We start from the raw sequence: 72089 nt of genomic DNA, 5'->3' as shown, positions 1-72089 counted from the left end.
TTAGGAAAATCAGCATCCACAATTTCTCATTCGTTTGTTACGTAAAAATGATGGTTGTATTTGAAAAATATTGTAGCACAGAGCCCCGTCGAAGGTTAATTCGCTGTCGAGTGGGAGAAGCGGCCTCGAGAGGCCAATCGAGTCCGATACGACCGTACTGGAGCTGTTCGTTATGGCCTAATTTGCTTTAGAAGCGAGCAAAATGGAGGTTCTTTTCAGCAGCGTTGTTTTTCATCGACTCGATTCCAGCCGGGCACGGGATAAAGCTCGTTAAAGGTTGATAAACGGGAAGCGAAACAATGGTCGGCCGTTCCAATTCTTTTCGCGATTGTTTCGTCTCGCGGTTACGAGGCGAGAGAACGAGATCGGCTGACTTTAACGTCTTAATTCGCGAAACATTTAACCGCTCGCGGCGGATGGAATGAGCAAGACGAATTGCTGCCGATTTGCATTTAAGCGGGAGATAAAGCAGACCCGGCTGCAAATTAATCGATCGTTTTATTCTTCTCGTCGAGCACGACCGTAGCTATGCAAAAATACACGCCTCGAGATACTCGATACTCGCTGCCAAACAATGAGGAACGATTTCAGTTTGTGCAATGTCTCTTTTGTTCCCTGTCTTTCGACTATCGTCGTGTCGTTTCGTATTTAGGAATCTTGACCATATGAAACTTGCGATCGTTCGAAGATCAAGTTGAAAAGTTCTGGTGGTAATTCGCCATTGTGTACGCACGATAAAGTCGTTCAATAATTATTTGCACGATCCTGAATTATTAAGTTGTTTACGAAATATTTAATAACGCTACGTTCGCGATACAATCGCGATTCGTTCGAATATCCTCTTCGACTTTTGAGTTCGAACGTTTACAACGGCTTTGTAATTACTTAATTACAATTTGATTGCTGCGTGGAAACGAGAAATTACTCGACATACGGATTAATAACATTCACATGAGTATTTCCACTTAATTTCTGTTGCGTGCAATAACTCCGTGATCATTTTAATTGTTACTTATTCCCCGCGCGCCTCCGTACATTCCTAAAGAGACTAATTACAGTGTGAAAGCGAGCAGTTGGTTTGAATGCAGATTCGAAGCAACCGTTTCCACAATGACACTCGAAAATTGTGATTAATTACCTCCTCTTAAACTGTTGCACGCTTAAGTCTACGCCGTACGCTGTATCGTACGGAATATTCATTTCGATTTTCAAATATCATCGTACGACTTCGTTGGCTCCCCACAATATCTACTTGATTATTTAATTACCACCTACTCTCGAACGTTTCGATGGAATGTAATTACAGAGTCGAACCAAGAATTGTAGATTTCGACCATCTCGGAGTCTCAATGACATTTCGAAATAATGAGCGGCTCCATTAAAACATACACGGTTTGGTCCTTCGTGTTTATCTCAATTATCAAATGTCTGTAAATGTAAAATAATTTATCAATGTTACTTAATCGAATTACAAATTTAAATATTTTTTAAATATCCTCCATTATTTTAAGGTTCATAAAATTAGAGTAGCACGTTTCGTCGCGTTTCTTGATCGTTTTGCACCAGCTGTCCGACCCGAGTATGTCAATTTCACGGAGATAAATTCTTTTCTCGACTTATTTCCATAATCATTTCACTACCACCGAGCCCCGGAGCGTTTAGAACATTTTCGAACGAGTCTAATTACAGCATCGAAACAGGTAACACGGATACGGAGCAACAGTTTCCTCGACGTCGTTCAGAAATTATGATGAATTGCCTCCTTTAAGATTCAAGTACGTCTACCTACCTGATTCGACGGCTCGCCGTGATATCCGCGCGATTAGGTATTTGATTATCGCCTATTCCTTTTCGGCCGTTCTAATTACAACGTCCAAGGAAACGGACTTGACGTCAGTGGCGCACCCAGAAATTTAGCAACGGGGGTGCAATTAAACATTGACAGTTACAAATACGTCCCGATAATTTTCGAGTCTTCAAAAAACTTGATCAGAAGACGAGTTTACATGGCCATTACATAGATATATGGGCGATTTTCAAATTTTTACTTTTTTTTATCACTATCGAACTGTTTGACTTTTAATGCAGATATTCAACACTGTTTAAGATACAAACAATTAAATTGGGGTAATTATAAGTTCTATGTAATGCTCTCGTAAAATTTAATATTAATTCAGGTCATAAATTTTTGTGTATCTTCGTATTGGAAGAAAATGTGCACCAAGCAGAAGTTTATCGATGTAACACTGTAGCAATTAGAGCCTTCACCAGAGTCTAACTGCAATTGTAGTATGTGAACGTTGTTAGACCCTGGTGAATTAGTATAGACACACATTTTCTCCCAATACAAAAATACAGAAAAAGTGAGTTTACAATTATTCGCGAGCACAGTGCTTTCGTGTTAAATCTACCCCTAAAATATTTATATTGTTCTCTGAAGCTGCTCGTTTGGTCGGCACCACTGTTCGACGCGAATTCTCGTCGCTCTTTTTTGGCCAGTGGTCGTGCGAAAAGCGATCGGGAAGAAGTCGCGTTCGCGAAACTCGCTCGGGCGTGTATGCTCGCGGAGATACTGGCTATCGATATCGCGTGTCAATTAAGTCCGACAGCGGCGACAGAAAACACTGCGAGAATTAAGCGTGACGACGCGAAAACTACACACGTGGGCGAGCTTTCGCGACCGTAACACGTCGCGTACACGTGACTACAAGCGAACCGTGCAGGTGTGGATTTCTTTTCTTTACCCAACGAGTGATATTCCTGTTGGCAGGTCATTACGACTATTCGTGCACGATTATGACGTTTAATCAGCCAGCCCGTATAGCTTCCCGTCTTGACGCATGAACCGTCCATTCCGTGGATCAAGATTCTAGCGCAACAGGTTTGTCGTTTTTTTTTCTTTCTCTTTTTTTATTGCGTTACTTCAAACCGAGCTTCTGGGCTCCGAAGGAATAACAAACATGCGTTTGGGTTACGGTCAGGACGAAAATAATACAATCTGGATTATCGAGCAAATATTCCAGAATATGGTAAAAATTATCTTTAACCCCTTAGCTTACAATGACTTCTCAGAGACGTGATAAGTCTACCGGGTCAAACCTTGGTGTCGGTTTTGGCACGCACAGTTGGAAATTAAATCGTAAGGCAAGGGGTTAAATCGAGTTTTGGGACCACAGTTGAGTACTTATTACCATGTGAAGCAGCAAAACCCACAAATTCGTTTCTTCTTCTATTTTTTATAATCATAGTAAAATGTGACCTCAGCCAAATGTTTACCCGAGTATCGGTCAAGGATTATTGTTTGCGAAAAAGAGGGGGGTGCTCGCTGGTTTTACGCGATAATAACGAGCGGTCTCTTGGAATACAGGGACGTCCAGGGGAATCGTGTTCTCCGGTACGGGCATTCGAGTAACCCGGATAGATTCACACCTGTACGCGTGGGCGTAGCACGGCCTATCTCGAAGGCGAGCGTCGGTGCATTATTCTGACGGCGTTCGCCGGGACGATTATAAGGATCTTTATGGTGCCAGGAAATTCGAGGGAGGCTGATTCATTTCGAGATCGTACGGCTCGATTGCGTCGCGTGCGCTCTTTCAGAGAAATACGATTAATAAATTTGTATGAGCCGATTCCGGGCGCGCGGGTTAAATCGAGCGTGAACGAAAGCGTTGTCGGAATGTTTCGTGCGAGAACACCGCGGGGGATGACGACCGGGGACGATCATTCTGGTTTAACGAACGTCTGGATCGTGCAACTATTAAGCGGACAGCTTTGTCAAGATTAAGAAATCTCGTGACGATCAATTTAATAAACTTATTAGTATAATTGTCGGTATTTCGTAATTTTAATTCTTTAATACCGCGCCACGCAAACGGCTCCGCGTATCGATCAATTCCGGTTTAACGAACGTCCGGTATATGTATAACTATTAACTGGACAGCCTTGTCAAGATTAAGAAATCTCCGAGTAATTTAATATAGTTGTGTACGCGTCTTCTCGCGATCTTGGTTCTTTTAAACGGTGTCGCTTTACGACTACGCGACTTCTGCGTCTCGATCGTTCTGGTTTAACGATCGTCGGTAATGCAGCTTTGTCGAGATTAAGGAATCTCTGAATAATTTAATATATCCATTCGTGCGCTTGTCCTTTCAAAGTTTCCTTTCGAATCTTCCTGGTTTAACGGACGTCGTGGCCAGATAATTAATATCACGACGACTCCGCGTCTTTGATCGTTCGATTATTCGGATCTTCGAGATCGCGGGATACCTTTGTAAAAATTGGACTCGGGACAGTTTCTAGCCGCTCTGTCAAAGAGGCGTTCCGGGAACTTGGAAACACTGATGGCATAATAAAAACCCGCGTCGAAGAAAGCCTCGGAGCGTGGAAACCAGTTTGTCAAACTTAATAAAAGTCCGCCGTTATCGCGTATCTCGTTCCTCTGTCCGCGGTCGAATATTTAAACAGCGTTTAAGCGCTTTTAAATTACCGTCGGCCCCGTCGCGCCGCTTCCTCCGGGAAAATTAATAAAATGTAACGCATCGAAGGGGGCGTGTAATATCTGTCCCGGAGCAGGGGAAAGGAGGCCCGAAATTAATAATCTTTTTATCGCGCGGCTGCTATCTCCGCACAAGGCCTTTTAAGGGAGCATAGGAGCCTGAAGATCGTTAAATACGATATTCTTTTACGGGGCGCGTAGAAACCGTGGAACTCAAAACGATATTGTTTACTCGTAACACGCGTCTAATGGGATATTTTTTACAAATTACGTGAAACAGAGATCATTAGCACCGGAGGAACTAAGGATAATTTACTATTCGATATTGTTTACTCGTCACACGCGCCTATTTTTAAAAAATATTACTAATTACCTGAAATACAACGCGAGGAAGAGATTATTAGAATCGAAGTAACCAGAGGATTTTGTATTGTATTTGTCGTTTAAATTTCAGTCCTCCGCGATGGTTGGGGAAAAATGGCGGTCGTCTGGGTCCACGGGACGGACAGATGCGCGACAATTACAGGAATAATCGTAATTTAGTGGACATAATCGCGGCGAGCGTTAATAACGAGGCGCTGGTATACGCTTTGACGCGTGGATATTTCATCGGTCGCGACGCGACGGTAATTAGATTTTGACTCGCGCGATTACAGCACGTGCACATTATTATTTCGGTTTGAATAATTCATGGCCGGACGGGCCAGGAAGGGCCGACTCGCCGCGCCAGCCGATATTGAAGTCCGGCTCGTGTATCGTATCATCTACCCGGATGGGAGTCAATCTCTTCGTTCCTGTTATTGTTAGCGTTATTGCGTTATTACCGTGAGTATTTCTTTGTCAGCGATAGCGGTGCAAGGCTCAATTAAATAGGGTTACCTGTAACAGCTCTCCGCCGCGAACTTACCACGCATAAAATATTAACACCGCGTTCACCGAACCCGACAATTTCAGAGCCTTCAGACTCCGTGCGTACTGATATTATCACGAACTATTAACGGTTAATAGGCCTCATTAGCTACCAAGAGAAAGTATACTAATCATAATTGTCGGTTGCAACGCTGATTCTTACGTGGATCAATCGTTGTATCAAATTGCTGAAATTGGGTATAATTTGCGAACATTTAATATATTATTCGTTTCAAGACTCTAAACGGAGGGTTCTAAAATTCTAATCTAATACAAAATTTACAATCTAAAATCTAGTTTATATCACCTAGGACACGTATCTGAATAAAAAAAAAAATGCTTCGAGGTACCTTAAGACACCACTTGGATGAACCCAAAATGATAGGTATCTTCGCGAATTTTTTACTCAAAAACCCTTCAACCAATTCTAATAAAATTTTTTTGTATTTCAAAAAATTGTCGAACCGAGTATCTATGGATGTTCAACGATAGGAGTGGCGGATCACGAGTAAAAAACGGTCGAAATCGCGATTTTTGTTCCACGATAAGATTGGAGATTCAGCCAGGGGCGACGAGCATCGTCGGTGAAACGACGTCCCGTTTCGTCCGATTCTGTTTCGTTTGCCGTGATATATATTCGATCCCACCCATTCCATCATCGATGATTACAGGCTTGCCTGTGCATTAGACCTGCGTCTAAAACAAACCGCTCCCACATCTACCAACAGTTTAAAGCCGCGGGGCGTGACTGCCGCTGACCCGTTGGGTTTCGCCGACGCGCGGAACGTTTCGGCTCGCACCGCGGCGGGTGTATCCTCTATTTGGATTCGCTATTAATTGCTCGATCGACAGCGAAACTATCGTGTGTCGCAACATACGGCACGCCGCCGGCGTTCGGGATAACTCCCGTCAACGGACGCTAATTACCATTCGGATCGTGTACCGTAAATTGGTCGCTTTCTACTTTTGTAACGGGAGCAACCTCCAAGCTGCGTGAAAACCTCGAGTTCATTTTTCTTCGACGACTTTGTTCGAAGAAATATACGAATTTCAACGGGAAATTTCATCGTTCATCGTTCATTTAATTGTTAGTTCGTACGTGCTAATAATAAGTGTCTTTCTTCTTATCATAGGCACGAGCTTTTAGTACTGACTTTAACAAAATTTGGCTGGTTCGTAAGCTTGTATGTAGAGTGATTGTAGCTGGAATTGTAGTCGTAGATGATTGGTTCTGAGTAAAATGAGTACAGAGTCTAGAAGAACCACGTATGGTCTACTCGAGTAACGAGCGTTCGAAGTAATTCTAACTCTGAAGTAGTGGCAAATGTAGAATGTTATGTTACTTCTTAACAATTAACAAAATTGATCACTCGGGTATATCTGATGGAGCATTTCAAATTTTACACTCATTTTATTCATACCCGACTGATCATCTACAGCTATAAATTCCAGTTACGGTTGCTGTACACGCGAACTCGTAAGCTTGCAAAGTTTCAATAAAATCAGCGAGCATCGGTACTTACCCCCCATAATATCGTGAAGTTGAAGACCAATAATGGAGTATCGTTCTTACCATACCCGAGTGGGAACAGTCGAAATAGGATAAACAGAATCGTTAGAGATTGCGGGGGTCGGTGATTTTGCACAAAGTCGCGGCGTGTCCAAGTTGGAAAAAGGAAGAAAATAAGGTTGCAGACCGTCAAGGAGGAGGCCTCCATTACTGTCGCTTCCTCGTTGTACGCCGCTTGAGTCCAGGGACGGTTACTCTATTTAATAGAGGCTTGCACTGTGGTCCAGCCACACCTTAGGCATGCGATTTCAGCTAAGTTCTCGGAAGTTGTAGCGTCGCGTAGTCGCGGTGGACGCAACGGCGAAGAGAATGACTTGCAATCGGCCCCGGGCACCGAGTAGCCGGTGGAGATGCCATTGATAGCGCCGTGCTGGAGGCTTGCTAGCATTCATCACCATAGACCTATCTGTCCGGGTATCGCGATTCCCTTCGTTATTGCGGCCAGCCACGATGTTACATCTTCATGCCCACGCGGTTGGCAAAAAGGAGGCGAGGAAGCTGACCGTAGGCCTCTTCTGAAGCGAGGCTTCATTACCAGCCCAACGGATTCCAACCGAGGAAGGATTACCGGCTCGGGAATCCGCGGTCAATGCCGCAAAAAATTAAGTGCCATTGTGGTCAGGTGACTTTATTCGACGCCGTCCCTGCTTTCTGCGCTCGCAACGCGTCGGAATTCAAATTTAATTCAAAATTAACCAACTTTATATGACATAACCAAAGAATTATCTGTACATAGATGAAGATTTAAAGATTTTTAGCGCCAAACGTTACTCTTTTATCCGTTGTTTTCTTTGTTTCGAAACGTTCGTCGTTGCAACTACTGCACGTACGCGAGAAGTTGGCAAGCAGTTGCTCCACCTATCTTCACTCTCGTCGGGAACCAATCAGACTCGCATTCCTTTCACTAGCCAACTTCTCGAGGGTGCACAGTACCTCCAAACACTTGTCAAGTTAGCACCTTTTCTCGTCGATGTTAGTATTCTCTGAAATTATAGTCGAAAATAACAGTCCATCTCGTCCGCAAATAGCAATAAACGTCTGACGATCAGGTTCCCACGATACTTGAGAGGGTGAAAGATTAGGGGTGTTTATCGTGGGCTATATTTCAAGCAGGTGTATCTCGAAAATCATAATGGCTCTCGGAGAAATATCTGAGCTTCTCGCGCGGGTTAACGGAGACATAGAAATTTCATCTTTCGCGATACAATCAACGTGTCGAAATAGTTTCCCGAACAAAGTCGAAATCGTATTTAACGAGGACAAGAAATTCTTTATTTACAAACGTGACTTCGATGTGTATATCGCGATTCCTCGAGTTAGGAAATAAAATCCACGCTTGCAACTTGCAGAGGACCACAAGTTCCGAATCGAAGCGTCGTTTGTTTAAAAAAGAAACACGTTGCTTTCTCCAACAGAGTATTTTGTCCACTCGTTTCACCGACGAAATAAGTATTACTAGCTGTTAGTTTAGGAATTGCAGATGATCGAATCGCCGTGACTCAGCCGTATGGAAATTCAGGCGTACAATGGACGTTTGTAGCCAGTGAATCCCGCGAAGGTTTCTCGTTAATACAAGCTTTTGTGCGTCGTTAAAGGAAAAGAAATGGTAGACGCGTTTAACGAACAGCGCGCGTTTAGAGGAAATTAAGGAGAATGACAGGGAGAGGGGAGGGGGTGGGTAAAAATTTAGAGACTGCCCGGGGTTAAAGAATGGGGCGTTGATCACCTGTCCCGACAGATTCCTTAACTGTTGCCGTTAATTACGGTTAATTACGTCGAAAATCACCGGGTTGCTTCCCTAAACGTCGCTAACGCTCCTCTTTCAACGTGCCCCTCACAAAACTACCAAATTACAGGGCACCGGAGTTCACGGCGATAAATCTCTCAACCGATCGACGAGAAGATCGAATAACTCATTCGACGAATAGCGCGATGAACGTGAAGCATCCAAAGTATAATGTACACGTCTGCGTTTGATTGCCTTCGCGCGAGGTTCTCAGCGTAAAAATTAAAAATATTAAGCTTCGTAGAATTGCATCGTTATAAAGTAGAAATACCATTTTGTCGAAATTTTTAGCGATTCGTTCAACAGTCGAATAGCACGGTATTAGGATATTAGCCGCAAATATTGGCGGAGTGGCGTATCTAAAATATTAGAAGCTTACTCGTCGGTGATAATTGAAAATTGACGAGACCTGGTCCGTAATTGGGTGGCGAGATTCGGTCTTGAAAGCGCGATTAGAAAGCTAATCTGATAACGCACAATGGTAGATTCACGACGTAACCGGCTATCGCGGGGATTTTGTACTCGAATCCACGAGAGACGTCATTAGCCGAGAGGAAAATATTTCCTCGAAGTTTCAGGCGTTGCACGGCGTTAAGAGGATATTCTAGGTATGCAGTTGCGAATTAAGTATGCCAGCCACGTCGCTTTATGCATCGGTGAACTTGTATTACTTGGGACTTTTACGAATACCGCGTAATCATTTACAATTTGCGGTCTTATTAACGTACCGTTATCTCTCGAACGTGAGAATGAAGAGACGCGTAAAGGAACGATTTCTCACTTATCGCGCGTAAATTGTGGCACACGCGCAATTATGCATCGAGACGTGTCCACGTTCGATACCGAGATAATTGAGTTTATTTCTTTGACACGAAAACCGCGCTGTTTCGATACATTTACACGTTTCCAAGAATTCTTCTCTTTAATTTTGAGCCGCGATCAAGGACCCTCGAGATAGCTTTGTTAATTTCTTCTGTATATTTTTTTTTTATTTAAGGGAGAAATGAATATCTTCGGTGTTGAGTTTGAATGTATATTTTTTATTCATTTTGCTAGTGAAATATTAGTTATCAGAGGAATTACTACAGTGGAACTATTTTACAGTGGAATTGTTACACTCCCTGAAGGAGTAACGAGGAGGGGGAATAAAAAGGGTTAAGGAATGTAGAAAAAAGGTACGACAGAATGGTCGAAAGGACGAAAAGGGGCCAGACGAAGGATAGTAATTTGACCTTATGAATAGCACGAATTATATATCTCGGCTACTTTGTGGCTTTTCTGTCGGGGGCCGGGTCAGACGGAACGATTATGCTATTTATTAATAGATTTCTATTAACCCTTTCTGTCTCCCCGTGAATGGTCCTCCCTTTCATCTTTCTCGAACCGACGTATCATTCTCGGTAATAAAAAGCAAGAACGAGAAAACGATCTTTGGAGTCGCCAGATTCTGTAACCCCGTCTCATTAACTTCCGAGGAGCGTTGCAAACGCTCTAATTTCACTGTTCGATCGTAAAAATTGGATCACAGCTTGAAACAGTATTCAAACAGATATGTAGCATAGCTCATCATACTAATCATATTAAACTCGTTTTATACTTAATTATATCAAACTCGTATTTCGTAAAACAGTAATGTAAAATAAATCGATTTTGTATATTTATACACTAGTTATCTGCTGTATTCGTAGAAGTTAGACATTCTCGTTCCTAAACGCGAACCATTACGACATTCTGCCATTCAAATTGACCGACTCGATCGTATTTCCGTCCAGGTTCGAGTTTACAAGATAATAACGGGGTATTAACGAAAAAACCTAGAACTGTTCGGCGAAACGTAAAAACTACTTAGGAACGTTAATTTGGAATCCCTGCCGATACTTTCGGCTACTTTGCGGTTCCACCTACCTGAACATCGCAAAACGAACAGGCTATTTATTAACGGGCAGCCATTACCAGTCACGATTGTCAGGTCTCCCTGGGTCTTTCGAACCTAATTTCCTCGAGATTGCCGCCAAAAGTCACGAATCCAAAACCAAACTGCTTTGTTCTCAATTTTCTTCTATATTTTCGGAGAATTAAATTCTCCTAAAAATTTTAGAAGAATAAGAAATCTCAGGTGAAACAAAGTCCGCTAAGAAAGAACCTGATTGCCTATAATTTTCCTAAAAATCTCACAGAATAATTTCTCGCTCCGTCAGCGTAAATCGAGCGCCAGTTTCTCGTGGCGGTGAAGAGTACGGGAACAGTGTGAATTGCGCTCGTTAATTTCGCAAACAATCAAGTTTCGCCGATAAGGATCGAGCAGCTGTTTACCCTAAAGACCGATCCGTCGGCGCACGCGAATCAATGATCGACTCGTAGGGTAAAAATAAAAATTAATTAACGCCTCGCGCTGGAATGCCTCGCGTTTGATTAACGAGCCTCGTGTGTGCACAAACGCTCGCGGTCCCCGGAACTTGCTGTTATTTGGTGCGCCACGCGATTCCTGTGCCAACAGAGAACAGAGAACGTAGCAATTCATTTCGCAAACGAGACGGGAATAAGTTAAACACCTGTTTCGAAGTGCTGGGCTCTTAAGTAGCTGCACAAACGGCCGAGAGACTATTCATCGCGAACTACGAGACCGTCGATCTTCCCTCGATAACGCTCGAGCACGAACGCTCGTCTCGTACATGCTAATTCGTCGAAATTTCGTGCCAGCTGTCCGGGAGTCGAACTATTAAATTGTCCAGGGCGGAACTGCTAATTCACAGGTCCGACAAGTCGAATTCGATACTCAACGAGGGAGTATTGTTTTTATTCCTTTTCTTTGGAACTCCGACCACGGATAGACTAGGAATTTCTTGGCAAAGATCTATACGTAGTTTGCTAAGTCTTGGATACACTGTTTCGAGTCTCTGATGTCTTCTGTTTGGTCGCCATTTTGGTGCACTGCTTGGTCCCCCAATAATTTTTCATAACGATACGATCTTACTGGTCGATTCGATAGATTGTGGTCTCATCGAGGACTAAATTATACTGGTATTAATTTGAAATGAAAATTGAAGGTGATGTTTTTTTCTTATTTGAAGTTTGAATCGCTGAGACGTTTAAACTCGTTCGCACCGCGCCGGACGCGTGTTCGATCCGGGCGATCGTTAACGCAATTTCGCATTCTAAACGCCTCTCGATTGAATCTTCGAGAAAAGCCGGGCGTTTCGAGCCGAAGGCAGCTCTCCGGAACTTGCGACGAGGGTTCGCGAATTATGGGTCGATAGTTTGGAGCATTAATGCAAATTGTGGTTTAACAGTTTCGCGGTAGCTCGGAGAAAAAGTACACACGCCGGGAATTATAGTTCCAGGATTGTATGTTTAAAGCCGAATCTTTCGAGGCACGCTGCAGACGGGAACACGATTTTGGCTGCGACTTATTATTTTTCTAAATTGTTTCGATGAACAATATAAAACAGTAAATATATAATGATATTATTAATGGACCAATTGATTGTGAGACTTTATTAATTTTTGCTTTTCTTTAAGATCATTCAGGCTTAGCAAACATCTTCTTTTCTTAATTCAGACACCATTGCTCGCATTAGCACTTCTGCTAATATATACTCTGTATCTGTTGATTCTTTAAATATATCTTTTGAGAAATTTGATCAGTCTTCTGTAACTTTGTAATTTACGTACGATGAACTAGTAATTTTTGTCTTTTGCTCTGTGAAAAAAATAAATAACAATTTGATCGAGTACCGAGGCCAGCCCCGGAGAGCCTCGACGCGTTAATAAGATAACAATTTGAACACTAATATTTCGCGTTCGAATTATCGAATTATCTTTCGCCGAAGGAGTTAATCGGTCCTCGATAAAAATCGGCCGATTATTTGCGATCGTCGTCGCGATGGCAAAACATCCAATTCGAAGGAGAGAACGGAAGGGCAGCAATTTCTATCGGCGTGGTACGTGTATCGCGTCGCCGGTAGAAGGGATTCTCGTGGGCCCTTTCATCGATACCTTCGTGCCACGAAGGGTATTCAATCGCGAGGGGCGAGCCGGTGCAAACCGGAGACCCGAAATCCCGATAAATCATAACCCAATTTCAGAACGATATCAATCGCGACTCGTCGCTCGCCCTTCGCGTAGCCCCCCCTCTCCTCCTCCCCGTCCCTTCCGTTTTCTCCTCTCGTTCGCCTGGACCGGGGCACGATTTATAAAGCAAACACCGTCCAGCACCCTGCAATCAACCTACACAACGCACCTTCTCGGTTTACCGGGTCTGTGCTCCTCCCGCTCCTCGCCTTGCTTTCTCGAGCAATATGTATCGGATCGGACGATCGCCGCTTACACGCCGACGATGCTATAGCTCCGAGCGCGTTTACACCGTACTTAGGCCTGCCTCGCAACGGAATAAATTAATAGTTTCTCTTGAATAACAGCTGGCACGAAGTTTCGACGATTGGCAGAGACGTATTACCGAGAGAATCGTTCTTTTCCTTTTCTACCCTGTTTTATTTCATCCCATTGTCCGCGATGCGTCGATATTACGCGCCCAGCACGCGTTGCCAGCATCCTATACACACGGTGTTCTCGAAAGATCTAAACTTTTCTCCACGAAATCGTTCCTTTCACAAACATTGATCGAGAAACCTGTGAAATCCTAAAGAAAATGTGAGGTCCATATCTGAGGAGCTAGCAAAGTTAATTTTCAAGATTATATGTTAAAGAAACTCTAAATAGGTCTCTTGAATCTTAAATCTTAGTTTGAATAAATCGTGACATGCTAGTTTTCAATTGACTGAGAACAAAGTTTCATAGGGGTTGAAATAGATATTTTTAATGTATCGCTAGCCATCAATGACGAAAGAATAATGCGTCTCTATTAATTTTGTGTTCACTATCCTAACTGTATAAGCTTGCAGAAAAGGTCACTGACCCATGAATTACGTTATTAAATAATAATAATAATTTCGAGAGTCGGAGACTTCGTGGACACACTCTGTGTGGCAGGTTCAGCGTTATCGCGCCGGATACGGTTCGTTTGTCGATGAACGTAGCAATCATTCGTTGGCCGTGTAGATGGCGAGGCAATGGGATCGAGGAAAACGGGGCTGAGAATTGCTGCGAGTTACAGATCGCGTGAACCTGCCGCGCGGAGATTGCGAGAGGAACCGTAGAGGATCGACCGGTCGGCGCGTATTTCGTAATCGAGGGTCGCGCGTAATGGTACCGAAAGGCTCGGAGATAATATCGTTTTGTAGACAATGTTTCGCGAAACGGAACTTCATCCTCGCCGTGGAGAACTTAATTTGCGATCGTTTCGAAGCTCATTAAAGGCACGAACCCGGGTTATGTGTATCCGTCGCGGGTCAGAATTACTTTCTTGTACGTCATGTTTCTTAAATTACCCACGAAACACTATCCACAAAAAGGCGAACAAGCTGGTCGGATAAACATCGCGTGAAATAGCCCCGAACGGAGTCGCGGGGGAAACGCGTACAAAGAAGCTATCCGAGGAATGTTCTTTATTTCTTGGTAAACGTTTTTTTTCTTTTACCTCGTCGAAAGGATAAAGAAACGAATCTACGATCGGTTTAATTAATTCGAATGAAATACATAGAGACTCTCTCGTCGGCGATCTCTCGTTGCACCGTACTAATTTATTTCCAATGGCCGATAAGAGACTTTCAGGGAGCCCATCGGGAAGCAGCAGCGCGCGACGTTTGATTTCGCCGTGTTCAATTAAGATTTTATCGACGAGGAAGGAACGCGCGATTCCACGCATGGAAATACGCCCGATGATCCCCGACGCGTTACGATCCGCGGTTAGAATGCAAGCGATCCGACTCGTTAAGCGTTTACACGCATAAAGCGTGCTCAACCACCTAAAACGCGTCCGACGGTAATATCACACCGAGATTAATAGATCGGCATTATGAAGCAATTAGCTGGCAATTAAGGATAGCCGGCTCGGAGCCGAGAACATTAATTGCTCCTCGTAATGATACGTTCGCTCCAATAAACGAAGATGGACGAACGGGACTCGCAGGAAATCTCGAGGATTCCCGGCCGCGGAAAATTGCCGGCTGCGCGGATAAAAGAAACGCTCGGACCGTCTCGCGGACGACTAACAATATCCGGCGACGATCGCGGCGACGGAAACCGTGGAACGTTCGCGGGCGCCAACAGGAGCAAATAAAATCCGCTGCGTCCATTACGCGGGAACAACCGTCCCCGTACGTACGTCGGGGAAATTAATCGATTAATCGTTATCGCGCAGCTGTACGAGAACTTATCGCGAAGTCGTCGCCGACGACGGGCCCCCGGGCACTAATTCAATTAATCCGGGTCCGATTAAACGAATATTCTAGGAGGGTATCGCGCGTAGGTATACATACGTAGCGCCGCGGTAATAATCGCGTTGATGGAATTTTCAACGGCTCCCAGCGATCGGTATAAACATGTAGCGAGCGTATGTAGACCGGCGGGGTTCGCGGATTGCGTGAAGACCCTCATCATCGTCATCATCATTATCGTCATCATCATCATCATCATCATCATCCTCCACGCTGGCGTGTTTGCTCTGCAGCCCTACACGCGAACGAATAAAAAGTAATCCGTTCGAACGGAGCCCGTCATTACCGGGTTATTACCTAAGTATCGGAGTGGAAACAGGGCCGCGGCAAGCCGCGTCGACGACGGTTCGCGAAACCCGCTGAAAAAACCTATCCTCGGCTCGCTAGCGCCCCTCTTGGGGGCGCTCGAGGTGCCTCGTGGGCCGCACTCGACGCGAAATTAATTTCGCCAACGAGCCGTTCTTCGTTCGGGTTCCTGGAACCACCAGAAGACGCAGATTCTTGCCACGGTCGTCGAAATTAAACCGGAAGCGTCCACCGTACTCACGAGACGTTCAGACTCGTCGATAGTCTTGGTCCTCTTCCGGGGGATCTTGCTGTCAGGGTTAGTCTTTCACTCTCATTATTTGAAATAAATAATTAGAAGACTCAGACTCAGAATGTGAGGATTCTACGGAGAGGGTTGAGGGCATCTTAAGCAGCTTTAACCCCCTGCTATACAACAACGAGTCTGACTCGTTACAAGTTCTTGATGTCAACTTTCACTCCTCATCAAACCTTATACAGTAAAATCGACACATTTTTACAGTCACGAGGTATTCGTAAAACGAATCTATTCGAAATTAAATAGTATACGTTTGAAAAATTACATTGAATCGTACGTCGGGAGTATCAGCATACGTTTTAACGTCGTCTAGAACGACGCAGGAAATAAACGAGCCATTGTACGCCAGGGGGTTGATCGACGACAGGTGTGATCGATCCTCCAGGGGCCGATCGTAGCCGCATTCCGTCGGATCGTCATCTTTTTAACTTTGCACAGTGCTCGGTACTAAAAAACGGTACGAACTTATTGGACAAGCCAATAGTTCTGCCGGTTGACTGCCACTGGTCTGCAAGGTACCGCCCCCTTGTTTGAGAAACTAAGAGGCCAGGCATGCCTGCACGGTTTCTCCAACCTGTGCACCCTTTCTCTCTCCAGCTCGTTGGTCGTCAGAATCCACCTCCGTCCGTCTCTTTCCTCCCTTTCTCGTCAGGCCTGGGATCCTCTATCGGCGTCTCTCCCCCGTTCCAAGCGGATTCTCCTTTTCCCTTCTGCCTTTTGCCTCCCTCGTTCTTTCCCGCTGGCCGTACGGACGAAGAAGGTGTGCTGGTTCGCGAGGTGGCCGGTAGTTAGCACTCCATTACACATGGTTACCTATCATCAGAACACGCCAGCCACACGATTTGCTCCCCGGACCCCATGGATATTCATGGACCATAAGTAACGTCTTTCGCGGACACCGGCGAATACTCGGACCACGGACCCCGGAGGGACACGGTTACTCGAACGATAATCGATTATAATTGGTTTATCGACCCCCCACCTTCTTTGGTTTTCGACCTCGGCTCTGGGGTGAATCGTTAGTCTATTCGGCATACTGGAAAGTAATGTCATTTTTCTTGAGATTTTAGATCGAGTGAAATTTTACTTCTAGAGGTTCATTAAAAATTAATATTTGTTTGAAAACTGATACCCTTGTAGATCTATTTTATACAGAATCATTTGATGTCATTATTATGGTACAAGTAACAATGTACCATATCGACGTAAACATACAAATATAATTATTTAAATTTTGTTGCTTAACACACACTTTATGCTTCGTTTGAAAATCAGTTTACCGTTCAAAAATTCTGTGGGCCTGTTTTGTACTTCGCCAGGAATAAGCCAGTGAGTCAGGAAGCACATGGACGAACGGCCTTCGTACGAAAATACTTCCTTCCTGTGCTCTCGATGAAGCGTCGAGGCAATTAAATTCGTTGCCCCGAATTCCGGAAATTCCCAAAACTCGTAAATCAACGCGAGCCGCGTCGGTCCTACGGAAACATCTCTCGAGAGTAGCGCACCTTTCCTGCACCTTTGCTTTCAATAAAGCGAAACCGTCGACGACTTTTGAGGCGTAAACGGTCGCCGCTAATTATCCGGGGCTCGATTTCAATTAGGCTCTGCACGTAGCCTGCTAGAACGCGCGAGTACAGGAGATTCGAGACGAACGTCTTCCCAGTTGTTTATGGGCCATGAATAACCATAAGTACGCGCGGGGCACGTTGCGTCACACCAGCTTGCGTTAATTATGCTGGCAGTTAGCCCCTCTTTTCGCGATTCGTGAAAACCGGTACACGTTTCCTGGGCCTCGCGTAATAATATCGTTTGATTATAATTTAAGCGTCGGGCTGGTCCTATCGTCGCGACAGCGGACGTTCATCAATTAAACAAACTGCCAATTACTGGGAATCGACGGTGGTCAAATTAGAACGAACTCTCGTAAGGATCGTGCATCATGATCTGGACATTCGAATAGAAATAATAATATTTTGTTAATTAGTTTCTGTTTATTTAATTTTTTCTTCGATGAAGATTGCGTATTCGGTGTATTTTGAATACATATTTTGATTTTAACCCTTAAGTGGATTATTGGGGCCGCTCCACAAGTTTAAATTAATATTGTATAATATATGTCAGTGTAATTATTTGAAAATTTGTAAGTTGATTTCCATTTACTAATTTGGTAAAATAATTCAGTTGAGAAGAGAAACCTCGGTTTCTGACGATTTATCATCGAAATGGTACTTTTGCACAGAATCAAATGCGTATATTGAGCGTGAGTATTATCTGAATTTCGCTACGAGCTTTTCGAGCTGACTAAAATAGATAAACGAATCCAATCCGAAGGTACAACAGGACGAAGGTACAACAGGTTCAGAGATCGTCGAAAGGGCAGTGAGATATTAGCAAGATCTCTCATGGCGCGACCTTCCGGCGGGTCTCTGACCGATCCGGTCCCGAAGATCGACAGACTCTTCTCACGATCAGGTCGAGGGGCTCGCGCTTCCGCCTTCGCGATCCTCCAGGTTCGGTCTCCTCTTTACCCCGTGGCATCTCGCGACGGGGAGAAAAATCGAGTGCGAACACGGTCGATCAATTTGCCCTAAAGAGTCGTTAATTTTCGGTCGATGCACTCCTACTATCTTCGTGCTTGTCGAAAATTATATTTCGCTGTCGAGGAGGGCCGTCGGGGGAGCCAGGAGGAGGTCTGCGGCACATAATAAGCCCGATCGGGCCCCTTTAATGAGCCATAATGGCCCGGCAAGTATGCGTAATCGCCGATGATGGCCTCGAACACGATTCCGTCCCGTTTTCCCTCTTTCCATCCCTTGGCCCTCCCCCCGCGCCCCTTCGTGTCCGTCGTGGTTCGCTTCTTTTTTTGGTCATTTTGCTCTTGCGGCATCCAGAACCGCTCTCAGCCCTTCCTGATACACATACATTGTACCGACCATCGATAATGGCTCTGTGTCACCTAATTTCCAGCGATTACTTTCGTGGCCGGGCTCTCGATCCTTCGCTCGATATTGAGCATGATTACAGAACAGTACGGTAATAACGCGCGGTCCAGCATTAATTTTGTCGTTGCCAATGAGATTTGACGAGATTGTCGCGGGGATGGATTAATAAACGCGCTCGTCGAGCGTGTGTGCTCGAAGAGTTTGGTCCTCTCGTCGAGAGAGTCGTTCGTCGCACGGTTTCGCCACTCGCCTTTGGCCATCCGAATTTGGGAATCGTTTCTCCCGCCTTTGCTCTCCTCTCCTTGCTTCTTAATTGGCGTGAGACCGCTTCGGGGGAGAAACTCGCGAATCGTAACTGTTTCGAAAATTTAACTCGTCGGAATTTGTGTATCTCGAACCTCCTATCCGTACGAGAGATTTCTAAATATTTATTACATCGTAAAAAGGGTCGTTTACCTTATGGTAATCTTAGTAAGATCCATAATGGCAACTTCTCGTTTAAGAAACGTCGATGCCACTCGATTGCAAGGAAAAAAGTTAAACGCAAATTTTTTTTCCCAGAAAAAGTCCACCTACCGTTTGCATAATTGCCGGTTTACTTTGTGAGATTTTTTTTAGCCGACTTTTAGGGTCGATGGCTGTTTTCCTGTTCCGCGGTACAAGTACGTGCATAGTTTGGCGAATCTGTTCGCAGGATCGCGGAACCTAACGTCGTGTCGTCATGCACTCATTTAAACTTATTTACTTACCGAGGCAAAACGGTGCCCGGCCTCGTTTATGCCAGCCTCCTCTGGCCGCCCTCCCGGTTTCACCCCCTTCCCCTCCTCACTCCCGCGAGCGTTCGAGCTTGCGAATCAATTTAATCGGGCCGTCGGTTGTTCCGAGAAAATCATAGGTGCCGTGCGGTTATTTAAGATACGGAGACCGCGAATAGTCAGTGACTCTCAGCCCGGCGCCAATGAAACTTCGATCCCTCCAGCTCTCTCTTCGCTTTCCTCTTATTAATCCTGGGCGAGGGAAATTCTTAAAAATGTGCTACTCATTTCGCGTAAAATACATAGACATACTTGGACTAAATGTCTCAGAGACTGTTTGCAAGACCAAAACTTTGATTTCGGTAAATTTGTCTCACAATCAGTATTTATTTCCATAATCTACCTAAAATTCACAAATCCTATACATTTCAATTTGAGAATTAATTGTTTCGGTCCTGTCTTTCGTTCTAAAGTGTCAAGTAATATATTGAGTAATTTAATAATTTATTACATGTATTACGTAATATTCTGGTTCCAAAGGTGGAGGAATTCCGAGGACCTGGCGGAAAGGATATTGATCCCGGTTCGTAATCTAGCAGAAAACCCCTTCAGCGGTACGATCGAGATTCCCTATTAAGGGTGATTAGCTTCGAAATGGTTGGATCAAGCGGATGCACGTGTACAGCGACCTCGCCTACGTAAGTGGACTATAATTGAATGTCATCGTAACCTTGCTACCCTTCGAGAGTCTCGGTTCTCCGGAAGTCTCTCGATCTCACGTGTTATAGGTCGTGGACCTCAATTATTTCAACAATTCTGAAGTCGAATAACTTTCCTTTGCTTTAGGGCGATTTAAATGCAAAAATATGCATTTTTGCCAGGCCATATTCCGTCCACTCACCCTTCGATCCCGAATATTTTCGAGAATCGTCGTTTTCTCGGGCTCCAGACGCCAAGTCGCGTCGGAAGCTACATTATGCCGGCATTACCAGCTTATTATAATTGTAACGTGTAATCGATACGCGCGCAGCCAGTCCCTGACAATGCCGGCACCACGCACAATGCAGAAATACGAGGCTGCCCGCGGGGAGGGTCGGGATCACAAAACCTTCCTCCCTTTTCACATCGGGAACTGCCCGTTGCTCGACGAATAAATGGCCTGATTAAGCACGCCATTTTGCCTGTAATGTAATCTTTAAGCGTACGTCGACTTCTTTCGTTTCCATTGTACCCGTACGCGATGTCTCGTCGATCATTTCTAAGGATTAAGACCGGCCCCTTTTGTGCGCTCGATTATTCATGTTTTCAGGGTGCGCAACATCGCGGAAGAAGACATCGGGCCCGTTCTATGGGCAAAATCATGCTACTCTTGTTAATCAGCTCAATTTCATTCCGTTACTCGCGTAGCTCTCGACCATCAAACAATATTTTTCTTTCAAATTTTTTTAGTTTGAACGAACACTTAGATATTTTTATAATACATATCCAAAACGTACGTGTAGCTAGAAATTTATTTCTATGTGTACTCGTCGACCGTGTATACTCTCTCGTGCCAAACGGTTCTCCATTTCCATTTTTCTCCGCAAGAATCTTGTGTAAAATATAGATCGCGATTGTTATCGATACGCTGGCCAATTACATTTCGTATTGTGTCGACACAAAGAGTTTTTTTCGCTCGGAAATTCAAGGGTCAAAACGAGACGAAGACGGTTGGAACCGATCGTTGTGAAATCGACGCGGAAAGTTCGGAAGATTGTCTCGTCGGGTCTGTCGGTTAGAATCGAACGGAAGGAACGCGACGGAAAAGAGTTTATTGTTGCGGAGGGTTTCAAACAATGCCCGATACAATGGCCGCGCAATCGTCGATTGTGCGACGCAGTATTTCTTTCGACTTTTTTATTATCCCGCGGGCGACAATGACGCTCTAACGAATCTACGAACGATTTCGTCCCCGAAATAACGGATTTTCGAGGCGAACCTTCTCGCGACAATTTTTCCATTTCACGTTATTTATCAGCGTGGCTTCGTCCTCGATTCGAGATCATCGACTCAACTCGAGCTTCGACCTTTCCACGGGTCAAGATAATTTTTCACAGAGAAAGGGGGTTAACGCTTCATATGATTTGGACAAAAATTAAAATATGGGGTAATCGACGTGTAGAGAATCATTTTATTTATATTACAGTAAACCAAAGTACACTGTCGTTTACGTTCCTCGCGACACGAAAATCACGCGTTCTTTTCTTCCCAACCCCCTCGAGCAGGGTGGAGAAAATATTATTTGGGGCTGGTTTTGCCTCGTCGTACATTAAAAAATGGAAACTCCTAGCAAGAGAAGTGTGCAATTGCTTCATTGTTCGTGGGTATTTTTTCTCCCCCCTCGAGCGGCGCGACTAAAGCGTAAGAGCCGTAAAAATCATCTCCGCGGGCGTCCGGGGTTTCAAAGGGTCTAAAAGGGATTTACAGGTGCGACCCTTCGTACAGATGTACTCCGTGAAGGGACTCTCTTGCAGGCTTATTCGGTTTCCGGCACTTCAACCCGATACAAAGTGCATGCAAATTTTCTAAAGGAGACGTCCAACGTTTTATTCCGCCTCGTTTGTCCGTGAGTCGATCGCCGCGGTCAACTTCGACCGGGGTTTTTGTGCGTCGCAGGTCGCATATTAAATTCGAAACGTATTAAATTTGAATCGACTCCCAATTCTTACGCCGGGTCCGCGACGCCTTTCTCTCGCGTTGCGTGCCGTTTGTGAAGCAAACGAATTCTGGGACGACGTTGCTTGGTCTCCAGCGTCCATTTTGTTGCGTCGAATACTCCCTTCGAACATTCGAAGCGTATTCTACGTGTACGAGTCCAGTTTCTATTTTTAGAAATTTAGAAGCGGGTCCGTTTCGATCCAAGTCTGACTTTTATTATTTCGTACTCCTGCGTACCTCTGCGTTACTGTGTTTTGTAGATTCTTTGTTTAATATCGTCGTTCATTTGTAAGGCTTGCTTAATATTATTATTAAGAGATGTAACAATGTTGTCATCTATTAGAAACCAGAAGACAGGGGACATTTACATGCACATACACATAAATATCGCTCACCTTACACAAGACCTACTGTATTGTACAACAGAGCGTGAAGTAAAGTGTAAAGCAATTATTCTATTAGCCTAAAGTCGACCAATTATTATATTTCATCGCACAAATCTCCAATTTAACAATTATTATCGCTATTTATTAAAAAATGGAGCCTCACGATCACTGAAATAAACAGTTTGCGTGTGCCCAAGTGGATCTAGAGTCAGGCTAGGTTGAGGGTTAATTCGAATTAATTGGAGCAAGTTGAGCAATAAGTGGGGCATTACCGAATACAAAATGGTGGTTGTGCCTCTAGTTTAGCAAACGAATTGGAAAGATGAGCAACGTTGAAAGCAGCGAATAAAAATAGTGAAACGTTGGACAGAAATTAGTGAGAAACGGATTAGCGAAAGGGAAGCTGGAGGATTTTGGGGTGAACAAAGGGTACAATGTGCGTGAAAAAGGAAGGGTATTTAGGAACGGATGGTACAAAGTGGAAGAGAGGAAGCCGATACGGCGAAGGTGGATAAGAAGAAAACGAGGGAGCCGCGAACAGGAACAGAAAGAAGAAAGGAAAGGGGAACCGTCGGGACGGGCGTGCTCGCTGCTCGCGCATTGGTGCACCGGTGTGTACGATGTGTGCAGAGTCGCCATGTTGAATATCCCCACTTCCGTTCCACGTGTCGTACACCTACACACGTGTTGGAAACGCGATACCGGTCGCAATATCGTCTTCGGTAGGGCGAGAAATCGGGCTCCGTCGACTCCGCCATGGGGGGCTGGTTATTCGCCAGGGGGGCTGTGGAGGGGGCGCTCGAGTTACCCCCGGCGCGAAAAATACGTCGCTCTAAAGGGTTGGAACGGAATTTAGACGTACGCGTCTTCTGTCGGCGTGATTCCTCGAAAGAATCTCCGGCGAACAAATTGTTTGCTGTGGTCGTCTCTTGTTTGCCTTGGAGTCGAGAGGGTTACGCAGGGAACGATATTTTATCTATATCGTTTCGAGATAATCTCTGATTTTCGAAGGTCTTCACCATTTAAAGCAACTAAACGTTTTCTTGTCATAGAGGGTTAGACACATACGTGGATTTGTATAGAAATTATGGAGTATTAATAGTTGAGGCATTTAATGTTTGGAACAGTGTAATTTTCTGAAAAAGGTAGTTATATTTAACAGTTCTAAATGTCTTCCGCCCTTTTCCAAGGAACTTTGCTGAAACAATCTTCCCACGAATACAACATTGGAGTTAATATTTCAGGCAGGAGTGATTATAAAACAGTTACGCGTAGGTACTTATAAAATTAATGATACGAGGTCTTCGTATTAATGACAACGCTGCTGATGTTCGTGCACGCAAATTATGCGAGGAACATACTCTACATTTATATGCATGTATTACGCGAAATATATGCGTGTACGTATGAAAAATATGCAGAGCACGCGAGCAATATGTACGATGTCTTATTCAAATTTTAAAACTACTCAATTTAGTAACGCGATTATTAAATACGAAAATACGTTCTTCCGTACATGATATTTAAAATCACAATTGATATACGTTAGAAGTTACAGATGTATTCGCCCGTGTTAATATTATACGCGAAACTGGGAGATATTGATAATAGGATTAAATCTGACTTGAAAAACGTCTCGCGGGATTACGGAGGATTAACTTGGCGGAATTAAGAAGCCCCGCGACGCCTCGAATCGCAGACGTGAGCAGTTTTCGAGGGACGACGCGGTTCAAAAGTAACAAAGTCGACGAAGCAGCCAGTTAAATGAAAATTGTGCGTCGAGATGCTTTAGCGGTCATTTCGCGTGCGATTACCATCAATCGCGAGTCAGAAAACGACGCGCGGATCAGGGGAATTACATTGCTAGCGGCTAAGAGTCTAGCATTTCAGTCCGCGACAACATCGAGCTCCCAACGGGGGCAAAAAACTAATCAAACGGCTACTTCGGACCGTAATTTCTGCGTCGAGTCTAGGAAAAGAAGACACGTCGACCGCGATTCCGCGAATTATAACTTTACAGCCATCAATTATCGAAGTTAACTTTTTTACCGAGGGTCGCCATCTATCTGAACACTGTGCTCACAATTTTAAGGAAACTTTCTACCATTAGTAACCGTTTCCCCGTCGCCTGTCAATTACAGAAACAAGACCTGACAAAACAAAATTGCAGAACTTCTTGCCGTCGTGGAATTTTTCCGCGTACCTACTTCGGAGTCAATTAACCGTTCGTTACTCGTCGATCGTTCAGGGGTGTAATCAGCCAACCGGTAGGCTTGTCGATAAACTGTTCGATGAGATGCGATCTTTACGCGGTCTCGTGCGATTTTCACGAATCAATTTCGAGGGAATCGGGTATCAAAACCCGTTCAGGTGTCGACGTTGCGCAACCGATCGCGCAACGAACGCTTTCCAACGTTTCTTTGCGGCGTTTCGACACCGCGTCCGCGTCCACTCGACCGTCAGGGCACGAGCCTAAACACAGACATTAAACCTGAATACGTCGTCTCGAATTCCCGGGACTTTTCCCGCCCCGGGTCGAAGAAAGTGTCACTGTCCACACGGACACCTTAATCGCGCAATTACGTCGATCGAATTGCGCAGCGATTGCCTCTTAGCGTGGCTCGATAAACATCGATTAGAGTCGATCTGGAATCGTTCGAGCTCCAAAGATCCCGCCTCGATCGCGATTGAAAAATCTTTTGAAAAACCACGAAGTGTCGCCCTCGTTGTTGGTACACTGGTACCTCGGTTATTGCAGAAAATCGGGACTTGCAATAGTTGAGGTGACTAAACTGGTGATTATTAAAATGTCTTCTCAGTAAAATAGTTAATAATAGGTCTGGTTTAAAAAATATGAGGCTTGATCTATTGATGTGGCATTAAAACTAATGAAATTATATGCATTTTAAGTCCTCACAGATAATAGAATCGTAAATGGACAGAGAAAACATAGTTAATCGGTTCACCAGTTGGTAAGACTAATAGATTCGGTATAAAGAGCAACATTACTGCTAGTAGGACTCGTTGGTGAGGCTTATCTAGCAGATCCTGCCTTAGGCGTAGCGTTATTAACCCTTTACGGATTCATATATGCGCTAGGTGAACATCTTTAGCTTATGCTGTCGACACAGGTAGAAATTATCAGTTTGCAATGGATACATAGCTATCTAAGCTTCGAGAGTTACCTACCATAGCAACCATAGAGTAATCTGCGATAATATGGCAACTTGTTCTTAATGTGATCGTTATTGTATATTCCATAGTCATAGCAACTGCAGTTGTTTGCTATTAACACATTGGCGTGTGACCGGCCGGCGGGTCACATCTCTTCCAGACTCTATAAAGTTACAGAACTCATAAATATTATTTTTACTCATATACTACTCTATCAACCAATGGGGTTACTCGCATCATTTCTTAATTCTCTCAGACGTTGTGGATAATTACATACTTCGTGAATTGCATGCTTCTTCGCGGACTCTGTGAGTAATATGCCACCAGTCTGTTCCGTATTGCTCCAACTGATTACTCCGAAAAATGATAACGCAAACTTCAGCGCACGTCTGCCCATCAGAGACGAGCAAAAATCATTATCCACGTACTAATTTCGTGTAGCAAATAAAATATACAAAAACAGCTTTTTCCACGTATAGTTCGATGCAATTTTATAAAACGAAATTATATTTTACGTTGCGCGAATAAAAAGCTTGCACGAATGACAGATCGATCGAATAAACATTGCAAATATGTTACTGTATCGTGTTTGTATTTATCGTCCGTTGCTCGAATAAAATTGTCTGTCCACCATAGGCGTCAAAAGATAGGTCGCGAACGATAGTTCGCCTCGCCTCGATTGAAACTATCATTACGGTCATACATAACGAGGCTCGTGGAAAATAATTTTAACCGCTCTTATCTTTCGCGTCGGTTATACCGCTGAAACTTTTATGGAACCGATTCGACAGTGATTTAATAGAATGCTGTCGAAACAAATGAAAGTCGTTAATCGAACACCGCCAGCGTTTATCGGCCACGGCAAGGAACCAACAAACTGTAGGCATATTTCTCCACTTCGCTCTAATGAACTCAAGTCTGTATGCATTTCGTACTGCTACGTCCGCTTAGCGTTAATCGTTCGAACAATCTGCTAAGCCAGTTATGTTCCTAATCAACTATTTGGTAATCGGAGACCGTTCAGCGGACGATTAACACGCTCGTAATTGTCCTCCGCGTTCGCGTTCAAATTTTGGCGCGTAAAAGAGAAATTTAAATTCATAAACGCCGGTGAAAACATTACGCGAACAGACTTTGCGACGAATCAAAATACAGTGTGTCGATACGTTTTTCGGAGCGAAAGGGTTAAAAAATTTGGAGTAGCGAGTGCTCCAAAACGGATTTCGCGAAGGAAGAAGGCTGATTCACGGCGCTCGGGACGCGTTTAACAACGTTGCAGACTCTTCTGACCTCCTCGCGGTGGTTCTCCTCGCCCCCTACCCCCTGCCCCCGGGGACTTTTATCCCCCCCGGGCGAGGAGTACACAAAGTCGCGGAGAGAAACATCACGAACGGACACTTTTCCCTCCGTCTTTCGTTCCCCCCTCCCCCTCCATCCGGAGGCATCAAGGAGAAAAAGAAAGGCGCGCGAGGAACGAAGAAACGAGGCGAGAAGAGGCGTCGCGCGACCGTGGAACGGACGGAGAGACCATGAGAGGGGGTGGGTAGCGGTGCTGAGGGGCAGGGGGTCCAGACGTATTAATTAAACGACTCATTTTCATCGCACGACAAAAACGTGAGTTTAACGCCCATCGCCGACTAATGCGTCGCCCCACTGCAGCTTCTACGTTACCTCGTGGAATCGGAGCAGAGAGGTCGGCTCCGACCCCGAGAGTTTCTACCTCGTCGAACCGACCAATCGGAGCGCGTTTTGTGCACGCCTAGCGTCGCCGTTCGTATCGTCACGGACCGCCTACATTTGGTCGATTTTTGCCCCCACCGTTTGCCGACAGCACGATCGGTGGGGATGGAAGCCAACTCTGGAACACCCCCACCACCGTCCAAGAGCGCCTCGTTTAGCCTGTAATTTGCTCAAACACCAGCAAGCTCTCGTGCCAGAAACATCCGTCAGAGCCGCGGAGCTCTGCCTGCTGGAGTCTCGAGTGCGCGCAAACGGTCATTGGGGTCCAGATTCCGTTCCGTTTTTGATCAGGCACGTTTGACGGGGGCTCCGATGGAGAGGCGCGATCGCGTAATCGCCGTGCGTGACGCGAGACTCGGTTGACTGTGCGCCACCGGTTCGCGGTACGTGTGGGTGACATTTGTCGGATGCTCGGGGATCATCGTGGACTGGGTGATCCCTCGGTGACATTGTAGGTGGTCGCGAACGATGAGTACCGGTGATCGTGGTGACGTAAACTGAATCAGTGAGCAAGATAACGTACACGATACGTGGTGAGGTCCTCGGGACATGGTGGTATTTCGGTAAACCGGTAGCGAAGGTCGTCGAGAGAGAGCTGGTTCCGTGGAACGACAGAGTCGACCGCGAGAGAATACCCCCCGAACAGGAGTTATCAGTGTGTTCGAGAGTGAGTTCGAGAGTGTTCGCGAGAGATAAACGGCGCGCGGAGGTCAGGGTGACCGGAAGTCTCGGTCGTTGGGAGCAGCCGGCGTCCAGGTGGTCGCAGGGATGCGGCGGACCTGACTCGATCGAGCCGCCCGTAGCCCGTCCGTTCTGCCGTAGTGGGAAATCCGTCAGACGAGCGTACGATAATCGTACGATGATGCCGCTCGCGCCGACGCCAATCGTTCCGGTGCCCTCGAAGCCGAAGATCGGCTTCAGCATCGACTCGATCGTCGGTGGCGGTGGACAGGGTCGCGAGGACCGACTGGACCGGCTGGAACGCGTCGAGATCGAGAGGGACGATGGGAGTCCCATGGACGTGGAAGGGTCCTCGTCGCCCCGCAGTCGTCGGGTCACCGCGAGGTCGCCCGGCGCCCATTCCGAGGGTTCCGACAGACCCGTGTCGCGAAGCTCGTCCGTCGAGTCGTACCCGAACTCGCGGAGGACGCCGTCGCACCCCGGCAGCCTACACCACCATCACGCCAACCATCACGGTCATCATCATCACCTGTCGGCCGCTACCCACTTGGACTTTGGTCGGACGACCGTGCACAGCCACAGCGGAGGATCCACGCCCAACAACAGTCCCAGTCCGCCGCACAGGATATCCCACGGCGACTCTCCCGTCGGCGGTCATCCCCAGCCGCCGCCCGGGGTCGTCAGACCGAGTCCCAATTATCTCGCACCGCCACCCGGCGCGGCGACCGCCGCCGCAGTCGCCGCCGAACAGCTCAAGTCCCTCTACGGGCTGCCCGGGCACGGTCCCACCGGGCCCCAGACCGGCCAGAACGAGTATCACACACAACAGTTGGCACTGGCCGCGAATTTGGCCGCGGCTCAGCACTTCCAAGCGGCGAATCTCGCCGTGGCCCTCCAGGCCCATCACGGCGCGTCGCCCCATGGACCACCTCACGGGCCCTACCCTCACGGCGGCGCACCCGGTGGACCCCATCCGCCGCCTCATCCTCATCAGCCGCCCAGAGACAGTTACCCGCTGTACCCCTGGCTGTTATCCAGGCACGGACGGATCTTCCCTCACAGATTTCCCGGAGGTACGTACGCATCTTTATTCTCGCGAGGCCCACAATTTCGGGCCCCGGAGACTTTTCGGACGCCCTGCGGGGAATTGGTCCTACGGGCGATCGTATCTCTCGGGGTACCTATGTTTCCTGCGAGTTAGAGTCGTTAGGTTCGCTCGATGAACACGTTCTTTGGGCCTTGGGCCCGAGAGAAAACCGTCTTAACGGTACTCGGAGTCCGGAATCCGGAATCCTTCCTCGGTGATTCGGATAGATCTTATTGTAGTTATCAGCCAAGTGTGCACTAATGATTCGCGTTTAGAAGCGAACTATTTGCGTCGAATAGGCATCGGTAGCGTATCGCGATGGCTGAAAAACGGTAGTTTGTTCTCGCGCTTTCTCCCGGGCGTGATTTCTTCGGTCGATTCGAAGAAAGTCGCAGGAGGAAAGACACACACACACACGCTATCGAAGGATTTTCTAAAGGGGGTGGAGGGGGGGAGAGAATTCCTCGAAGCCGCGATAAATTCGTTTGCAGTTGGAAGTCCGTAATTGCCCGTTTTAACGAGGAGCTAGAAAAAGGGGGCAGCCGGCCGTTCCAGCGACACGGCGTCGATCAAAACATCAAGTCTAACTGGCTCGTCATTTTCAGCGGGAGTTAATAAAGCCCGCGCCGGGTGCCATAGTTTTCTCGGTCCGCAACGGGGCAACCGGTTTCCACGGTTCTCGAAAGCTATCGATTCGGTGGGCGATGTAAACAGCGTCGTCGCGAGCAATACCGTGGGATCACGATTCCGTGGCGGTTAAAACGAAGAACGCGTGCAATAATTATGTCCAGAGTTGGTAAATAAGAGCCGGGGTCTGCCGTAGTAAAGACGTTACGCAAAGATTTCGTAACGACGGTTTTGTAACGTTATGGTCCACGCTATCAACTTATCACCCACGAGGCTCCTCCGGGCCTCCGGGTAAGCAAAACAACCGGCTCTTCCCCTCGTAGCGACGTAATTGATTCATTCGGCCGCGATAATCGTGCGTTCCGTCCAATTATGAATTATTCCGCGATAGTAGCTATCGTAATCCCGAGATAGGATTTCGTCCAGTCATCCTCTTGGTGCGTCCTCCATGAAGCTAGAAAAGACTCCTACCTTCGAATCTCAGCTTCCAAATTCATTTAACTTTCTAAGATTCGAAGCTTAGAACTTTTCGTAAAGACGTTGTGCATGGTTCAACATTTTTAGAGCATATAGTACAGAGAATGGGGGAGAAATACAATAAATTTGTCACGAAACAAGCGTGTACTTCTGTTCTACCATTTTCGCAAACTGACAAATATGAACGAACATAATTGTTCTTCGAGAAAATTTAAGAAATCGACGGTAGAATGCCCCCTTAGGAGTGAAAGAGTTTTCTCTTCGAGGTTTAAAATTGATGCACCGAATCAAAGTAAATATACCTGCAGCCGACATTGTTGGAAAAACTTGTATACCTTTTTCTGGTATTATGCAATTATTTCGTCACGTTTGTCGAGCCACGTGCCAAGTATTCTTTTTATCGCGCTACAAGGCTGAAACTTATTGGATACGCGATACGTAATTGTGTAGAATTTTCAGGGAAAATTGTAAAATCGACGATTGACACCTGTCCATAGCGAAAAGCGTAGTAGCCAGTTCTTGAATAGTCGACTTCTTGCGCTATTAGTGGAAAGACGCTGGAGAAAGTGAGCAATTACTCGGTTCAGCTTCGCCCGGAATATTCTTCGACGTTTAAAATTTCACATTAAAATTCCGTAGCGATCTCTTTGTTCGAACGTAATTACGTAGATTTGGAGCATTTGACAAACATTCGAGGACGGTCGCAGTCGTGATAGATATCGCGGGCATGCTGGATGTTTCGAAATAAATTCCGATGGACGAGTCGTTTGGAAGCTACGTTGGTCAGTAAAATTATTCGGCTTCTGTGCGTCGCTGTTGCGATAAGTAGCAATGAAACGAGTGAATAGAAGATAACGAGAGAATACTGATGAGAAATTGGTGTTGGTTCGTCGGTCATCATCGGCGGAAAAAGTTCGTAATGTACGATAATGACCCTGTTGTTGACGCTGAGCGTCAATAGTTTAATTGGAAACACGTTACATGGTACTTTGTCTATCCGATGTCTATTTATTCGCTACTGGTGTGCGCGCGGTGTGAATCAAACTTAATTGGCAACGATACATAACACGTCGATCGTTTATTTTTAGCAGCGGTATCGCGGAAACGACAATGTTTTATAAATTTCCGACGAACATTTTTTTTTCCCCCGAGCTTGATGACCGTACGATGATATACATATAAAATAACGTTGTACGATTCGAAGTACTTGAAATTTTACGGCTTGTCGCTTCGTTCATCTGAGACTGCCAGTTAGTTTTATCTGCGATCGCGGCACGATCATAAATCATTAATCGTAACTTGTAATGGTCCAGGTATTAGCGATGGAATTCTGTTGCAGAGGATGCTCGTTTGTTTATTGACCGTAACTCGCGGTGTTTAGTGCATGCGGAGAATGAAATATTGCTGCGTTTTTAAAAAAAATTCATATTCGTTCCGAGTTCAACTCGCGATATTATAAACAGCACCGATGACTTATAGTCCTAACGCTAACACATTTCCCGCTGCTGTTCGTTTTGGTCTGTTTGTACCTCTGCGCTTAAACATTTTTAAACAAACTGCTGTGCACGGGCACTCGTCCTGACCGTTTAGAAAAGAAAAGGCGCAACAGCTTTTCAACACAATATCCTCTATTCTAATTTAAGCCTATATATTTGGACTCGTTGGGTGACGAATGAATCGTTGCTGGAACCAAACGACTGTTATTTTGAAATCGGTGCCTGAAATGGGAAGATACGAGAATTTTATGGAGGAATGTCGACATTTATACGGAAAAAATTTCGGGAGATACAAGGCGTGGCTGCACGATAAATATAAATGTTACAAAATGTGGAATATACGGCTGTTAAGTCGTAATGATATTCTTGAATTATGCTTCCTTGGAATTGGAACAATCTTTATGGCTTGTAAAACTATCAGATGTCTTTATTAATTCTATTAATTATGCGGTACCGGCTGATATCTACGGGAATGAATTTACAGTTTATATCTGTTCGATGTTTTCGTGATACAAATGCATCGTATTAACGACAGTGTGATCCAAAACTTTGGAGCGCCGTTGTTAATTTGCAAAATTTATTAATCCGATACATTCAGTTTTCTATCTAATAGAGTTATGATATCTGTGTTGCACGGTACCGGAAACCGAAATGTCATTTTTCGCGTGTGTTTCCGTCATAATTATTTATTCCTTTATTAGGTACCAACGATAATGTGGTATTAGATGAGTATTTATTGGACCATACAGAGCAACTTCACGTCGACTGGAACATGTTGTACAACATCTGTTCGAATATATAATTTTCCAACGTAACAAGCGGAATTCCTTGTCTCATAATAAACTAAATAACATATGTTATTTTAAGTTTAGCAAAGAGTATCTACGCAGTTATTTTATGCGAATTAATATATTTTCCAATAAATATTGTACACGAACAAAGATACTTCTTCCAGTGTAATCAATAATTTATGCAACTTACTCAAATCACATAAAATCTTGAAATTAATTAAAAAAATAATATAGAAAGCCTAAAAAAAAACATGGACGAAAAATCCAGAGGAACGATCGTTTAAAACGGACATTTTTGGCCGAAGACCGTGGCTTAGAACCGTTCGCGCGACATTTTCTCCTTTTTTGGTTAGTTCGGGCTCGAAATCCGTGGTTTCTGCGTTACGTAACCGATAATTTCCATCGTGGATAATTTGCCGCGCCAAATCTCGGCCATGTTATTACCGGTTTACTCGCGCCATTATCGTCGAGTGTCGTCTGCTGGCGTGCAATTCACCGGGACCGAAATTTCGACTTAATTATATTTTATTCGCGGCGAATTGCGGCTCTTTCGTTCGTCCAACATTGCATTAACACGGCCCTGAATTAATAATCGTAGTAATACGTCTTTATTCTATCAAACGTGAATGCATTAAGAAATTAAAATTTATCGACGAGGAAAAATTATAATACCCCGAACCCATTAAAACTTCAAACGCAAACACCGGCTTGGCGAGTGATTCGAGAAATCGGAAAACTTGCAAATAGAAAACAATTACAGAAATTACAACGAAATCTACGTTGATAGATTTGGAACTAATCAAGGAACAGGAATAGCAATCATCACTGACAACGAGACTGTTAAACGACGCCTATCCAATCCATCATCTGTATTCATGGTCGAAGCGTATGCGATCCTTGGATCACTACGCTTCATACAAACAAATAATCTCCAACGATTTGCCATCTGCATAGATTCGATGACTGCAATAGAAGGCATACGTGCAAGAAAGAAACATGAAATTATACAAATTATATAATCTAAGGAATTTAATTTTTATCTGGCACCCTGACTATGGGATCCAACGACTCAATCCCTCTCGAAGATCTTCTCAAGTCGATCCACATCACTGAAAAAGAAGAATGGAGCAGGATATGGAACACTTTTACCAACAAATGCTTACCTACAACATCAACAGGAAGGACTTTGACAAGATTCAGAGTCGGATACTCGAGAATTACTCGCGAATATCTTCCGAAAGAATCGAAACCTCCAGTTTTGCAATTGCTGCAACCACGAGCGAGGAAGAACGAAAGATAAACCATCGTTTCACATTACGATCAAGAAATTGTTTAAAAATCATGTAGTTAAAATTAACAACGTGTGAAAAGATATAATACAATACCTCTTAAAAGAGGAGAAATTTGCGAGCACAAAAATAACAGAGTAATAGCGACACGACTAAGGGTTGTGAGGGTGGTACCAGAATGACAGTTCATAAAATTTCTCTATCGCTCGGAGCCGACCTTCTTATTAACCTACACAGTCAATACAGTTTATTGTTTAGTTTTCTAGATTGACACAAAGAGGGGCGGTTTTCAGGGTTAACATCGCGAGTGTCGCATTGCGTGACGTCAACCCTGGTCACGCAATTGTTAGAAGATACTAGTGTAATATACCTGTGAAAAATTCAAGCAAATTATATAGCTAGCTTTTCACATACCATTCATCGTTATAAATTACTAATTAAACAATTTTACGTTCTCCGACGTAACGAATGATCTATTATCCATTTACAAGACGTTTTCACGCATCTGTAGCGATGTACGTCGAACAAAGAGAATCTAATGTAAATTCAGAAATCGATGGTTTGGAATAGTTTCTTAAAAGAGGGTTGCAAGGACCCTTCGTATAATTTTTTTTCAGTGGAAAATAATGAATTAATGACGATCACGATCGAAACATAATACCGAAGAAAAATTTAAGAATTAAACGTTAAAGAATCGTACAGTTGTACCCTGTTGCACCCTGTTTTCGCAAATTAGAATCGAGGAAGGAATATCTTTAGAAAATATCACACGGTGCGTTGGTCTATCGCGTGCGCCATCTTCTCTGCGCCCATATATGCGCGGCCTTGTTCGCTGCCGTGATTTTGACGCGTACACGTGTCATTTGTACCGGTGTATTTTGATACAGGCGCAAGATCGAAGGCCCCGCTATCGATCGTCGCGCCGTTTCCAGGATCGTTCGTTTCCGCGCGGTCCGCGACACCGCGATACCTAATCGGGCGGCAATCAGGCATCATGAGGCTGGCTCGGGAGTTACTTACGAGGTCAGTTCTGCGCGGCCTGGCAGCGGGAAACGAGAGAAAAGGCGAAACGTCTCGGGACGGAGGAGACAATTACCATAAATTTACCGCGATCGGCGCGTATACGGCGCAGAGTACTCACCACCCGGTAGAGAAACGCGTCGGGAACTAGTTTCACCCCAGAAAAAAGATTCGTCGCCATGTTTGATCGCCGCGGCGCGCACACCCTGCTCGATTGTTTCGAACTTTTGATTAGGATCCCAATTATCACCGGAATTCGTATTATATTTCTACAATAATCGAACAGAACAGAAAGGTATTATAAATAGCAATATTTATAGAATCTTCACTGTTATCGAAAGATTGTTTACACAGTTCGAAATTCACCCTCCCACAGATCGAATATCACTCTGTTTCGATAATTATTGCGGACATATTTGTTAAAGCTATATTTTTTTTTTAAATATACGTAATAAACAAACATAAGTTATATACTATTCGATCGAAAATGTACGAAATATCGTTCGCAGTTATCGAATAAACGGCTCGCAAGATCTGTGTTTATACTTTTGAAATGAAGGTGAGCAAAATTGCTATTCATTTCGTTAATCACCGTACGCCGGGGCTGGAGTTTTGCTAATTTCGCGTGAAATTTTCGCGCCGGTGTCGCGTTTAAATTTCTGCAAGTTGCCAGTCGCTCGGGTAAACCAGACGGCGGACGAAGTCGAACGCGACATCGAGCAAAACGCGCGTAATAGACACTTACCTAACAGTTTGTCACGTTCACGAGAAGTGTCCCCTTCTTTCGCTGGTAATTGAATGTTTCGCGGCTCTGGTAGTCGCATAACTTCTCGCCAGGCTATCCGAGAAAAAGGGATCGCGCAAGATTTCACGCGTTTAGAGTGGCTCGAGCAAAATGTCGAGGAATCACTTGTTCGATCGATCGTGGCTCGTGGAAAAGGCGTTAATTTTTACAATTTTATAATTTTTTTTACCTTCGAAAGACGCGAGTATTTACATCTGGGATGATGTTACGTTTTCAAAAATAATTTAGAACCATTGTTCTCCACTGGTTCTTTCCTTTTACGTTAACGAGCAGTTTTACGTTTTACGTATATGGTTGCTTGATTGTGATTTATTATGCTTTTAGTCGAACGATTACTAGATATTAATTTCGATACGCTGCGCATATATTTATTTATGACTCGGTAAGCTGTTAGAAGTTTTTTAGTGCTAATAATCGAGCGTGTTTAATCAATACATCGTTGCGCAATAATGTGTAAAAAGCCACTTATACTCGTGTTCGATATAACAATTCTTGTTCCAATTATTCTAAATTATCTTCTGGGTGAACGTAGGGGAATTCGACAATTAACGAGAATTTTGATAATTATTACGTCAACTATCTTATTATTAAATTATTCGGTTTCAAAGCTGTATAAAATTCCCAATTTTTAAACTACGTAGACCTCTTGGCTCGTTTTCAGAGTTGGAGACTTAAAATTAATTACGATTCGATCGTTCTTGCGTTCAAGATTTTATTCGACGAGAGTGGGAGGAATTTTTGGATAGTAGTCGCGATCAGGTGACTTCGATTGACGGTGAGTCACATCGCGGGCAGAAGAAATCGTCGGTTTTGTTCTTCCCGGTCCCGAATTGCTCTTGTATGGTCAACGCTATGAGCTCAGCTTCGCTTATCTAGCGGATCTTGATAGATTATGCTATTCGAAGAGACATCGAAACATATTTGTTTAATTCTCCCCGTGTTTTGGACTTTTGGGAACGGACGTAGGAGTTTCCGTGTAGGAATTGCCATCGACAACTGGGAGACTTCAATGCTGGGCGCGATTAGCAACGGTCTAATGACACGCAAGAATACGCGATACAATAAACAAAATTATGATTTCTTGCAAGCTATCGGTAACAACCAAAAATAGTATTTATAGTTCACAAATTTTCGATTGTGAAACCCACAGCTAGGGTTTGAACCGTTATAAAAAAGTTGCATTCGAATCTGTTGTACCTAAACGTTGGACTATATCGGTTTAAGTAAGTTCTTTTATCTAAAACGTTTGTAAAAGTGTATTTAGTAGAATTAGTAGAATATCCATACGGTCGAGGGTTAGCTCGATGTTAGTTTAAAGTAAGCACCGCGATTTCGAAATCTCTTTTCCAGCCGCAATTAGCGATACACGATAGTGAATCATGCTTGAAGTAATTGAAGAATATGGCCTATCAGCGAAAGAGCGCTACATAACATGCGTGTCTAAAATAATTAGTCATAATTCTTGGCCGCTCGTTAGCCGGTGAATTTGCGCGCCGTATTCTTGACTTCGATTAATTTTTAGTAAATATTAAATTCCGCGGCGTATCGCGAGTTTAGGCAGACCGTATATTTGTCAGGCGCTCGCGTTCACCCGATGGGTTTTATATTAATTGCCACGAAGTGATTCCTTTTAATGACGTCTTCGAGCGCCAAACGAACGGTTGCAATACTAATTGCCTTTAATACGCGATTGCGCAAATGAAGCGGACGCGATAGCGAATCGCGCGCTGGTCTAGCGTCGACACTGTTTACGGAGAATTGATATTACGAAAGGGAATTACCTTTGCAGTTAAGTCACGAGCAATTACCATTAGCCATTCCGAGTAATTACGCTTTTGTTAAGCGAAACTTGTCGGACGCGGAACGGCACGATTCAGAAACGTTCGCGTAGAGTTAAGAGACACCGGTTCGCTTGGAAATGCTAATTCTCGAAGGAAGTTCGTTCGACGCGAAGTTTCTGTGAAAGCTGAACGTAGAAAATTGTCAACGTGTACTTCGGCTGTGTCTTTGTTTTAAAATATTTGAAGCAATTCGTCCGTCAAACGCCAAACGTTCATTGAAATAAATATCGAGCGGCGTTTCACGTTCCTTTTTTTGGAATTTTTATTATGTAAAATAATTTTGCTCCCCCCCATCTATGGAATCGTATACACCGTATTTTTAACCAATTGGTGCATCATGGAGGAGAAAATATAATAGAAAAATGACTTGGAAAAAATTTTTCCATAATAAAAAATAGTTACGACGTAATATCGAACGGAAATCTGAACTTTATTTGTTTCGAATAAATCGTCTGGTTGGAAATGGGCGTTCGCCGCGAGCATAAATCGACAGTTTAGCGACGCTGGAGTGAAACTCGAGTAGAAAGCGAGCAACGTAGATCGCGCAGGCGTTTGATTGCTATCATCGAATATACTCGTAGCACAATAGTCGAGTTAATCAGCATTATTAAAGCGTCGTTTACCCTTGTGACGTTCTCGCCGTGGGGTGTCCACCACCAACAATGACCTCCGGTAGCTCTCTGTCATTTTTTTAAGCGGCACCGTCGATTCCACGAGTCCCCGCGCGCGTCTCTATTTTTTCCTCTTTTGTGACTTCCATTTTTTTTTTTTCTCCCTACCTTTTTTCTCTTTGTTTGACCGGTCGCGCGAAAAAGACTCCGTTCGACGATCTCGTTCGCTGACAATGACGCGCCATTTTTTTCACTTGTTCCTTTGTGCGTCCGACTGACGTCTTCATTGAGCGAATCGTCACACTCGATCAGTGGTTCGAATCGTCGCTGCCGCGATCAATAGATCTTACGATGTTTTCGAATCGAGCACACGGATACGACGAACTTTTTAAACACTTTCTTCTGTTAAAGGTTTTTAATAGATTATTAAAACGATAGAGAACTCCTTTCGATGTTTCGCGGCTTTGTTCGGTTCCGATCATCGTTTTTTTCTAGCGTTATTCGATTTACGATAATATTGGATAATTGGGATGACAAAGACCAGGAACATGTAATATATTATTAGGTATTATTAGATAAAGGACTGTCTAGTTTCTTGATTTCGATGTTGCATCTTCAAACGATCTAGAGAAAGTAACGAAACGCTAGAAAATTCATTTTCATAATCCAGGATCGTTTCATTAGACATTAGTACCTGAGTGGAATAAAAATTGTTTTCTTTCCATTTCGAGATTATTAGCTTCACGATATTAAACATTGTTGGGCAAATACATCGATGGCCACGCCTTCTACGGAGTATAAATTTTCATGTTTAATTGGCTACACGCGTGGCGGCGAGGGCATCTGCTTTTGGCTACCAGCATCCCCTATCGTGCATTGAATTTAAATTGCCGCTACATCGCGCTAATAAATGTATTGGCTATTACCGGAAGATCGGATCGAAGCTTCGTCATAAATAACCTTCAGTCGGCTACTTAACGATCAACTATATCTTAAGCGTGTTCCGTGCTCTGTTAAACCTTAATTAGTCGACCAAACAAGCTCGATTATCTACCCTTAAAGCAGCTCGAAGAATTTTTTTAAATCGATGTTTACGAAAAATTTCTAACGCGACTCGTCGATATGTTTCTATGATTGGCGGATGGCGAGAAATCGACGAATGAAAAATTAAATTAAGGACAAGTTCGCGCGCGTTTGTCGATCGTTGTTCGGTTAATTGCTCGTGGCGCGGTAATTAGAAGCGATCATTACCAGCGACGTGTATGCAAATCGCGGTCGATTTTCAATTCCGCGCGCGTTGAGAAATCGTCGTCGGTGCCCGGGCATCGGTGAACGACGGACGATTCGAGCTGGCCGTGTAATTAAATACTAATCGCTCGTTACCGTGGTTCGTCGTTATTGTGCGTGTGCACGAAGACAACCGGTTTCGGCGGTCGATCGCTGGTAATCGTTAATCCGCGGGGAAATGTAACCTCGATGGAGCAATTACTGAAATTCGCCCGAGTCGCAATTTTGCGAGCCTCTGAGTCGCCATCGTTTCAATTAATAAATCTTCGCGTTCGTGCGTCGATTAATCGTCGAACGCGACCCGCTCGATTCGGATGCTAATTTGTTGTTTCGTAGCTTATTGAAAGGATAAAGGTTTCTACCTATCGCTGGAAGGCTTAATTATTTTTCCGCGTGCACCTTCGCCTGCAAAATGAACTTTCTATGCAGCTAATATCGACGATGTTTTTACACTACTTTAACAAGTAATTTACTTCCTAGTGTTGTGTCTGATCTTTACTTCTTGCACCTCTGTGTATCATAAGTTTGTTTCTTACGTAACTTCTGGTCTACTCTGCTTTATTGTTTTCGATCGAGCATCGTTCTTTAGGTTTTTGCATGCTCTTGTTTCCCCTTCTCCATTCTGGAACAAATATTTTCTTCGCTGTCTTGTATTTTCATATTTATTGAAATTAATATTGTTCAATTTTGCTCGTTTCCGAGAACAAGTAGCAAATTGAAACGTAGCGAGTCGATGGTAATTTAAACTTGGTCCGTTCAAATGGTAATTCTGCCATTGTTTCGCGATGTATTACAATTCTTAAAGGCTTCTACAGGTCGCTGGGGAGCTTCACAACTTGAGAATGATTTTTTAAGTCAGGGCCCTCATACCGTAGCACTCGAAAGCCGGGGTTGCCAAGAAGAGCAACATTAAATGTTATTTATTAGTGGAGAGTGAACTCGAATATATCAATTTCTTACGTCGCTTTCACGGTGCACCCGACAAATGCAAATGCACTTTCCTTCAAACGCATACCATCTTTCGCTCATAAAAACATCACAAAATTAACACTTCATGATAGACATTTAAATATTTTTGCTAAATTTTGTTAACCTCTTGCATCAGAACTAAAATAAATAGTATACGTAATTACTCGAGATTCGTGAACGCGTTCTGCAAAACCAAGAAGACATAAATCTCAACGAGCATCGCGTTACGTAACTCGATGGAATGATTAACGAACATGACTAAATGATTTTTAGATACTCGAGCAGACCTCGTCGAAGCATTTTAGGTGCGCGGAGCAACGTCACCGAAAAAATGAACTCGTCTGGACGTGTTTGGCACGTCTTCGAGGGCGCGTTGCTAACCGCAGATGATTAATCTGTGATCCGAAGTTGGCGGATTCAGATGGTAATTCCGCGGCATTGTCTTCCGGTTGTCTGGCCGCGTGTTACGCGCCTCGAAACTTTCAATAGGCCGCTCGGTCGACTCGCTGGAAACGCGTTAGCGATAACTTAACCGACACGCCGCTGGTTTTTTGTGTCCCTTGTCATGTATTTGGTCGGCAGCGGTCGATTGTTGTCGCGTATTTGCATAATTACGAAGGCGGTCGTTAATATACGGCGGCTGATTTGCATACTTAATTCCGTAATTGGCGCTTCTTAATTGTTTAGTCGACTGCGTAATTCACTCCAGTCGACGTTCGATATTTCGTCGTCGGTTGGATACGAACGACGACCAAAATCTTTCTCTTCGCCATTCCTATCAACGCCTTGCAAATCCCCTACTTTTTACAAACTATACGATAGAAACTTTACTTAAATTTTTATTACCAGTAGAATGTATCAGAGACTGATAAAAGGTGAAACTTTTCATGTCCAAAGATGCCTTCAACATTGGTTCAAATTACAACCTGAAATGTTCGATAATTTGCTGAATTTATTGTTTCACAATATGTCAAATTAAAGTAGCGTTCTGTACAATTTTAGAAATATTAAGGTTCTTCTATTGTAAGTAATATTGCAACGCGTTGTAAGCTCAAAGTGACGGTCACCGGTGACCACCTCTTGAGGAGGTGTTGCTGTCTAGAATGTCACTTTTTTCATTAGAAATACGTACAGTATTTTTCCCCCATTCAGAAATATTAAAAATTGTAAGTTTTGAAGTAAACTTTTAAATCGTATACTTTCCAGTATTTATTACGAACTTATTTGTATGTAGGGTTGTTTAATTAAAATTCCGAGGATTCGAGAGTGAATCAATAATTTAGATAGAAATATTGAAAAATAATGGTGGCTAAAGAAAAATTTGCGTCGCGTCGCGCCGTTTACGGGCGCGTTTCGAACAATTAAAAACGCATTAGCCACGGGGTCGACGGCACCGGGACGACGGAGCGCCGTTGCGGCGGTTTTCACGTCGACGCGGAGAAACGCCAACGAGAAGGGGGAGGGGAGGGGAATCGGCGGGGATATAATTTGATACGTTCGCGATTTGGTCTTATTTTTGAGTAATTTCGAGTCGCTCTGGGCGGCGAGCGAGCACAGCCTTCGCGTAATTACAGGCCGTCTAGCTCGCAGCTCCCTTCGCCTTTTCTCCTGGTTCGTCCTGCACCTCGGGCTCGTCCTTCCTCTCCTGGCAGCCAGGACGAGACCTGGACGGCCGTGGGCGACGTCTAGGAAGCGCCTAGTGATCCGTTAACGACGCGACTTTTGTGAGAAAACATGTGATAGTGAAACGATAGTGGTAGATGAAGAATAGAGAGGATGAACGAAGAGTTAAGGGAGAAATAAAATTGTAGCCAAAGCGTCTGTCGCGACAAGTACCAAAGGAAATGATTAAGGGGCGGGCTGGAAGGGCTGCGCGAAGGAGAGACGAAGAGTTTAGATCGTTCGGAACACAAAGCTTTCAGGACTGCGAAAGTACAGGTTTGGAAACTAGGGGACGATACTAAGATCGTTATCTTGAAATATTTAATGTCACATATTTTTAACTTACAGAGTAAAATGACTTTTGAAGCACAACCATTTGCATAATTGGGGAAAATAAATTTTTACTACCCTGAAACAGCTTCTAATTTTAAAATTGTACCATAACTGTTCCATTCTTTTTGATCTTCAATGTGACCTTTCTTTAAAGAGATATCGATCTCACTTAGGCATCCTATCGATGAAAATTTATATTTTATCTTGACAAGTATAGTTATTATCAATTCTTTTTTCTAGACCGAAACGAAAATTTTTTATTTGCATAAAAATTATATTTTCGTTGAGGGATAATAAACTCAATGCATTTGGAATTTTTTTAGTAGATATAATTTGTGAAACTTTTACGAATAAAAGATACAGAATAGATACAAAAATTTCGATCGTAGAAGGAAATAATGGAGATTAGTGAAACTTGGCGTGTTCTGGCGGTTAGTTCGCTGAATCTGCATAGGTGGAAGAAAGTGAATGAAACGAAACCGATCCAGGAAACACGATCGGTAGGCTGATCAAAGTCTCCCGTTCCCGTTCACGTCTCAATGATCGCCGTTCGCATCGCTATGCAAAGACTCGCGTAAATACTTGAAATGTTAACTGGGTCTTTAGGCTCGCGCACGATACGCGTATCTTGGAGCAGAAGGTCGCCGGCGACCCGCTTTAATGGCCACATCACGTATGCACGCGTAAGCTTCGAGCAAGATGCGTTTCCACGTGCTGGCATTCTTGCATACGACTTGGCTTAGCGGCGTAAGTTACATCCTTGATGGATCGGGCTGCCTTGGCCGCCTGTAAACAATGCTTCGACCACGATTAGACGACGATTCTCGCTTGTCACAGCGTCAAGGAACGATCGTGTCGTTCCTCCGCTTCGTTTCCGTTCTCCGTTTAAATTGCCCGATGATTAACGCCTCCGACCGTCAGACCGAAACCGTGCAATTTGCCGCGAGACCAAAACTCGTATTACACAAACCTCCAAACTGCGCTACTTAAAATTCACCTTCGACTATAGTTTCCACCAAAAAAAACTCGTCAAATTTCCACTACACTCGCAACAGACACGACCAAATGAACGATAATCGATGTCTACCATATCTCCAGGGAGATTTAATTCCGTTTGACGTTAGATCGAACTCGACGATAATTCCCGGTCGAGCGCCTTAAGGTTCCCATACGCGGGTAATCGGTTATGACAAACTTGTCTCGCCCCTCCGAAAGATTATCATACTTAATCAATTATAGCTAAAGACGCTCGCGAGAGTCCCTCGTCGCGCTAAACGCGTTTATTCCAAGCTCGCGTAAAATACGATTCGATAATCTATTAATAATTGCTGTCGTTACGCGATAAAATCTGCCGGGATCATTAGCGTGGTTGTTGCGCGAATAGTAGCGGTTAAAAACGACGCCTTCGCGCAACAATCACGGCGATTCAATAATTAATAAAGCAAGCACTCCAAAGTCTCTGTCGAATTGATTCGGTCGAAGGTCTACTTAATCGCGCGTGCATTTTGCATTATTGGGAAACGTACGTGTTCGCGATTACGGGTCGATGTTACCCGTAGCGGTTCGCCGCGAACTTTTCAGCTTCGTTGTTATTAGTTATAAGAAAATTGCCCCGACGACCATTTCGATAAAATGTTAATATTCCCCGTGCACGGCAGCCGGTGATTTTACGCCATTTTTTAGACCGACGTGCACTTTTCAAGCAGGAAGCACTTTCGCGGGATAACAAACCTCTTTGAGTACTTTTATTTTACCAACTTTTGCCCCCTATGAAGAAATTACTCCAGATTCGAGGCGAACGAAATTTTATTGCAGTCTACACGCAGCGATTTATTTATTCGTAAACCGAGTTTCACACGTATTGTTTGACAAAAGTATCTTCTGTTAATTGAGTAGAATTCTAAGTAAATATTGGTCATTTAAAACTGTCCATCATTCTTACGAAAGAAATTAAAAAAGATTCCACTTGGCAAAGATTTCATTCTTCAAGAACAGCACCTGTTATAGATTAAAATTCTACGTTAAATAATTCTTTAAATTGTCCTTTAAATAAAACTGTCTACCATTTCTACAGAAGCAATTTGAAAAGGTTCTACTTGATGAAGATTTTATTCGTCAAGAGTACCCTTTATTATTCAGTAAAATTCTAGATTAAATACTGGTCCTTTAGGATTGTTTACCATTCCTATAGAGGCAATTAGAAGAGATTCTACTTGGTAAAGATTTTATTCGACATGAGTATCCTCCATTATTGATTAAAATTTTACGTTAATTATTGGTCGTTTATAACTGTTCGCCATTCCTATAGAGGCAATTAGAAACCATTTTACCCGATAAAGATTGTATTCTGCGAGTGTGCCGCCTATTACCGATTAAAATTCCAGGCGAACAGGAGGAAAGCTCTGCCCCGAAAAAGTTTAAATCGTGTTCTACGAATTTATTCGACGGGAGTAGCGCCTATTATCGATTAGAATTCTACGCGGTCGCGATAGGAACACGGGAAAGGACGCAGGGAAATTTCAGATTCGATTCGGATCGCAGCGTTGCTCAGGAGCCGCGCGCGCGGCGGGATCGAACGATTTATCGTGGTCGAGCTTTCCGGGCAAAGTATCCCCGGCCGACTTCCGGCAGACGCAGGTATCGGCCGATCGACACGACTCTTTCGAGGTAGAATACTCAATTACCCGAGCGTACTTCTAGGTAACCACCGGATCGTGCGCCTCGTTTTTTTCCTCGTTTATGCATACCCGGCCTACTCGCGAGCGAATCAGGCTTGCGTGTCGTTATTCACCCTCGTGACGACGCGCGGACAGGATCGACGATGACGCCGTTTAAAAATTAATTAGACCTTAATGAATTATCCGTGAGCATCGCGTTATCGTTTGCCATCTACGGCTGGGAAAAATTGCACGATGGAATTTGATGAACGCGCTGGAAGATCGATGTCCACCTGTTCTCGGTCGTCGTTTGTGCTTTCGACTCGTTGGACGTTTTTTCCCCCCCTGGTCGAGCAGTCGAAATTAATTTGAGAAAAGTGGACGGGACAGGGCTGAGGTCGTTAATTTACGCTTTGGTTGGCCGGGTCGTTTCGAGAGGCAGCTTTTTTGGAAGGTTTCGAGGCACGAAATGGGCGCGAATCTACGCCTATTAGCGCCCCAGGTAGCTTGTAATTAATTTTTAATTGCTGGCTTGATCTGTGAGTAACTTGAAGAAGATTTTTAAAAATTCTTTGGATCGTTCGTCTCGGAGATTACGTTTTGGATTCAAAATGTACGTCGAATTGCGAACGTTTAATGACGGAATCGCTTTTGTTCCAGGCCCCGACATCCCCGGGTTCCTCCTGCAGCCATTTAGGAAACCGAAGAGAATAAGGACAGCTTTCAGCCCCAGCCAATTGCTGAAACTCGAGCACGCGTTTGAGAAAAATCACTACGTGGTGGGCGCTGAGAGGAAGCAGCTGGCGCAGGCGCTCTCGTTGACGGAAACACAGGTACGTTTCACCCTTTGTGATCAAATCGCGACAAGAGAAATTCACGAGTCTCGCATCGAGTCGAATTTCGACCCAGTACTCGACGAATCTCGATCAATCTTCCGACTGATCTTGATCATAGGTAAAAACGTAGTTAAGGAAACTGGAATCTGGATCCCATGAATTTCGATCAGATCAAAAAATAATACGACAAATTTTAAATTAAGTAGTTCATAGTTTCGACCACGTGGCTCCCATTTCGAAAAGTAATTATACCACGAAGTAAACTGGAAAATTAAAAATTATACAATATACATAATTTATAGGATTGTAATCGTCGGAAAGTGGAAGATAAAGAAACATTGTAGGTTGATACTACTAACTAGCAATTTCCCACCCCTAAGATCCGTATCGTCCGTGTGTTCGCCATCGAGTTTCGGCGCCGTCAATGTAATTCACAACGTTCCTTTCGTTCGAATTCGTAAGTTACGTTCCCCTCCATCATTCTCGTGCGATTGAAATTCCATAAATTACGCGCGTTGCACGATTTTTAACATTCGAGCCGTGCCTTAATTGTATATTTACTTCTAATTGGTGACTCGAAATATTTTATACGAAGAAATTTGTAACACTGATTCTTACACGACCATGAATTTTTATTTTATGCAAATGTTCAGTTAGCTTCTCGCGAAAGAATTAATGTGGATGTATAGTATTTTAAATAATATTACTGCTTCTTCTTTGGTTCCCTCTTCCTCTCTCCGTAATTGCGAAATCGTTTCGTACCGTGGAAGGTGAATAAAGTAATTTGGAGGTCGATCGTGTCGTTGATTCAGCGGTACTTTCGTTAAACTATTCCACAAAAGTTGCATCTGTAAAGCGAGAAACATCCGGCCCGCAGGCTCGATTACGACGCGTCTAATTGCCCGACAATTAAAACGGCAATTACACTCAATGACGAGGGTGCGAAGAATCTCAGCCGACGTCAAATTGCATCGTTTAAAAGTACGAACGGTCAATTTATATTTACGAACATAGACGAAACATTTCTACGTACGAAACAAATAATAATCGAACGAAGTTTTTACAAGGTCTGGTGTGTACAATAATTACGATAAGTATTGTACCATCGTCAAGGTGTACGAAGTCGTACGTTAACGTGCTGTGAAATAACTCCTTTTCTAAATACGAGTGACATTCGTTTCCGTTGCACGGTTACTTTCAATTTTATATTTTACAATGTAATTCCCTGTTTGCGCAGTACGAGCGTGTGATAAGGTATCGAATCGACTGGTTAAGTGGTGAAAGCGTGTAATAAGATATCGAAACACCGCCATCGATGTAAGAAAAAAAACTTGACAACATGCTTCTCCCCTTACTGTATGGTCCTCCTCTTCTCCAAACGAGGTTTCTTTCCGTTTCGTTAAATAAGTAAAAGAAAAACGGTCGAATTTCTGTTTCCGCGTGGCAATTGTTACGCCCTGGATCTGGAGGGGGCTGCAGTGTATCCGGTGAGTTTAAAATACAGTCCGGGTCCCATCGGCAGTTTCCGTTGTCCCTCGTCCGGGGAACAGTAGCTTTCGTTCGTCGTTTAATGGCGCGTTCGCGGAGACGAAGGGCCGAATAACGAGGGGATTGATATGCTAATACTCAGGATCTCGAGGGGTGGCGAGGCGGGTTTCGGCGGTGCGCGATACCCCGTCACGTATACACACGCGATGTGCGTGCTGGACGCTCTAGATGCATTACGTGCATATATCACACGCGTCGCGTTACGTATTCCATGGGCGTAACGCGCACCAAAAAAGGGAGAAAGAGTGAAGCAAGCACGAGGAGGGTGGTATTGTGAATTAAGTCGGGAGAATGGAGGAGCCAACCTCGACGCCATCTTGGTGCCGCGATGGAAACAGGCTCTCGCCGTGTCCTCTTCTCTGTTCGTCGCTTCCTTTTCGGCCCACCGTGCCCCCTGGCTCCATCGACACGAAATTTTGACAGTAATTATCGTCTCGAAATTTCACGGATCAATCGGAGACGCCGGAGACAATCGTGTCTTTTCCCAATAAGAGCCTTCGAAGAGTAAATATTTCGATGGTAGCGTTTGCTTCCGTCGAGCGAAAGAAAGGCTCTCCCTCGAAGATTAGAAAACATCATTAGGCTGTTAAAGTTGTGTTCCCAGCGTAATTACCATCGAGCAACTCGAGTGAAACCGCCACTTACATCCCCCGCATGAATAAATGACCCTCTAAATACGGCGCGGACGGTTGCGTGTTGCACGTTTTATAAGGCGGCCCTTAACTCGTACGTTAATTAAACTTATTATGCACGCTTGCAATTTATGCGAGATAAGCAGAGTAAACATTTAAATCAGTTTATTCGCCCGCATTCTACAACGCCCGTGATTACGCCGATGTCGCATGATTTCTGGGCGCGAGAACTTCCCCCGATTCCAATTAAACTACGTCGCGACGTGTTGCGTTTTTGACGCTTCAATTCGACCACGGTTTTTTCCGTGGATTTAATTGAAAACTTTATCGCTGACGGATGTAATATCTTACGAACGTAATCGAGTCGAGTTACGCGGAGCCAAACGCGCTGGAACTTTGTCCATCCTAATTACCATGGGTGTGCTTATTAAATTTTGTTAGCAAAATAAATTATAGATATTTCTTCTTCAGAGAAGAATTTCATATTTCTTTATTTTGATATAAATTAATTTAAATAAATAGGAAAAATAGTGTTAGTAGATGTGGATGTAGAAACAAGTAGTTTTGTCGTTGTAATCTAATTTTATCGCGTCAGGTGTTCGACGTTTTCGCATTGCAGTTCGTCCACGCTCAAGAATGTCAGGTTTTTCCATTATTTCTTGGCAAGAGAAACCGACATAGCAGTCGCTACCAAAGAGGACACTAAAGGCGACTGCCCTGTAACATATTTTTACGTCATTTCTGAACTATTTGATTCGAGATCAATGTTTCCTCGCGGCCTGCTCAATTTTAATACAAAAACTCCCAATGAAATTTGCTAAGGAAATTTTCGTGATTAATATTAATTCATAGAAGTATAAACTACTGCTAATTAATTCTTCATCAGTCAAAGAAAAATTAAATAAAATTCGTGCAAGGCATTTTCCGAAAATGGGTCCAAATTATTACCGTGAAAGAACGAGGTTAACTTGACTATGTATATCTTTCTAGTCCCAGGAGTATTAATTTTAAAGTTACTTGTCTTGAAATCTCCCTTTTTCTCCGAGTATTCGCAACGATTGCAATGAATTTGATCGAAGGAACGTGGACATCGGCGAATAAAGCGCTAATTGTCAGACGGACGTACGACCGTTCGACGCGAAACACGATTTCCCATCGAAGGGCCGGGGAAAAGGAAATAAACGATCGGAAGTGAAGCTAGCGCAGACCACCTGAAAGACTCATCGAAAACCAATTCGTCACAGACAAAGCTGCAGCACCGGTCGTCGATGGCTCGGCCATAAAACACTTCCACGGCTACGGCCTAACGATCCTCTTAATCAAACGCTTCCGCGTCGCGGAATCGCGCGAGCGTATCCGGACGGGTTAAGCGAGCGTGCTCGAGGAATTAGCGTCGCGACGACGCTTATCCGTCGTTAATAAGACGATTTTGGGGCCTCGAATTTCCTCGACAACGAAATTTACTTTCCAAAAAGTCAGAGTAACTCGTATCCTACCCTCCAACAGTATCAGTAACATTTATCCCCTTTTACATCCCCTGTATGAAAGTTTGGTTTCTACAAGATTTAAAATTAACAAATTTTCTAAAATACGAATTTAAATAAAATTAAAAAGATTTAAGAAATTGCTGGTAATTAAATGCTGGGTGAAGGTGGATTTTTTACCCCCCTTAAGAATGACTAGCTGGAGGGTGGAAAGCCATGGAGAAAAGAAATCCATACTTGTATCATCGCATACACCGATTTAAATAAAATTAAATAGATTCGAGAAATTGCTAGTAATTAAACGGTGGATTTTTTTACCACCTTTCCCCCCTCCTAGAGAGTAATTAGTTGGGGGTGGAAAAGTCATGGAGAAAAAAGACCTCAAAAAGTACGCGGCGCGATCGCGATTCGGCGGCTCGACTCGCGCATAATATATTCTCCGGGTAATTGCTGGGCTAATCGCACGTAATCAGGCCCCTAATGAGGGCCACCGGGTCGCGTGTAACGCACGCTCCGCTTTATGAATCTTAACAAGCGCGAGAACAAGACGCCTCGTGGTTGTGCGCGTTTGTTCGGCCGCGCTCGTCTGTTTGTCGTGGGGAACGGGGAAAGGCAAGATGCAACCGCTAATTACGAGGCCTCCGCGAACGTTGATTGGCTTCTGGAGAGACGACGGGCCTCGTGATTGATATCGTTTAATCGTCGATCCTCCGCTCCCGGATGAGTTCGCTACGAACAGGTGCGTTTTGTCTTGCGCAAACGGTTCCATTGTTCCTTTTCCTTCCTATTCCTCCGCTTCGATGTTTCGATCAGGTAATTTAATTATCGGTGCAAGCAGCATGCGCTAATTGGGCTCCTTCGACTCTCGACACTCTATTTCTTTCATCAAACTGTGATACACAAACGTCTGAATGAATAGTAAACATGAGCACACATCGAGGAATCAGATATGTTTACAGTATCTTTTTATTTTTCGAAAATCTGTTTACCCGCGCAAGAAAGTTTTCTGGACGGTTTTCGATAGATTTCTGCGTATTCTGCCCAGCAGCGGTGAGCGATAATCGATCAGGAACCGATTTCTACGTCGAAAGAACGGGAAGAAGGTGTATAATTGTGTCGTTTGGTTTTTACGGGCTAGGCGAGCCTGGTTCCGGCTCGTCCAATTATCCTCGGTTAGTTGTTTCGTTTTTTACGCGCGTTGGAAAAATTTAAAGCGAAGTATCTCTTCCCCTTTTTGTTATCGGCCGCGGCGCAATTGCACCGGGCAAGAAAGAGACTAATTGTTCGGTCGGGCGAGAGTCGCGCATGCGGAAAAGGTTCGTCCGAGGGACCCAGATGCAAATGCGGTTTTATTGCATCGCTCGTCGGCGTTTTTTTATTGCGCGCTTTCGCGTCGCAATTAGCGGACAGCGTGCGCCTCGCGTTGCGTAATTACAAGAGTGTCTTTTAACGAGAACGAAAGATGAAAATCGAACGATAGCGACGAACAGCTGGACAATGGGGTCCACCACGCGACGATTATCGACGATTCAAAAACACCGTCGAAAAGAACTATCTGGACTCCAAAAACGCGATCACTGACATATCAAAACCGTATAATATTCCGAGACGCTGCAATTTTGATTTCATGTCACTGTAAATTACGTGATCTTAAATTTATTTCGATATTTATTTTTGCAGATTTTATTCATTTCATATGTATCAGAAAAATCGTGTGAATAATTGTTAAAAAATAATCTCACAGCAATTCCATAGAGGTCATGTTTATTCATTCTTTGTATAGAAAACCACGGTAAATTTGTAAAAATCCAATCGACTAAATTCTTCAGAATTTTATTAAAAATTGCTACTCCAGCACGATAGCGGAGCGATACTTGTGCATTCCTGGCATAAAGTCATTGTTGTTACGTTACTCCGATTAATAAATTTTTTCTCATCGCCCGGACAGTTTACGAGGCGTCGTTTGTCTTGTATTTATTGGGGAAAGCAGAGGAAGATTCGTTTCTAACGACACATCGTGTGTTCGTGCCCGAATCATCAACATTGTACGGCAACATCGGCATTAATCATAGGCGCAACGTTGATCGAAATCCAGCCAACGGAGATTTATCGCCTTCCGGTTGCCTCGTAATCAATTAAAGTCGTCAGCGTCGTATCAATTTTAAAAGCGTGCACGGCAGGGAAATGATTCGGGTCATTAATCGTGCGTGCCGCGCTACTTGGACGCGTTTTCCGCTGAACCGTGTGGGCAAACCTGACGGCGTAGAACTCAACCGGCTACCAGTATTGTCCACTGCTCGACAAAGACACGTTAATTGAAAATTACGTTCGATTGATTTCCTGGCGCCTCGGCGAGCAAATTGTCCACCACCCTCCGTCCGTTCTCGATTTTTGAATCATCTCGTTCCCCATTGCTTATATCTAAAATCACATGCAATGAGTCAATTTACCTGTGAAATATTAATAATATCGAAAAGTCTACGGAGAAAATTAATTATCGTACCGCGTGAGTTTCAAATATTCTTTCGGTTAATAATTTGAGGCGATCGAGTTGGGCGCCTGATACATTATTTATAACGTTCGGAATAATTTTGTCGCAATGTTGCAAGGTAACCGAAGCATGCAAAATATATTGCTAGATTTTGTCGACGCTATCTGACAGGAATAAGTTGCATAGCGTCGGAAGCACGATGAAACGCGAAAAGTATCCAGCACAGGGCGACAGAAAAACCGCGAACGAGCGTGGAACGGTTTTGAAACGCTCGAAGGATCTCTCACTTAAACGAATTTATTCCGCATCAAGATATCAATGAAACGATCGCCGCGTTAGATTCACCGGGCATTATCGGTTATTTTTATACGTTCGTTTGCATAATAGAACCACCCATCGTGCAATTCTGACTTATGAACGCGGCTGTCCTCGGTCCATTAGAAGCCCCAACGCGAGCAACAAGACCCGTTACACGGTTATAAATCAGAAACAAGTGACCAGTTGAGGCAGGAGTGATTGACATCTGCAAAACCCAATGGAGCTAAAAGGAAACGTGGAGAGGATCTCCCTTCGTCGATCGGACGCACTGTTCTTACAGTCCTCCATCACGGATCGCCCATAACAATTAGCATTCCGAGGCTACAAACGTTGTTGAGAGTTTACTAAACTATAAAAAATGTTCCAGATACTCGTTTGTCTCTCTCTCGATTTTAGATTTTCTCTGTAGATTAATAATTAAATCGAGATTTTCATGTTTTACTGTTTCGTACGCGATAGCGAAACTGAATAACGAGTAACCGAGTTTGTGCTGCCAGATGTCCCCATAAGGGAGCATTGCGAGAATTGTTTTTATTCAATCGGCCGCATCGCGCAAGAGAGAGTTAATAATGCAAAACAGCAAGAAGTCTCATATGTATGTAAATGAAGCAACAGATTGCTAGTTCTGGAGAAACCGATCGCAGCAGAAACTATTTATGGAACAGTCGAATGGCGGGATCGAACGCTTTGGGTGTCTTTTGCGCTCGAGAAACTCACCTGTTTCGCAAATTCAGAATATTGTTTTTATATATCAATTACACATAGTCTGAGTACAATTTGAAACGATAATTGTGCATATAAAGGACTATAGACGTCCTCGAAATGTTCCCAAAATCTATGGAAAGTTTTTTATTTGATGAACGGCTACTATTTCTTAAAATTAAAATAAGCTTCAAATAGTCGAGAACACGTTACATCGTATGTTTGTTTAAAGTTCGCCGGGCGATAATTAAAAATGGGCAGCTGCGGCGAACGAAAAGAATAGATAATCGCGCGGGTAAGAATCGATCGGATCGTAGTACGTAAAAAGAACTGTCGCTGGATCCTCCGCTCCGGTGTTCAATAACAACCAAGTGTGGATACTCGAGCACGGAGTGCTGTTAACGCGCCTAATTAACGAGACATCGGTCGCGGGCCAGCGCGAAAAAGAGGGTCAGCAGTAAATCAGACATTGTCGTTGTGGTCGTTCGTGTACCTGTCCGGAGTTTACAAAATAATCGGTCGAACATGGCCAGCACCGGTTCGTGGCGGGTCCGTAAATCATTCGGTTAATTGCCGCTTATCAGCATACGACAGAAATGTCTTTTCGCGTTGTCGCGGGGCAACGCCGATGGACAATGGCGTTCGAGCGATCGCGGGCGAGCCTTAACGAGCGAGCTGGCGCTAAATTCAGGGACACATCTAAAACGAACTCCTATCGAAACGAACTACATTTTTCAATTTATAATATTTTCTGCAATAAAGAATTTATTCGTCCAATGAATATTTTCCAATGGACGTCGTGATCATTTTTTAAATTCGAATTTATCAGCATACGCGTTCGATTTTTGTAAAATTACAATGAGTTCCTATATATGCTCGACTGTTATTCCCAACTTCTACTCGTCGTGATAATTTTTTAAATTTCGGAGTTCCTGCACGCGTTCGAGTTGAACGTTTCTTTCTTTCGACCGGTTCGAAAAATGGTGTGAATGCACACACCGGACGAAAAAAAGAAATATCAGCAAGCATCTCGCGGACGAAATAAGCGGTTCTAGCGGCGAAATACACGACGATATTTACCGCAAGGTTATTAGCATGCCGGTCTGTATGTTACGGATGTAATTTGCATCGAGTTTCAGTTGGTAGAAAACAGAACGTCGTTAACAACCTTATAATCTCACGGCTCGGTTTTTCTCCTTTTGGTTCTGTTTCGTCATTGTCAGAACGCGAGAACATTGTTGGAGGTTGCTCGCGGCGTTTGAGTGTTTTTGCGCTGTACAGGGTGTCTCACAAAGTTGGCACCAAAGCTCTAGCAGTCGCTGAAACCAGCAAAAATGGCCTCAGACGTGATCAGACAATATTATTAATATTAAAGATATCATTTAGTTTAATTTTTGGTTAAAGTTTCATCAAAATAGAGAGGGTCGTTCTTCGTATGTTCTCGATCTCTGCTAACACCTCGAGCGAAATCCCTGACTCTGCTCTCCTCTAATCGAATTTGGCTGTCGAACGGAGGTGCAAATTGGAGAAGATAACGGGTTACCGGGTAGCCAGAATTTCGTTTCGTTTATTTTTCGGGGGAAGATTCCTCGTGGTCGATGCGGTTGGTAATTTTGATTATAGCAGATATAGTCAGAGCGAGCTTATTTTCCTTTCGACAAACGTTTCGACCTTTAATTTGCGCTCCCTTCAATATAGTTATAACGAAAATCATATGTCTTCGTGCTTGTTACGGCGAAAGAGTTTGCCTATACATATAAGATTTGCAATTTAGTTTGTACGAATAACTTCCCCCGACCTCAAACACAATAGTACAGCCATCTGTTAAAATATCAGTATTAATTTCGTGTCATTTTTAGTTCACAAGATGAAAGGGCACGCTTTTTGAAGGTTAATTAAAACTAGCATTAATAATTTAAATTTAACTCTTTATTAAACATGCCGAGTCATTCTATTATACAATATATTTCTATATTACCTCACAGTTTTGGTCGTTTACGACACACATTCGTCTTCAGATACCAGTTATCACTCGATGACAATCACTTACTCATACTTAAACGAAATAATAGCTTAATTTGCTGCCAATTGGCGTACAAAACAAATAATACAACTATTTCCATACGTCGTAAAATATAGAATTATTATAACATAAAATATTTAAAGATGCAAAGTAGCTGATAATAATAACACAGCACAGCACTTGGCTGTACTTACGGTCGATAAACCGCGAATATTGAATAAACTAATGGAACGAAACGATAAATTGAAAAACGTAAAATTAAATTTGCAAGTCGTCGGTCGTAAATAATTTCTTAATTGAAACGCTATTGTCGCTCGAGAATATTTAGAAGTTGGTCAAACGACAATTTCATAATGGTTCGATGAACAAGAGGGTTTCCGAGCTAAAAATAAACACGTTCGTTGCAATCGCGCGTAATTGACCAACATTGTTGTTAAACGAGTGTCGTGTAAGTAGGTTCTTCGAGCCTCGATAACGAGTAAAGCGTTGGTGCGAACTTAGCATCAAATGCGGAGTATCGAGTGTCGTTTTGCATAATGTGGGAATTTCGCAGCCGTCGATCATCGATCGCACACGCGAAGAGACTCCGCAATAAAGCAGAACCAAAGAAAATAGTACAAAGGCCTGAAACGTTTGGGGGAAAAATCATTAAATGTATACTTTGAATTATTTTTGTCTCCCTTCTTTATCCTTGACACGTTCGTCCCCAATTATCGCGAATAATCGAGCCTCGTTTTGTATTTCCGTTCGTTTTGTGGAATGTAATTAGTCCCTGGGGAAATTAAGGCTCCTCTGATTTCTTGTTGCGCGATAATGACGCAGAAGAAAAAAAGAGTTTGGCAAAATTGTTAAATAAATTGTGAAATTTTCTGTGGAGTATCGAATGAGAAATACAAAATGAAGATTTCAAGGGAAAAAGAGTAAAAATACAACTACGAAATTGACTGAACCTGTAGAGTACGAAATTGCCTGTTTCTGATGTTTCGATGTAATCGTTCGATTAAACCGTTTTAATAAATAACCTAAAAATATTTTAGAAATGATTTGTATCAGTGCAGCAAGGTTTGAGAGTGTAAACGCGTGACAGCTCGTAAGCGTTGCGCGTCAGAACCAGTCAATTTGCATCGCCGCGATCGATTCGGTTGTTCGATTCTAATCGACGATCGCAGCGTTAAGAAACAATGTCACAACAACGTCGGCGAACAGTTTGAATGCAAAGCAGAAGGCGGGGACGCGAGTGGGTGAAAAAAAACAATGAAACACCAGTCAACTTCTTTATTACTTTAAAATGTGATCGAACGATTGACTGATGGATCGAACGTCGATCGAGCCGATGGACGCATGCACGTTCATCAGTAACCCAAGAAAGTACGCGTCTCGCGTTCGTTTGCAATTCAAACTAAACGCGTCGATTGCTAAACGTGTTCCGTTTGACTCAGTGTCATAATATCGTAACGATACCTTGTTAAAGCGATATTATTAGAAACCGATTTCCGAGCGATCGTACCGGGCCGAGAAAATATCGCCACGGTTATTTATCGTCAAAATGGCTGGTCGGGATTTCCGAACGCGTTTCCACGATGGTAGCAACGGGTGCACGAAACAACCACTTTGCATCTGAATACGAGCGTTATAAACTCGTCAATGACGACTCGTCGTCGATGGTCGTCTACTTTTGACATACTTGAGCTTATTCCACTTTGCTGGAAACCTTCAATTCGTTAATTTCTGTGCTCTCGATATTGTTTCAAATTACAGCGAGAGAATTAAAGGTATTGAATTATTCAGTGGAGCATGTATTATTCTACAGCATTTGCAACGGTTTCATTTTACTCGCCTACGTTAAAAACATCGAAGAAATGTTACCGGAAGTGATAATCGAAAGTCAGTTTCTTTAGGAGACGAAATTGGCGAATATCTAAAAATACTAGCACCAAAATCGGTTTAATATTATTAAAATTTTAAGAGAAGAGAGACAAAAGGAGTAATATTTAATAGATCCACTAAAATGTCTGACCCAGTACGACTGGTATCTACTGTCACAACTTCGTTTCGTACACATGAATGCAGAAACATTTTTCTAAGCCCTAATCTTATCCTCCAAGGTTGTTTCAACCAAAGAACGATCGTAATAGAAGAATCGTAGCTCGTTGCAGGGTTTTCGATCGTTCGACACAGATTTCGAAGCGTTTTCAACGAGGCGCGTTTCACCCCGCGTACGTTCACGAGTCTCGCAACGACAGTTGATGACCCTCGAGTTATTCCACGCGCTAATCAGAAACTATAATTAGCGTGTAATGGAGGGGGCAAGTCCGCGAATCGGTCGCATAATTGCGCCAGGAAGAGGAGGCCACGTTCACATACAATATCGGATGACAGCGCATTCGCAATGCTTTATTCTTAGTCCAGCGACGACACGCCTCATTATGCATAGAGAATCCGCACGCGGCCTGCATAATATGCAAAACTTCTTTCCATTACCGTCCAGCGGGCAGCGTAATACACCGGGCGAAAGGGTACGCGATTCGACCGGGAATAGCAGCCTCCCGAGATATTATATCGCGTTCCGCGTCCTTCTCGGCCATAGTTCTTTTTTTTCGTTTCATTTTGCCTTCGCGTTTCGTCGCCGCAGGAACGCGGAATTTCGAGAACCGTACGGTACCCGGCGGTGATTCATCGCCGCGAGTCGCTGAACGAAACGTATTCCGCGAACACGTGAACCGGTCGACACGCAAATTTTTCACCGTCTTCCGCCTCGAGTCGGTCCGCCAAGTTCAAAGTATCCTCGCACTTCGATCCATTTATCGTCGTTCACTCTAGTTTCTTAGCCATCGACGTCTCGTTGGGCAAATAAGCAGTTGCAAAGGACAACGAAACAAGTCACTCCCCTAACTGGAAATTATCTGTAAACATCACTGTCTAACGCGTTAAAAGAACGCTAAACAATTGACATCATCGTAGGTACATGTTTCACTTCAAATACGAGAACAACGAAAGAAGTAACATCGTCATATTTCACTTCAATACGAGAAATGATAACTGAATCCGTGTGTAAATTACCGGAACAAAAGTGAAAATGTTTCTCCGGTCAGTCGTGAGAAAGATCAGCTACGCGTGTCCAGTAGAATTTAAATATCGACGAGCGGAAACATAGGAACGGATTAGCATAATTTCTGCGAACCAAGACGAAAAAAAACGACCGAAAAAATTGTTCGACCAAAGGATCGCATCGACGGAATAATTTTGCGCGGTCGAGTTTTGAATGGTATCTGCGGTGGATCGAGGCGATATTTTCTGGCGCGTCGTCGAGCAGAGATAAAGGACGAAAGATGCGTGTCGCGGGTCGAGAAGGAGGTAACGTTCGCCGCGTAAATTCAGCCGTTTTAATTACCCATTGTTTCCCAGGGATACACCCTCCTACCGTGGCTCGCGAACCGTAGAAACGAGACAAGCAATATCGTTTTTATTGCGGCACGATAAGCGGGCTCGTAAACACGAACTGGTCTTGACGCGAAACAGCTCTCGATAATGCCCGGTAAATACGTTGTAACGATTAGTGGCGAACAGATGCGAATCGCCGCGGCCGTGGCCATTTCCACGCGCGATCGAGGGAACCGGGTGTGGACCGGTGCTTGCATTAAAGTCTCCGGCGAGGAGCTTCGACCGCAAGGCGCGCGATAATTGCGCTATTCGACGAAAAAGAACGTTTCCCTTTTGCTCGCTAAGAAATTCCTGGTTGGTCTTGCGCGTTTCGATCGCTGGAATCACGATCCGCTGATAGAACTCGTCCACCTTGTCAGATTTTCGGGGAAACGATGCGTCAAATCGAACGAAATCTGATTTTTCAAACTGTAGGTATTAAAACAATGTATTTACATTCTAAAAAATTAGTCGTTACATGTTACTGTTATTGTGTTCTTGATAGACTGAGCCTCGATAGTATTGACTAATAAAATATGGAGAAATAAGTATGTGATTGAGGGAAGGTTGAACAAAATTGAGTATCTAGGATTTGACTGAAATTTTTTTGTCTGATCATATAGAGCAACATATATAGTACAATTTACAATAGTTTTCGTATAATAATTACTTGTCGTTTTTCACGATTATTTAAAGAAAATCAAATTACCCTCTCATCAACGATTAAAAATTGATTTATTCAATGTGAAAGTGCTCAATTTCCCATTGCCATGCCATGTACAATACGTAGTATAATTTTGTTACTATAAAAAAGAGATGACAACTAATTTTTATTGTATTCTTGAGAAGAATAATCACAAACGATGTATAGAGAACGTGAACAGTAATAGTGTGTGTAAGAGTAAGTTTGGTTCGTTTTCGAAAAAGTCATATTCCCGAAAGAGGCCGATGGGTCTCGAAACGATCGGCGAATTCAAAGGGTCCACCCCGTTGGTCAAAGAGAGCCGAAACGCGGACGATTCCCGATTCGAACGATCGGCGTAAACGATAGGCGCGGTGCTCGTCGTCGGAGCCGATTCTCTCGTTCGCTCCTCATCCCTTTTGGATGGAACGGGGCGCAGAGGGGGGAGAACGTTGGTTTTCTCGTCACGATCCGGGCATGTCACTGTCGTGTGTCGTCGACTTCGTGTGCATACTGTCGGCCTCGGCCTCTCGAGGAAGCTCCTCGAGTCGATTCGAGATCGAGCGAAGAAATCGTTACACTTCGGGACGAGAATTGCGTTCGCCTCGATCCTAGCTTTCCATTCCCTGCTATAACTCTTTGTCCACTAAAGTATTACACGTTTTCTTCCCAAAGCAGACTCCCAGGTGTCGATAGTCCTCTACCTTTTCCTGAAATTTCAATCATTAGTATATCTATGATCCGATTATGCACGTGGAATCTCCACAGGTTTGGTAATCTAGATTCTATGTTTTATTTATTTATTTTAAGGGATTTGAAAAAAAGAATGAAACATTTCATATTTTTTAATGATAAAAGGTTAGGTATAATGTATGGTTTGTCGCTGGAATATTACAAAAATTTTACTTTGCTTATTATCGTGTATAAATATTCGATCTTATTAGCTACGGGATCGATCGATATTTGATCAATGTTTCTGTCATATTGGTTCGCTGTTTTCTCTCTGTGAAGGTCCTACCTGCCGCTGCTAATCCACGCAGGTGTCGCGCCCTCGTTCGAAACGTGACGCTCGGCATTTTGTTAGCAAAACATCGTCCCCCTTTTTTAATCCCCGCGGAACTCCAGGCGTTTTATTGACGAAAAAAGCCGGCGATCCCGTCGGTAAATACACGACGGCGAAAAAAAAATGTGTGTTCGACGAAATTGGCGTCCCCGTACGCCGTCGTGACGCTCGATCTCGATTGAACGAAACGTCCACCCCTGCGATTCACCCCCCCTGTATCGGCGAGACCTTTCTTCGCGCGATGAAATTGACTAGTGGTTCGCAAGTCGACCATAGTCTTTATTCCAATTGGTGAAACCTCATTTTTCAGTGACAAAAATTTCTTAAAGGGTTGAAACATTAATTCTAGTACGGAATTTATTAGCGATCCTTTGGAATTTTTTGAGGGTAAACACCGAAATATTTTTGTATTTACTTTGAACACGTATATTTAGATCTATGTTTGGAGAATACGTACAATTTTTTGCACAGAAAAATATTCAATATTTCAGAAGTTATGATAATTTTAGTAAAGGTCCTTCAAAAAGGGTGTTTTTTCTGTGTATTTCTTGTCTTTAACGTGTTAAAAACGACACTAAAATGCTTAGGATTTGGAGAATCGTGCTTCAAGAAATAGAAGAAACTTACATTTGAATTTTCCAAGTACTGTTTATTGTTAAAAATTGAGAGACCCAAATGGGCGACTGCAGTACCGGAAATCAGTGGTACCGTTGGTTTCGTCCACCATTTGTTATTCGAATGAAATTTCGCCCGTTCGCTGCTCCTTCTGCACGTAACAGCGAATGTTTCCGTCATTAGTTTCTTGAAACTGGCAACAGGTCCGGTATAATTATCAAAACAAAACGACGAGTAGTGCAGGCGAGATTACAGGTTTCTCGAGTATGGCAGAACTCTCGAAACGTACGGAAGCCACAAAAGGCATTGGGTGTCGATACGATTCTCGCGTGTCGATTCAGCATTGTATCGTAGTAACGACGTCATCAACAGTTCCACGCGTCTTAAATCCTTTGAATGGCGTGGGTCCATCGTTCGACTAAAGAGACGCGTTGCAGCTCTGCAGCATCCCGATAGAAACTCATTCCAATTCGATAACAAATAATACATACATTTATACGAACTGTTTCTCAATTATTTTCGTATCTAGAATATTAATGTTCTGACTGGTAGTCGAGATTCACTGAAATATTGTAACATTTGTACTAAGCAAACAAAATTCAGTGATAAGGGCATATCTTTTCGTACCCTGAAAATTAGTTGAATCTCAAATATTGGAACGTGTCTGTTTTCGTTTTTGAAGAAATATCGAGAAGTGCAAAGAACTTCGTGTCTCTGATTTTTTCGAAACGATGCTCTCGGAGCTCTCGAACGTGTCTCACGCGATCGTTTCTGGGCCCGTTACAAAGGCCCGGTCCAGGAAGAGCAATCCCCGTTGTTCATCGGTAATAAAACGTTTGCGTTCCGGCGAATGGTATATCCGCGTGAAATTGTCTCCCCCTCGAACGCTCGATCACGCTCAATTTCGTCCTAACAAAACACGAGGATGGACGCGCGTGTGCGTGGCTGTCGACAATTGAAAAATAATATCGTCCAGTTTATTTAGCCGCGCGATCGGGAGGGGTGGGGCCGCGGGATCGCCGGGACGCACGGGGGATTAAAAATAATGTTTCGAGCGTGACTGGCCAGCCCCCGAGGGATTACGGAACTGCGTCGTCCGTCGCGATTGGCCCGGGGATGCAACCCCCGGAGATTTTATTCGGGGCTCGTCCCCGCGAAACGAGGGGGGGAAAAAAACGAAACCCAACCCCTCGTTCGCCTGTTATTCTATCGTATCCGCTCGAACTGGCGTCGTTCAACCCCTCCCCCCCCCCCCCTCCCCCGGGGGGTTGGTTTGCTTAATTCTTGTCGCTCAATTTTGGGGGTTGCGTCACAGGAATGATTTTGGGAAAATCGTCGATCCTGCAAAGAATCGTGAAACGTCGTCAACAATTTTATTTAAGCAATAGTTGATATCATAGAATAAACTACCCTTCTTTACGAGTATGTAATTCGGATTATCTTTCGAGCAAACTCTGCAGAGAAGCAGCGTTAAACTTTGAATTTGTTCTCCCCCATTCGACTACGAGACATTATAATAAACAACAGTGGCAATTTAATGGAACGAAAGGAACGGTCGAGAAAAATTGTACCGCGCGAAGTCGATGGAACAAGAGGAACGAAACGAGCGGGTCGCGTCGCGAAACGCAATACGGGATTTAATTAAACCCGATTGATAATTGATACTCTAATTACGGCCGCGTCTGGTCGGTCTCGTTACGATCCGTCGCGCGAGAAAGCGTCAATGGCACGAGAGGGGGGAGAAAAAAAGGGGCGAAAGAAGGGGAAGAAAGGCAACGGGGAGCGTTGGAGGCCTAATCTACCGGAGTCTTTACGTTCCCTGTTAAATATAATTACGTTTATTGCCGGCGTGCGCGCCGATTGGCTCTTTTTATTGCAGCAGGAAATTGGATATTCGCTAATGGAAATTAATACCGCGATTGTGCTTCACTATTTCCTTTTCGTCGATCTCGATGCTGGCGGACCGTCTCGAAACGCGAGCCAGACGGGTTTCGTTGGATATTATATGGAACCCTAGTTTATCGACTGATAGATCGACGAATTATTACCCAAATCGCGACATCTCATATCGCAGTATATGTTTTTCCTTTTGTATTGTGATGAGCTTGGGCGGGCGCTCACTCTGTCTTTAACTACACGCGTGTAAAGACCGCCATTAGCCGAGTGTTATTAGCCAAGTGTGTCTCGATATTGTATTCGAAACACAGACAATTATTTGCGGCATAAATCCCTGTGCACTAAATAATCCAACAGGTTTTATTATAATTAAAGCTCCGGGACTTTCGCGCAATTTATAGACCGAGGTTCCAATAAATTTGAGAAAATGGCCGCGCGAAACTTTATCGCGATCCTCCGGAAGATCCTCTGCGAGTTTCATTATTGGTCGAGCTTCGGGCTGCCGAGGCAACTTCGTCGATTTCGTTTTTTTAAACCATTTTCTGTAGACTGGTTTACTTGGAGCTGCGGTTTAAGGTGGAAAAAATTGCTCCAAAATTGACAAAAATTTCTAATTTCTTCATATACGCGTCACACGATGTTTCTTATCGTAATCTAACGACACGTATGGGTGCTAGTTTGCAAGAATGCTTGTTTTACTTGGTTCGTATGTTTCAAATGTACAGACTGTCCAAAAAGGGTGGGGCCAAACTGCGTTTATAATATTACGTTCATACGAATTTTTTTCGTATATTTGGCCTCAGTAACAGATAGTGTAAGTTTGTCTAATTAGTTATATATTATGTTAAATGAAGGTCCTGGGCTGTGGTGGACGCGTCAAATCGAAAAAAACTTTCGCGAATTATCTCGACAGAAAAATGGCACAAATGGTACGAATGGTGATAGGGAGATTTTACATAAGAAACTCTCAGTAAAGAGTGTGCAGTTATCCGGGTATTTGGCTTTATCAGCAGTCGCTGAAGCTCCAACAAAAAAAATGGTACAAATGGTGAAGCAGTTAGCCGGGTATTTGGCGTTATCAGGAGTTGAGGCACCGCAACAGGGGGCGTTCGTGGGGAGGGGAAGAGCGAAACCTAAGCCTAATCGGCGATGGATGGTCGGGATCAACTTGCATGGCCTTGTAGGTCTTCTGGCGCGGAGTATCGGTAGAGGATACGGACGGGGCATCTGCGTTTGGAAGTTCGGCAAAAATAATGGCATGGGAACGGCTCGCCGCGGGATCGAGATAACCGATCGAGAACTCGACGTGCTCGCGGAGCGTTCTCGCGCCGCCCGATCGATCGAATTACCGCGCGGATTACGGATTACGGTTAATATCTATCCGCGGCGATCGGGGATCGCGAAAAATTGCGCGAGGACGTCGGCGAGGGTTGAAACGTCCGTCGATCCTGTCCGTGAGATAACGAGAGTACGCGTGTACCGCACCGGGGGAAAAGCGATCACGTCCGCCAGCGAGCGAGCGACCAGCCTCCGGCGGGAGCCGCATAATTGAAGCTGTTCCTGGAACGCGTCTAAGTGACAGGTGAACACCTTATACGCGAACGCCGGGGACTCGTGACGGTCCTCCTCGTTCGCCGTCGGTCCGCTTTGGACGCACAGGTGCGCGAGGACGGACCCCGCCGCGACGGGGATCGTCCTTTTCGTCGCGGCACCTGCGCGAAACAGCATCGTCGGAAAAGGAGTCGCGGACCTGACGAGCTCTTCGGGATGCCTGTCCATATTTGCGTTTCGGAAATTCCGACGATTGATAACGGACTGCGGGCGTAATTGGCCGCCAGGGCCAATTGCTCTGCCTCCACGGGCATCCGATCGACGGACATTTTCAAATATCCCCGCTGCTCGCGCAACTCCCGTTCGTTTCGTTTTGGGCCTTTCTCCTAATTTTGGTCGGTTAAACAATACTACTTAATCGACCCTTTTTACAAATTTGTGTAGCTAGAATAACAAAATTAACCGATGTACATTGTTCCTCCGATATTTTGAGGATTTTGAATGGAAGGATATCTTATTATTTACTAATTTGAACAGAAAAGTTCGACAGCCATGTCTTTCACTCCCGGAACTGAAACAATTCATTCTCAAGCTGAAACGTTAAAGGAAATAAATTTGAACAGAGTTCATGAATTTTAGCGTACGACGAGAGTAGATACTAAGACAAATTTTTAATTTATGCAGTTTATAGTTGTTTAAAATCAGAGTTTTGGTCCAGCAGTCAACGTGTAAGAATAGAAGTGCACTTTGTTTTGCCATTTTTGAAAAATTATGTCAGTTTCCTTTAAAATATGCAAAATGGTTGCCCCGAACGGCTGAAAAGGCCGCGGGTTTCCCATCCCCGGTTTAGATCGTTTGCTGGATAGCTTTGAGGTTCGGGAGATCGACCGATCCTGTTCAGACCGTTTTGAGCTGGTCTATGATCGAACATCTCGAGGATTCGTTTCGAGCTTGAGTGATCGTTGGTATGATTATCGCGCGGAGGTTGTTTCCTGGATCGAACATCGCCTCTTGATATATTGTACGCTTTCCTACGCATTCATCTACCTGCCCAACTTTGATCAAACAAAACTCCGTGATCCTATTATTCATTCTACTATTCGATCAAACTATCAGAATTTTTCTTCCTTGGGATATTTTTTAAATCATAAATCATCGTTTCTTTTAGAAAAAAAATACACATAAATTCTATCACTTTTTTAATTGTTTCCAAATATTTCTCTGTCTAATTTGACCATTATTTTGTATTTAATTTTAGTCCATAAATGACTTTGTCATATTTAACTGCTTGTTAAAAAGTTGTAGAAGTTCGTGAAAATCGATTAATTTTATCCCCGTTCGATCAAATAATTTGTTTTCCTCCGTTTAATGTAGCATCTTTCGTGTTTCTTCGCAAAAACCGAACGATCTTCAATGTTCTTCTTTGAGGAGAGACGTACAATTAGTTTCTTTTAACGATCTTCGAGCCGACCGTTTACTAACTCCTTTTGCAACATCGTTTTATAATGATTTTGCTGCCCCTGATGCCATGATTGCTACTTCTGTAGCAATGTACCTTGTCAATCTGTTCCTCTCGTGGCAGGATAATAACTTCGGACGTCCTCCTGCGGATGCAGGATCTTCGTTGCAATATTGTTTTCGTGCCTTTTCGAAACGCTGACTGACGGACGATTTTTTTGCAATTTGTCGCGTCGATAGGCCGCTTCGTAGTCAAGAAATTACACGAATCTTCAAGTCTCATGATAGCGATTCTACAAAATCCTTTACACAGTATATGGAAAAAAGCTCGTATTAAAGATTAAAAGGAAAAGAATATATTTTCCAAAGGTCACAATTATATCACAACTTCAAAGTAGTAAAGTAGCAAACTAGCCAGAATTTTGTTCGTAATTATATTGAAAAACTGAAAGAGGAAGAAGTTTTTTCTAACCAACATAATAGCGTGGTAATTTTCAAGAAACTATCTTTAAACGCTACATATTTTTCTCCACGACACAGCTTGTACAAAGACAAATTTAATTATATCCGTTCCACCGTAGTGTCTTCCCATGGTTAATCTCGCCTCGAAACGAGCCGTCTGTCGGCCAGCGCGAGCAATTAGCCTCGAAATTAATGGCGGGTCCGAGGAGTAGTCGCGGACGAAATTTCGCGTCGAACAAGGTGGTAACCGTGTACCTACTCCAGGGAACTTTTCGAGGATTGTGGCACTTAACGGATGATTAAGAGGGCAAATAGAGAGCACCCCCGTTAACAGTGCGGTAGCTTCATCCCCAGGAACCTGTCCCCACGGCTCTGGCCGCTTCTAACGCTCCCTGCAGGACCCTAGTCGTACGTTTAATCGAGTTACCCCCATTTCGTAATCACCCTCTGTCCCCGAGGGTTGCCATGGAGACCGCGGGCGGTCCTGAAACCCGATTGGCGGATCTTCACGCACGCGAAAACCCCGGCCACCCCTTTCCGCCTCCTATACGGTGGCCCGTTCCCCGGGATCAGCTCGACGTTTCAACCCCCTTCGACCCCTCTCCCAATTTCTCCTCTTCCCCCGATTCTGTCTCTCTCTTTACGAGCAACCCTCCTCGGCGTTGGATTTACACACTCCAGCCAGCTGGATTTACACTCGGTTTAACTGAGTTTACCCTCCGTCAGCCCTGTGGAGCCGCGCTTCATCGATGCCAGTATTTTACGGGGGCGCGTTGTAAAAATCGCATAAAAGCTTCCAGCAGCTTGGACGATTTATGCCGCGACGCCGCGCCACGACGTACGCGATTTTATTCGACCACCGAGCACCCATCCGCCGGGTTTCGTCGCCCCGTGTAACCGAATTTTCGTCATCGACCCGTGGGAAAGGTGCACGCGACCAAAGGTGCCTTCAAACTTAAGATATTTCACACTGAAAAGTACTTGCAACGCCTGGAATATCTTTCTATCTCCCAACAATACATTTCCGTACTCGATTTTAGTTCAAAATTTGAGTTATTCAGATTTTCCTGTACTCTTTTATGAAAAGGAATCTGTATATATTATGTTTTCGGTAAGGAATTTTTTTCTCGAAACTGAGCAGGATTTTGGGGGTATGTCTGTTAACCAAAAATGATTGTAATCGACCCCCGCAATTGAAAATAATTTTTTTAGAATGATTTGAAATTTTTTAATTTTGGCACCTAACCCCTGTCGATTTTTCTTAAAAATTCGATATATATACATAATATTTACCAAAGAATGGTCGAAGTAAATATACCCCGTGTGTCGTATAATCGGAACTCTACTGTACTCTATTTATGAAAAGAAATTCGATACTTTATCACCCAGAAACGTACGAAATTTTAGTCCACACCTTCGGTACACATTTTCGAATGAAATAAGTTTCGTGAAAACGTGACACACATTGCTAGAGAAAGCAAGGTGAAAGGGCGAGGTTCGGCGAATTACCGAGTGTTGCAACCATCCACGAATCAGCGTAACTCGACACCATGCGGCTCGAAGATTTACTATACTATTAACGACAAACCTGAGCACCGTAAAATGGTCGCCCCGTTCACCGTGGATTGCGTAAGATTAAATTCCCAAATTTTTCGTCGCCTAAACATTTACGTGCATGAAAATATAACGAAAAATAAAATCTCTGAAAGACAGGAGGAATAAAAATTGAGGAGCCCTTAAAAAATGCTCGACGAGACGCTTGAAATCGCGTGGCAATAAAGCGTAAACGGTTCGGCGCGCGTCATTTCGTTCGACTATCGATTCCGTGGGGCGAGTCCCCGAAGGGGTGTCCCGACCCTCGACCTCCGCGAGGCTTGCCAAATTAAGTGGCAACTAGTTATAAGCCGCCCCAGTGTATCAAGGAACCACCCTTAAACGGGGTGTATCCGGTTACAATGGTCCGTGTCAGTGACGCGGAACCCCACGGCGAGGAAAAAAAAGGGATGAAACGACTCCCCGACGATGGGGAGACTCCTAAAGCCAGAACCAACCATTGTCCACGAATTGACTGTTAGATACACATTGTCCTGTTCGCGCTTCTTCGGGAGAAAAGGGTTGAAAGGGCTCCCATTTTCGAACTATCAACGCGTGAAATCGGCATTGTCGCGGCGAAAGTGGAAAATAGGTACGGAGGGCACGGATGTTTGCCTAACATCGGATCCAACGTGGTTTTGACGAGACCCGGATTAGCCTACGTCCGGGGGATCATGCTCGCGGACGATCGTCTCGCGATGGGGTGGAAACTGTTTACGAGCACGGACTCGCAGACCGATTCACTCGGGTAATGGGAATTGGGCGCGGGGGATGAAGATGGTAAGCCCCGGAGCTTGTGATTACTAATCACTGAGTCATGGTAGACTGTTTGTTTTGTATAGTTTACAAAATTGTTAGCGTTACCAACTCTTTGGTAACCCCTCGAAACTGGGGTAGATTGCTGTTGCAAGGTTTTACAGTTGAAATTAACCCTTTTGCAAATTAAATTTACCTACTTTCAGTGGTAAATGAATATCTCGTGTTGGTGCAATAAAATTTTCATTTCGAAGCAATACCTCTACAATCGTATTTAAATTGTATGCCCCACGAAAACTTGATTGGTAAAAGTGTAAATATGATTTACAAAGGGGTTAATTTGGTATATATTTAAAACAAATTCTCTTTACAATTCTCTACAAATTCTCTAGAATTAAAAAGGTAAATTAACCCATATTTTAGGTATTAGAAATAGAAGCTAACCGTAAGGGAAATGGTTTTGTCGTTGCAGGTGAAGGTCTGGTTCCAAAACCGACGAACGAAGCACAAGAGGATGCAGCAGGAGGAGGAGGCGAAGGCGCAGCAGCAATCGGGTGGCGGAGGTGGCGGGGGTGGGGGCGGGGGCGGGAACGGGAACAACAACGCGAACAACAAAAACACCCATCACGTGAGCAAGTGGCAGCAAGAGACCGGTGACTATCACCACGAGGAGGAGGAGGAAGAGGAGCACATCGATCCGGAGGCCGAGGAGTGTTCGAGCGGTTCCGAAGCGTAGCTAGACGTTCTGTGCCTGGACTAAGGCGCCGGAAGTTCCGTCTGACCGACGAGAAACCTCCTCGAGATCCGATCGTTCGATCGTCACCTCCCAGCTCCGGTCGAATCCTAACGGAGGATCTGTTTCGTGGATTTTTGGGGCGATTCCTGACGGAGCCGCGCGATGATCGATGGAGTCGCGCGGGAAAATGGCCGAGGAATCGACGATTCGAGCGGAATCGGTGACTTGGAATTGTTTCGAATAGTTTCCCATGGTGGAATTGCCGGGTCAGAGATTAGTTTACTACAGATTTCCAAAGATTGCGCGGATGGCGAGACCCGGGAGTTCCCCGGAGGGTCGTTTGAAGAGAATCGAAGAACTGTTGGGTAGCCTCGATGGAATCGTCGAGTGTCGCGAATCTCGAAGACTGTGAAAATCTCGAAATCGGGGAGCGTCCAGTGCAGGTGGACGACGCGTGTCCCCTCCGGAAGCGAGAATCGTTTGTAAATAATCGTTCGCGTTCGTGGAATTCCATGGAATCGTTTTGGTAATTCATGATAATTTCGTGGACGAAGCGTGTCGAGCGAAAGTGTGAAGTCAGGTCGGTGGAAACACTGGAAAGGAATTGGAGTTGCGGGAAATTCTGCAAATCTTAAACCTCCATTGCATAATTCGTGGGCATTCGATAACCAAAAACTTTACTTTTTTAATTCATAAACGAGGGTTTCGTGATCTGAAAAGTGGACAAAGTTTATAGTCGTTAACTTATAATTTTATCTTGTCTTTGAGCCCCTTTACCAATCTCGACCTTTGACTATTTTTATCAAGACTCATTCCAGTAACATTAATCACCTTTTTTACTTTTCTATAAGCTCCGCCTGCCAACGTAAATCGTAAATTTTGTTCACTGTTTGAGTCGAACTGTAAATCGATTATGTCGAAAATTTGATAAGCTCGTTTGCATCGTTGGAATAACTTCTTCTTCGAGACAAAGTTGATGCAATGGAGGGTTAAATTGAAGATACGAGTGAGAGCGAAGGGTGCAAGGAGAATGCAAAAGAATCGATGGAATCGCCTTTCGAGCGAGCCCGAATTAAACCGAAGTACGAAGCACGATTAGAAATAAGTGACTCCAGACGGAAGATTTTAACCTCGAACGATAGAACGACGACACGATCGTCTGGATCTCCTGTTGGCAAGACTGATGCGGTCCCCGTATCCAAAAATGGCGCTACTCGGGTCTCCCCGGAATCAAAGTTCCTCTAAAACTTATAATTGTTTATTTATTGGCAAACTAAATTCAGATAAAATTACCCTCTTTTCAAAGGTACGTGGAATTTAATTTTTGGTATAGTTTGCATCCTTTGAAACAAGTCTTTTTTACATAGTTTTCATCATTTTTACTTGCTCGTTGTTAAACGATTCCTCCTATAATTCGAATTCTAATTTTTATTCGACGAACGATCTTTCGCTCAAATAACTAAACAATAAATTAAAAAATCGATCGAATCTGATGGGAAGAGTAACACAATAATTAACCTTGGAAGTTTGAAGCGTTGGTCACCAGTCACCGAGTGAAAAATAACTTTTTATACGTCCTTCGTCGAGTAACAATTAGAATGGAAAAAATGTTGTCCACTTTTATTTTTGTTCGTCTTTCGTTCGTTGTTTGGGGGAAAAGAATTTTGCCCGTCCCTTCGTCGAGATCCTCGAGTTCGAGAGTCGAGTTTCCGGAATCGACGGAAGTGGCGCGAGGTTTCGAAGACCTCGAACGCCGGGTAATGGAAGCATTGTTCCTCGAGGCTCGGCGAAGCTAAACGGTCGGGTTTCCGGCGGAAACGGCGACGTCGAGCGTTCGAAAGGAACTCGTCGACCGTTCATCCCCTGCTTTTCCATTCGCGTTTTCCACGAATCCGCGACCTCCGTCTCCGACGTTCATTTCATCCTTCTTTTTTCACCATAGTTCCTCGATCGATTTCCAAAAAAAGACACAGGAAACGTCTCTCCGGGGGAAAACGTAGTAAATTTTCTTGCGTACTTTCTTTGCTCCTGATTCCGTGCGAGTCACGAGTCGCGAGTTGCTTTCGAGGGCAATCTGAGCAAATAATTGGTGGCCGAACTGGTTGAAAGAAAGTCAAAAGAAGAAGTCTAAGATGTGCTATGACACGCACGATCGCCACAATGTTCAGGTGACAGAAAAAGAGACAAAATAATTTAATGGGAACGCCATATTGCAATTTATTAAATTTCATATGATTCGGTTCGACGATCAACGCGTTAAATCCCAGTAAAAAATTCTGCTCGATACGAAGAAAATTGATTGTTCAGACGAGAAATTCGACCATCCCTGGAGGGAAGGGGTTGTTTCACCCCTTTGATCGTCGTCGACGCGCTCGCATCTTGCCATAGAACGGTCCGTGTACCCCGTCGAATCGTGTAAATAAATATCGAGAAGAATCGTAGACTGTGATCCTAGGCGGATCAGCCGTCCCGCGCCTCCTTTCAAAAGGACGAAGGATCTCGTCCGGGACCGTGTAAATAATTTGACAGAGGCGCGCGATCACGACGAGAGCAAGCCCCTAAGACGAAAACCGAATGAATGTGCGTGTGCCAGTGTGTCCGTGAGTGCGTGTGGAGAGGAAGAGGAAGATGCTGAAAGCGAGTGCCAAACTTCGTACCCATAGCGAGATGAATCCCAGTGTAAAATCGAGTTGTACTTGCGATTGTATTTAACGTCGTTGTCCCAACCGTGGTCGGGCCAATCTTAATTCTGAACGACCAACCGAAATTTCAGACTCGTTTTCAAAATGAATTCGAA

The 72089-nt window shown here is 44.0% G+C and overlaps 1 protein-coding gene across 1 annotated transcript; it reads left to right on the top strand.

Annotated features, from left to right (window-relative positions):
- Positions 1–27707: 27707 nt before the first annotated feature.
- On the top strand, positions 27708–69292 carry LOC122405213 (homeobox protein EMX1-like). Its single transcript, XM_043409774.1, has 3 exons — positions 27708–29147; positions 45687–45859; positions 69029–69292. Exons 1-3 carry the CDS (start codon positions 28253–28255, stop codon positions 69290–69292), a joined length of 1332 nt encoding a protein of 443 aa, XP_043265709.1. The 5' UTR covers positions 27708–28252.
- Positions 69293–72089: the final 2797 nt, after the last annotated feature.

This window comes from Colletes gigas, unplaced genomic scaffold (genome assembly GCF_013123115.1).
Source record: "Colletes gigas isolate AHSC1104 unplaced genomic scaffold, ASM1312311v1 Colletes_gigas_Sc00004, whole genome shotgun sequence".
NCBI lineage: Eukaryota > Metazoa > Arthropoda > Insecta > Hymenoptera > Colletidae > Colletes > Colletes gigas.
Note: the sequence above shows the minus strand (reverse complement) of the source record. Positions and strands in the feature narration are given on the sequence as shown.

Bases quoted from the DNA above. Each gene is read 5' to 3' on its own strand.
- LOC122405213 (XM_043409774.1), top strand. From the start codon at position 28,253: ATGATGCCGCTCGCGCCGACGCCAATCGTTCCGGTGCCCTCGAAGCCG. The intron at 29,148-45,686 runs GTACGTACGCAT...CTTTTGTTCCAG, and splicing joins CCCTCACAGATTTCCCGGAG to GCCCCGACATCCCCGGGTTC. The intron at 45,860-69,028 runs GTACGTTTCACC...TTGTCGTTGCAG, and splicing joins TCTCGTTGACGGAAACACAG to GTGAAGGTCTGGTTCCAAAA.